Source organism: Leptinotarsa decemlineata, unplaced genomic scaffold, assembly GCF_025532065.1.
Source record: "Leptinotarsa decemlineata unplaced genomic scaffold, Ldec_3_MD MMD2_tig00005785, whole genome shotgun sequence".
Classification (NCBI taxonomy): domain Eukaryota; kingdom Metazoa; phylum Arthropoda; class Insecta; order Coleoptera; family Chrysomelidae; genus Leptinotarsa; species Leptinotarsa decemlineata.
This window is the reverse complement of record NW_027412643.1, coordinates 7249-79337: the sequence shown is the minus strand read 5'-3', so window position 1 is coordinate 79337 and position 72089 is coordinate 7249. Positions and strand designations below refer to the sequence as shown.

The window sequence follows — 72089 nt, the reverse complement described above, 5'->3', positions numbered from 1 at the left end:
AAAACATTATCACTTTCAAAATGGTTATCGATAAGTTTGGACGTAGCGACAGCAACAGAAAGCGAAAATTGCCAACGCCCTCTGGAGTATGTTTATTGCATTATACCTCAGATGGTGATATTCATTGTGGTGATGTGAAATTGTGTCATGTGAAGAGCCTCACCACTGATTACGATGTTGTTAATAAAAAGTATGTGGATGGAACCGATAAAGAACTTGCTTCATTTATATGTCAGCTAGCTAAGCAACACGAAAAAGAAATGACCCGGAATTATTCAAAATTATCAAAGTCAACATTACCAACCCCGCCACCTTTATGCTAGAAGATATACAGGGTGCACCTATTAGGGGTGCTTTCTATGGGAAAGAATTACAAAAAACTGCAAATCCTGATATATCTCGTGGAAAAAGTCTTGAGGAAGAAAGATAAGAAAATGTACGTAAAAAGTTGGATAACGAACACAACAGTTGGATCGAAAATGTCGATTTTGTATAGAATCTTATGGAAAACAAGCACACTGACAATGTATTGGGAGGGCCTTTTGTGAAGAAATATTTGTGTGTTTAATAAAAGCACAATATCTGAAATGGACTACGTGATCTGAAGCTATAAGAGCGCATGCAAACACAAATGGATATTCAGTTCGAAAATGTCTTTCGATAGTGGTTACGGTAGTGAAGTTGAAGAAATGTTCGACAGTGATGGTGAAGATTACAATGGAACTCTGAATGCAATGACAGAGCGTTGGAGTAATACGAAATGGGTTTGATGACATTGATGGCATTCCCCATGTCATCTTATGAAATTCGATGTGGCGTAAGTCCATGCAGAGACTTCAGCCATGTATAATTTTGAAGCAGCAGTTCTCCATTCGTTCCATAAATTCAACAAGTTATGAATGGGCGACCCTCATTGACATCCTGCAACAAATAAAGGAAAATTTCTTTGAATCACAAATCGATTGATATGTAGACGAATATGATTCAATTACAACACGTTGCGGAGATTACATTTATGTCACACAGTACATCGAAAGTAATACCAAACAAGTTTCCATTTCCAAGGACACCACGAATATGGAGCTGTTTCAACGACATGTAAACGAGATCCTGAATACTCACCTTGGTGTGCTCTCTGACCGTATCGCTATGCTGGATGCTTTGAACTTTTGTGATTATCATCGAGGTGTTTTCAATATAATACAGTCATGGTTACGTGAAAATAAAACTAATTTAACTTTGAAAGAAATCATAGAAGGTTTTTGTCAAGCCTCAGATTTAGATAGTATGTATGCAAATGCTTTACGTGAATATTGATTTCATTATAAACAAAAAATAGTCTATGATTTATGTAATTAATGAGGAAATGTAACATTTGTTTTATTCAATGTATAAGGTGAAAAAAAATCAGCTTCAAAAAGTTGTTTGATGTAATAAAATACCAAAATTTCAATATATATTTTATTCAATTGATATCAATGTGTGTGTATTATTACGTTTACCCGTAGGTTTATTAATTTCCAGATATAACATAGTTACTTTTTGTTTTGGTTTAAGTACGGTCGGTTTAGTTACCAACTCGAAACATTCAACAGGGCCGTGGGTCAAAGATGTTATTACCAATAAAATAAAAGATTTCTAATCAAAATGGGCGCCAAGTGATTTGGCCGGCTTTTATTACATAAATCACTAAACTATACAAGAGATAACTACAATATTCAATCCTAAACTAATACCCAGGGTGTGACCTAATATATATATGGATATATATATATATAATATATATATATATGGATATGATAAAATCACTTCAAGGTCACTGAGTCTTAATGTTCTACTCAACGATATAATGAGCCGACTCTTGCAAGAACTTCGGTGGGAAGAATTGAATGTGAACAGGCAACACATCAATCATTCAATTCTTCTTAACTATGAATACGGTTCCTAGTATAACATCAAATATAGGCATCGGTTTGTCCTTAATTAATTCACTTCACAAAAATATGATCTTTCAATTCTTATGTTTATTGCTTCCGTAACGATTTTTTTTAAAGAAAAAGAAAATCCTCTACGAGGTGCTTATCCTCGTCGATTCTATTATCCAAGTCCGTTGCATATAATCACCAGGTAAAAAGGTGTAGCAATACCAAACTTTAAGTAGTCGCAATACTTCGGGAAGTAAAACAGGCTAAAACTTCCTTCTGGATACACAACAAGTGTAGGAAACTCATAAATATGGAACGTGGTCCGTGAGAAATGAAACGTCTGAAATTATGAACAGTTCAAGGTATTTTCAAAGTTTATGTTTCTAAAAAAATGTCGAACACTTACCTCCTTGTGTCGAGATCCCTAGCACAACAGGAGACGTTTCGAAATCAATGTATTATCTTAATCCAAACTCGTTTGAAACAAGGGTTGAATTCACTTTCAAATAACCCAAAAATGAACCAAACATTCAACCCTTAACAGCCTTTGAAATGTATATCCGCACTTTTGCGAAAATCAATCAATGATAGTTAAAAACACATTTACTAGGCAGATATCTTCATGATTTTCTCCAGAAATCGCTATCTCATTTACGTCGTTTCCAATCAGTACCGAGCCCAAAAGTTTTTGTCGCATAGAAAAAAAAATTATGAAGAAGTGACTACTTTTATAGGGTGTTCGTGATATAGGAAATATATTCAATTGAAGTTGAATCGATGCAAGGAATTAATTAAACAGAAAATATCGTTAACAGTATAACAATAAATAAGTTAACAAAATATCAATATATTTCATTCAAATTATATCAACGTGTACCATGTACAATTAAAGTATACAAAAACGAAATACTCAACTATTTCTGTTTGCAGTTCATTCTTGCAAAAGTGGTGGATCCTACGCTGTTGAAAATTCCTCAGAAAGTATTACACATATTATATTCAAAACAAAAGGACAAAATTATCAATGAAACTCACATACTAGAAATAAAATCCAAATGATATCCTTAATTTCAAAGCTATAGTGCCCCCCGAGGTAAGTGTCAGGATGATTTGGGGATTAATTTTCGTTTATCGTCGTGTGGACTTAAGCCTATTTTCACCTGCTTGATACTGAAAACGTTGTGAGCGTATGATCGAATAAGTAAACTGCTCACATATTTTTGCTTTAAAATTTCTGAGACAATCGATATAATCTTTAAAATCTATTTTATTTTCGACTACATTATATCGAACTCTTTGATTTTTTGATTATAACTTTTCCACCCTGCACCTTGTTGGTGTACATTTTGGAATGTAACCCTGCAAAGTGCGTGATGATTTCACCATTTGCCTCATCTTCCATTAAACCAGGGATTTTTTATTCACAAGTGGAATTTGAAACTTATTATCAGGCGAATAATCGGAAGTATCAAATTTTGATAAGTTCTGAATAGAAATCTTCACACGTTATTTCGTAGATGAAGCTTCGGTATCTTTATACATTAACTTGTAATTTTCTATATAGAGTGGGTACCAACCATAAGTTGCCATGCTTTTTTGACGATAATTTTTAAAAACGTCTGCCAGTAATAAAATATCTGTTTTCAAATATAAGTCCACATACGATCCCAAATTTGTAATTTCGAATCATTCATCATTTAATTTATTATAGAATTCTTCTCGTGATGGTAACTCGGTGATGTTCAATTTTTCCATGCTATCTATATAATCATATGGAAATACCCCATTCCTGGTGAGAAGAGCGAATTTGTCATCATCTAAATGACTAATTTTTTTTTAATTTTCCAAATCATTTTGATATGTGGATACTAATTCATCCAACGATGTTCCCATGAATCGAAAAGAATCTATAAATCGAAATTTAATTTTAGTTTCAGCATCTTTCTGTGTGGAGGAAATGTATTTTTCTTTATTTGAGGAAAAGTATGCTCACCCAGCCTCTTTTTGCGATATCTCTGATAATGAAGTGACTGTCGTATCCTGAAAGATTATGAAAAGTAATGGGTACCACGAATAATGTTCAAAAGTTGACATTACAGGGGGCTTGGTGCGCAAATCCACGGAACGCCCCCGTATAGTGATCGTGATCGTACACAATAACATCTTGGGGGCGAACGGTTTTTCGCAAATATCGTTGCAGCACCGATATTATTTAAAAGCACTGCCTTCGGCTCAATATTCTTTATTTTTGATTCAACAAATTTTGCAATATCAGACAACTCATCGGCAAACCATTTCATACAATCTTCACCTCGATAGCTTTTGAAATGAGAAAGGCTGTTGTCATAGGAACACTTGAAGTAGTAGCCTGCACTGAAAGGTATATGTTTTTGGTATTTTGTTGTTTTGTTAGATATGTTTTCGTTACATTTCTCCAACAGTGACTCAGAATCAGAAAAAATTAAAAACATGCATTTTTGTTTATAAACATAATTTCGAAATTTCACATAATCATATGTAGGAAAGGAAATTTGACACTCATTTACTTTTTCGCACAAAACACTATGATCATTCAATTTTTGCTGACTTGAAAAATAATCAAGACATCTATCACAAAAGAATTTTTTTCCTTTTTTGTACAATTGACTATTTAATAATCGGGACATGTCTTTGATCCAACAATAATGGAATTTAATTTCAGTCTCGTCGTCATTATCAATAAGTGGCATATCAGGTACTACCTGGCAGGTACTACTACATAAAGTGATCTTTCTTTTACTTGATTCAATTCTAAAGTGTAAACATTTACAGAAATATCATTGAGTTTTTCAAACTTTCAAGGCGCTAATAATACTCCAAAAGAAGCACATTTCGTCATCGTTTCGCACAATAATGCATGCCTGCTTCCTTGCGATTTCTTGTGGCAATGGAATGAGAGAAGAACCGTTACCAATCACATATTCATTTATTGCTACTTCCAACAATAGAATTCTACTCATAGCCCACTCCGACAGTTGTTCTTCAAATTCGCCTAACTTATTCAATATAACATCCACAGCGTTTTCATTGTACCAAACAGCCAAGTCCGTACCTGAATCGATAACTTTATTTGGCGTACTGAAATATTTACGATCAACAATATTCCCATCATTCGAGTTTTTAATAAAATCCCTGAAAATGTAAAATTAACTTTGAGACACGACATTTATTTCAAAATTTGGGAAATCTCACGTTTGAATAATGAAAAAATCGCTTAGAAATTTTTCAGGATCTTTATGAGTAAAATTGATTATTACCGCCGTTGTTACTCTACGATTGGAAACATTGTTAAAAGTTTGCCACTTTACCCTGGAGCTTCGTCGCTTCAAATCCAAGCCTATATGCTTATTATTCATCATTTTGATAATCAACCCAAATCGTTTCAATTCCCTAATTTTTGTAATTATTTTCTTTTTTCCCCAACCGAAAATTTTATTTTTTTCATAGCTAAAATGCATTTCCTTATATATTTATTAATGAATTGTATAGACTGGGGGTAATGTCTTTCATGGAGTGATTGTGAAAAATGAGCGAGCTACAGTTATGATTGAAAAAATCAACTGTCGTTCAAAACACATATTCTGCAAGTACTGAACACATAAAAAGTATTGAAAACACTACTTTATGCATCATATCTATGAACGAAAAAATTTTTGAGTCGAACAAAAAATATTGTATGCAACCACAAACTCTATACATAAATTGAACAGAGAAAAAATGGGAAAGCAGTACTAACCTTAATTTCGTACAATTCCAATGAAACAACACGACAGCGTATTTTCCTGATGAAAAATTCTTCCAAATGGGGGGTGACACTCCTCCGTCACTCGGTGTGGTGAAAAATTGTTTGAAGGTGATTGAAAATGTTTCATGATGAATTTTAGTTGTTCGGACTTTTATTGTCTAATATATAAAAATGATTTTAAATCCCTGAAACAACTAAAAATGAAGAATTAAAAATGAATAGCTGAAAATATAACAAATATATCAAGCAAAAATAACCTGAAATGAAATAATAGTGAAATAAAATACAAGTTGAAATAAAACGATTGAACAAAAATTAAAAAAAAAAAAAATAAAAATGAAAATAAGAATAAAAAAGTTAAGAGATTCTTAGCCACGTTAGTTCACGACGTTTCGATTGTTAGTATCTACAGTCATCACCGAAGACGATTGTTACGACGATTTTTATATATTAGACAATGGAACTACTGAAAAAAAATTGATGTTGTTGTTAATTGGTTTTCTCTTCTCGACTGAACTTGAATTTTTGGAAATCCACCTGCAAGAAACCAAAAAATAAAAAAGGTAATTTTTCAAATTATACAAACACTCTCTCAACAAACGACAACATGAATAAAAGTTATTCGTATCTTACTATGGGTTTTATTCAACTAGAAAGCCGGTCACAAAATGAGCTTCTGTTTACAACATTATAAATGTGTATATAGAAAAGCTATGGCATTGTCAAAGGCAAATAGATAAAATACGATAGAAACTCTTATTCAACATGAATGATTCTCGAGTAAAATTCATTAATCTCATTTTACGGTTATGAGTCTACCATCTAATAAAACATCAAAACAAATCGTACGATACAATAATTACTGTAAGAGATAGTATTCGAGAAAAATGGATGTCAGCAATTACCGGTTCATATCTTTTATTCATCATTAAAGATTGAGAAATATCAGCAATTGTCATTTCTTATCTTCAGATGTATGTAGTATAAAAAAGTTGTCCAGGGTTGGCTTGAGGAATACGTAATTACCTCTAAACCGTTTTGTATTACAAAATAATTGAAAAAAACGATGTATTAAAGTATGTATAGAAAAACACTCAAGTAAATTAATTTGAGAAAAATTTTGGAAATTTAATTATAATTCAACAACAACTCCCACCACCTTTGAATTGAATTAAATTTAAATAAATTCATTTGGGAAAGAGTCAAAAACGTATAAAAAATTTTGCAATGAAAATTCATACAGTGAGCATGAAAAACACTTACTTTCAGATAAAATCGTTGCATTTGTCACTGATATCACCTTCAACTGATACAACTAACTCATCATTTCGCCTCGCATGAGGTATTTATAGGAAAATAAGTGATGACATATATCAAAACCAAACAAAGAGCCTTTGTTTCGTCGTATCAAGAACTGCATATCTCTAGATGCTGATTCAGTATTGACAGTGATCAATGTCACTTCGGGTAAGAATAGGAAAATAGGTGATGACATATTATGAAATCAAACAAAGAGACTCTGTTTCGTCGCTTTGAGAACTATCTCTGGATGCTGATTCAGCATTGACAGTTATCAATGTCACCTTGGGTGTGAATAGAAAAATAGGTGATGACATATTCTGAAACGAACAAAGAAAATCAAAGAGTCTTTGTTTAGTCGTTTTGAGGCGTATTGCCGGATGCCTATTCAACATTGATATTGATCCATGTCACCTTGGGTATGAATATAGAAGGTCTCAATGAATATGTGAACTGTTACTGTCTAGCTTACCTAAACTCAATACCAAAATGTTATGAAGCCATGTGTCTGGCTTTGTCGTGATATAATGATAGCGATAATTCTGCATACCTATAATATATATTTTTACCAACTTGAAATGAAACAGAAAATCTACTGTTTCTATCAAAATATCCATTTTTTTTTATAAAAATTTCATAATTGTTGTACAACTCTAATCAAATACATGCTGACATCGTAGATTCTATGATAACTTTATAAACGTCAAATTCTATTTGTGACTTTTTTTTCTTTAGCCTTGTTGTGTGTTCTGGAACAAATTCAACAGTTTTTTGTATCTAACTGAAGAAGATCTTGAAATATCAACTCCAATTCACATTTGAATGATGTATTCTTTGGGATTACGCCTGCACAAATACTGCTAACTGACCCTTATTGACTGATGTCGAACGAATCGATTTCCATTGTTAACGTCTATAATCACTAGCCTTCACGCATATTTCCTTGAAATTTCACGCACATTCTTACGTTCACATACAAAACATTATATATTATTGTAGTCGGAAGTACAAAATTTGTTTTTCAGCATCGGTGACGATATATTCTACACTCTGAGGCTGAATTCTTCTCATATGAGATAACTTTCGATTGAACACTTTGTATTGAAATGTCTAAATCATTCAACTGCTTCAGAACATTTTTCTTTAACTCATATAATTGAATATTTTTACTTAATTGTTGAACACGTCTCTCAAATTCCTCCATTTTACGTCTGTATTTTCTGAATGCCATTATATTGAATGTAGCTAACTAATTGTGTACAATTATTCAAATACGAAAACGGCTACGACAATGACGACGAAATGATAACGAATAAAGGCACGTAAAACGGTCGAAACTTATGCAGAACAACGTATTTTGAAATGTCATTGTCGAATACTTCGCTCCCTCATTGCCCCCATGTTGAGTCCACAACGCGTAAACCCTTGACACTTTTGGGTCTCCTCTTTCTCCTGATGATGCTAACTTGGTTAACAAAGATACGACTTGGTGTCCTTCTGACATGTTGGAACGCTAGACGTCTGTTGAACCGACATGTTTTTTTTAAATGGTGTATTTTGAGACTCCTTGTATACACATTGATATCATATTTTACACCTAAATGATATATTTTGACGTAACCTGTACACTTCGACGTCATGTTTGTTTTCAATGATGTATTTTGAGACACCTCGAAAACATTGAGGGATCGCACGTTGAAAACTTACAGCCTCGTGGAATTGTTATGTTTTTTTTCTCAAATCTTATTCATTATTAATAATATATCACTTTCGCGCTTCCAATTTTCATCGAGTCGTTCACGCTTAATTTTAAAACCGGCAACACTACATTTCCCAATAAACAACGATTTATTTTACAACCGGCAACACCTGCTGCGCTAGGAACGTAAAATACCATCTTCATCTCTCTTTGCCTCGATTACGTCACACGCGTCTCTCGCTCTTACACACACATACACATTTTTATATGAAATATTAATTATTTCCCAAATCTAAGTATATTTTCCTATCTTCAACATGATAATGACGATTACAACTTACCTAACATTCTACGGAAATCAAAAAAATGCGGTCAAGTATATAAAATGAGTCAATTTTGGTCCCGACAAAATTTACGCTGTAAATACCCAGCATTCGCAGTTACTTTCAATATCTTACGTTGGTGTAAAGGATACCGATAATGTCTACCATGCGGACGTCCTGGGTTGTATTCTCATAACAATTTTTTTTTTCAATCAGGATCACCTGACTGGAACGGTACAAGGGGGCCCGATGAGTGAGGCGGAGTACTAAGGGGGCCAATGGGTGAGGCGGAGTTCCAAGAGGGCCCACGCTCTTTGAATATCTCCGATATCTCTCTGAAATACTTTCCAACGACGCACGATCTTGAAGTGGGCTCGAACCAAGCTTATTCATCTACTAACTCGTGAAATTTTGCAGTTAGATAGTCATGTTTTTGATGTCCTCGCACATAAATGACACCTTGTAGATTTTCCATGAGGATGACATCCAATTCTTTACTTAAACAGGAAAATGGTGGGTTTGGCAGCAGTTACTACACTGAATTCCAATCGTTAATGGCTATTTCTTTAGAATGGAATTTTTGTTAGTCGCTGAAGCCTTGAATATCCACAACAGCTATTCTCATATTGACTCTTCGATTGATACTGAAGCAAAATCACATGTTCAGTTCCATTTTTCAATAATTTCGCTGAGTGGGAGGTATTCTATGATAGTGTCGTACACAATGATGCAATAGGCTCTAGTATTTTGAGGAAATCCTCGGATGCTTCGATTTCAAGTTTTACATCAACACTGGAACTTTTGATGCTCTCATCCCTTCTGGAACAATCGATGACAAAGAGAGATTCGTCCGTAAAGACGGTGGAACTGAGAAAAGGATTATGTTGATTAGTCATTTTGTAGCTGAGACCAAATCATGATGTGTTGAAATAAGCTTGCGAAAAATACCCGTTGCAAAATTCAAATGCATATTTTCTTTGGAGTAATTCTCATCGATTAGAGTGAGCGTTATATTGATGATATTCAAATGATTGAATAATGTCGGATCTTCAAAAAAATCTGTTTTTCCATTAATCAGCTGTCGCCCCCATACGAACGACAACTCTCAGAAGTTGAGAAACTTGTGCGAGCTAAGGACTAACGAGGTCTTACCTTTTAACGTGTGATTCCTAACAACATTTTTTTGGAAACATACAATCACATAGCGAGGGCTTTCGAGGAACGAGGAAGTCTTGACGGCCCATATTTCCTTTTGCACCTTGTGTGAGAGCAGGCAGCAAATGGAGTTCCCATTTTCTGAACGGTATGAGAATAGGAGTGTTAGCTTGGATAGCTTTCAAATGTTGCAATTCAATTTAATCATAAGGAAAGATTCGTTCAACTTTCAGTTCAATATTTTCAATTTCCAATTCAACTTACGTTTTCGGTGTTAGTGCAGCAGGAGTCTCTCCTATTTTGAAACAGTTGCTATCATCTCCAGCTGGTACTAATTGAATCGTATGTTTACCGTAGGAAATACACTGATAATCGTTGAAAGTATTCCAAAAATGCCTGATGGGTATTAACATGTTGAATTTTAGATGCGTTGTACTGATGACGCTTGTATTGTTGGGAAAAGTCCAACCGGAGGTCGCCAAGTGTTTGATATCTTCGTCGGTGTAGGTGAGAAAGCCTCTAGCAGTACTAACAATTCCAAGTGCACGAATTGCTTCCAATTCCTTATCACTCTGCTCATAACTAGCAGATTGGAACAAGAAAGCGCCAGCATTGTTTACGAATGACACCTTTCCGTCCCCTTTGGTCTTCTCAACTTTTCCGCTAATGAATATCAGACTATTGTACAAAGCATCGTAGGCATCAGATTGACTGACGTTGATTTCAATAACATCGTTGTTGCGAAAAAACTTGTAGGTACGACACTCTACCTTTTGTATGGACAACATGATAATCAAGAGATTCCAGAAACGATTTATTTTCCGTTGTCAATAGTTGTCGACTGGTAAAGGTCTTGGTGAAGACTGACTTGGGGTATGGAGGTGAATTCTTATTATGGATAGTCAGCACCATACTTTCGCTTCAATTTCAAACGAATTATTATTTCTGCGTTTCGGATATCAATGAGCCTGTAATGTTGGTCGAGGACTCGCAGCGTAATATTGTTCATTTCGTCTCTATGTGCAATAGGTAGGCAAATGGGATGATTAGGTGTTTCGTCTATTGCATTCCCCGGATCAACATCAACAGCAAATTCGTATATCGTATGAGTCGGTGTGTCGTTGTGAAAGGTTTCAAACGTAATGTTGCTATCTATTGTATGGTGCGTACTTTAATGATATCCACAGGTAGATCGGATTCGTAATGTACGTTTGGTTTGAGAAGAGTAGATGAAAACCCCAGTATGTGAGCCAAGCTATTTGCAGGTCCGAAATCAATCGAGTGTTTCAGACAGAATATTTCACTTTTCAGCATATTATTATTCGATTTTAGATAGAAAAAATCCTCAAGGTTTTCCTTGAACGTCGAAGAACCACTCGTTAGCGTTAATATCATAGGCATAACTGATATAATGTCGATATGACATCTCCTTTAATTATAATTAAAACAACAACATTTTGAATGGAAATCATTCATGTCTACAATAATAACATTCTATTTGTGAGCTCAGAAGACCATAATACATTGCTTATTGTAGCGATGACGCAGCTGATGTGGGTGGTGGCACCTCATGTCGATAATGCACATGATAAACGAATCTGCAAAGCGAATCGATGTTGATAATCATTTGGTAAACTATGCCAAAAATCAAATAATTCCCAAGGTTCAGCATTCTAGGACCACGAGTTGGCAATGTGTCACGCATAAAGACTCCATAAATATGTAGAATTCTCAGTTGACGGGCACATTTTTCAATTCCCGAATCATATAATGCTCTATGGGGTAGCTTCAGTAGATTTTTTTTGCTTTTTCAAGTAAAGACCTCGCCCTTTGCGTTGATGTTGTTTCTTTAGGAACATACCAAATCATCAAAGTGTTTTGCATAGGTACAAAGCGGAACCTGAATGTTCCATAGCTTTATTGTGACGTTGATCTTCAAGTTTCTTTTTGGCATTTTTAGCATCTATTACGGTTTTTACGATAGCGCCTGTTCCACCTGCCAACGAACCCAAAGCTAAAGGGGCAGTGAATATGAGTGCTAGGATTCCTCCAGATTTTGTTTCGAATGGAATATCCTAGGCATCCGTATGTTTTTACTTCCTCCAGTTCGACTCAATTCCATTTTAGCAGCTCGCAAAGCCGAAGCACCTAATTTCTTAATATTGGTAGGATGTGGCTTCCAATTTTCAGTAATTTTTCCAAGCATATCACGTTGAAAGGACAACCCTATGCTGTTGTTGTAGTTACGAGCCAAGCTATTGCTTTTTCACCAAATTTTGCGTCTTTCGATTCAACGCATTCCCTTACTAACACTTTATCTGCTTTATGACTGTCTTCTGAGGATTCGCTTTGAGAGTATGCGATATCATGATCTTAACAATATTCGTCCAAAGGGCGACACCAGTGACACCGCGTCCCAATCTCTTTTTCAATTTGGTGGTCCGCAAAACTTTTTACTAGGTAGATGTAATTCGGACGGGAACTTATCGATGAGCGAATTGACGACACCTGCACCGGAGTAAGTCAACATTGAGAATGATTAGGTGATTTTAATGTATACAAAAAGATTTTGGATTCATCGAGCGCTCACAAGAATTCCGCTGGGCATCTAAAAGGCACTCAGAGATACAAGTACACCAACTTGATCAAACCGTTTCCTGCTGTAGGAAACCGTCGTAAAACTGGTACACGGGTTTTTCCACCTGAAACACCTCTCACTACTACTACTGCGATGACATCATGTATACCCAAAACGTCACCTCTTGCAATGACATTCAATACGAAACCCATCAAATACATTTATTGGGAAGATCCCAACGAGCTATGCGAACGTCTCAAATTATTGCTAGCCTCTCGAGATGCAGGAAATACTTCACACAACAACGAAATCATTGCCAGATACATAACGTTCCCCGATAAATTATCATTTTCAAAACGGTTATCGATATGTTTGGACGAAGCAACAGCAACAGAAAGCGAAAATTGCCAACGCCCTCTGGAAGATGTTTGTTGCGATACACCTTAGATGGTAGTATTCATTGTGGTGATGTGAAATTGTGTCATGTGAAGAGCCCCACCACTGATTACGATGTTGCTGATAAAAATGTGGATGGAACCGATAAAGAACCTGCTTCATTTACATATCAGCTAGCTGAGCAACACGAAAAAGAAATAACCCAAATGAATGGAAAACTAACCAAATTTCAAGGTGACATCTTCAAAGGAATTATCGAAATAAATTCAGGAATAGCCAAGGTACAATGTACTATCAAGGAAATCAATAAGATACAAAATGTAGTTCAAACATTACCTCCATATACGAGCGGGTTCACATATCTTCACCATCAGTCGTCATGACTTCCAAAGACAAGATTCAACTTGTCAACGAACTACATAAACCAACTAGAAAAAATATCCTCGACGACGTACAGTTATCAAAGGAATTATGACTTATGGCAGATGGACTTGATTGAGATTAGATCGTTCGCTCACCAAAATCGAAATATCAAACTGCTTCTAGTCGTTATAGTTTGTTTTTAGAAATTTGTGTAGACTCGACCACTCAAATCGAAAACGGTAGAGGAAATTACCAAAACGTTTGCAGATGTCTTGACACATACGAAACGTTGTCCAAAAAATTTACAAACCGATCAAGGTAAAGAATTTTACAACAATAAGTTTAAAACTTTGATGAAAAACATGGAATAAATCACTACATACGTACAGCATCACTAAGGCTTCTATGGCTGAAAGTACTATTAGAACGTTGAAAGAAAAACTTTTCAAGTATTTCAGTCTGAATGGTTGAATGTTTTGCCTGAAATCACAAAATCCTACAATGATACGCGACACTCGAAAATAACCAAAACCAACGAAAAACCAATTCTCAAATCAACATACACCCATCTGAAAATAGCTGAACCGAGAAAATTCAAAATTGGTGATGTTGTACGAAACACGTTTTCGAAAAAGGATATACGCCCAATTGGACTACGGAATTATTCAAAATTATCAAAGTCAACATTACCAACCCCACCACCTTTATGCTAGAAGATATGCAGAGGTCACCTATTAGGGGTGCTTTCTATGGAGAATAATTACAAAAAACTGCAAATCCCCTAAAGTGTTGGGTAAGAAAGATGAAAAAATGTACGTTGAATGGTTGGGTCTGGATAACAAACACAACAGTTGGATCGAAAACGTCGATTTTGTGTAGAATCTTGTGGAAATCAAGCACAGTGACAATGCATCGGGAGGGCGTTTTTTGAAGAAATATTTGTGTGTTCAACAAACACACATTATCTAAAATGGACCACGTGATCTGAAGCTATAAGAACGCATGCAAATACAGATGGATATTCAGTTTGAAAACGAAAATGTCTCTCGATGGTGGTTAGTATGGCTACAACGCTCTGTCTATCGCATTTAGAGTTTCACTATAATCCTCACCATCACTGTCGAACATTACTTCAACGAAAATGTCTCTCGATGGTGGTTAGTATTGCTACAACGCTCTGTCTATTGCATTTAGAGTTTCACTGTAATCTTCACCATCACTGTCGAACATTACTTCAACTTCACTATCGTAGTGAAGTTGAAGTAATGTTCGACAGTGATGGTGAAGATTACAGTAAAACTCTAAATGTAATAGATAGAGCGTTGACAGAGCGTTGTAGCAATACTAAATGGCCGCTCGGAACTAATCCCAATTGATGTTGATGTCATTCCCCATGTCATCTTATGAAATTCGATGTGGCCTAAATTTATGCAGAGACTTCAGTCCATGCATAATTTTGAAGCAGCAGTTTTCCATTCGTTCCATCAGTTCAACAAGTTTTGAATGAATGACCCTCATTGACATCCTGTAACAAATAAAGGAAATTTTCTTTTAATCAAAATCGGGAATATGTTGACGAGTATGATCAAATTACAACACGTTACGGAGATTACATTTACGTGACACAGTACATCGAAAGTAATACCAAACAAGTTTCCGTTTTCAAGGATACCACGAACATGGAGCTGTTTCAACGAAATGTAAACGAGATCCTGATTACTTACCTTGGTGTGCTGTCTGACCGTATCGCTATGCTGGATGCATTGAACTTTTGTGATTATTATCGAGGTGTTTTCAATATAATACAATCATGGTTACGTGAAAATGAAACTAATGCAACTTTGGAAGAAATTATAGAAGGTTTTTGTCAAGCCTCAGCTTTATATAGTTTGTATGCTAATGCTTTACGTGAATATTTATTCAATTTCAAACAAAAATAGTGTATAATTCATGCAATGAATGAGAAAATGTAACATTTGTTTCATTTGATGTATGAGGTGAAAAAGAATTCAACTATAAAAAGTTGTATGATGTAATAAAATACCAAAATGTCAATATATATTTTATTCAAATCATATCAACGTGTGTACAACAATAAATAAGTATACAAAATTTCAAAATGTTTAATCCAAATTATATTTTATGTATACCTTGTATTAACTACAAATTTACATTTCAAAAATTTGACCAATCAGAATCGGTAAAATGATCATTTTTCCTTATTTGTTTTTTCAATATTTTGATACAATTTACATTGACCATTTCTGTTTTGACCGACGATTGTTTTATCATGAGTATGAATGCTCAATGCACACAAGAATGAATTACAATAACTCTTGTGAAAAGTTAGGATGAGAAAAATAACTGTTAAGATGTACTGTAGGCAAGACAAGATTTAATTCTTACTGTACTGTTACAAGTTTTGAAACGTAATGAAATGAATTTTACACAAATGCAATATTTCACATCGGTAGGTATTTTAGAGAAGGGGTTTCAATTGGTCTTTGGAGGAATAAACAAAGGTTTGGATTAACATAGGTAGGAGAGATCATAATAGCGGGTAATTCCCAAGACAAGGGATATAAGGAATAATTAAGGAATTAAAAATGTACGGGTTGCTCGAGAAAAGATATTTGGGAATATTGAATTTTATTAGCATAAGGGTATTAAAAAGACCCGTAAATTTGAGACCAACTGGAAACCCCGATTATGAATAATGAAAAATTAAATAATTTGAACAAGATTAGTTAACAATACATAAAATAAAAATAATGCCATAAAACAGTCTGTTTTGTTGTACAAATTTTAGAGCTGGCAACACTAGGCTAAATACTAAAAAATTAAGATTCACTTGAAAAACATAATGATTTCGATAGTGAGATTTTGAGACCGAACATGCCGCCACCCTTGAACTGTCCTAGTTCAATAAAATAAAATAGAGCAGTTAATTGAAGGGTAGAGGGCCAAGTATCTTTGTACAGCATTTGTACTCGCCACTTTTGGTTTTTAGAGTCACTACACGCGCAATACCGTCTTCTCCTGGATGGATTGCGGTGATTCTACCATGGCCAAACAAGTGAGGGTAGATTGTCTTTATGGATCAGAACTATATCTCCAACTTGAATCCTGCTAGTTGATTTAGAACGTTGATGCGAGCTAATAAGGTTATTTAGATATTCTTTATGCCAGCGATCCCAAAAGTGCTGCTTTAATTTCTGCGCATGTTGCCAGGCAGACAATCGGTTAGATGGAGTGTTAGTAAAGTCAACCTCTGAACAGCTTGTCAATGGAGCACCAGTGAGAAACTGGCAAAAGTCAAAGGCAAAAGGTCGTTTGGATCCTAGGATAAAGGGGATAAAAGACGAGAGTTCAATATCGCTTCTATCTCAATTATATATGTTTCTAATTGTTCATATGTAAGCAATGTATCTCCGACATTGCGGAGTAAATGTTTTTTAAATGATTTGGCTGCAGCTTCCCAAAGTCCTCCAAAATGAAGAGCTCGGGTGGTATGAAATGCCAAGTGATTCTTTCATTATCGAAATGTTGTTTTATAGCGGTTTGGTAATCAGCTATATTGTATAAGGCTTGCAGCTCACGATCAGCGAAGACAAAGTTAGTGCCGTTGTCAGAAAAGATTTCAAGAGACTTTTCTCTCCTAGCAAAAAACCGCTTAATACTAGCCAAAAAAGCTTCCGAAGTATGATAGGAAACAAGCTCTAAATGAATAGCTTTAGTGACTATTACGGAATTGCTTTTCTTTAATGTACAGTGGGCCGCAGTAGTCGACTCCCGTTTTCAAAATAGGTCGCGAAAGCACAACGCGGTATTCAGGTAGAGGACCTGACTCATTATCAGCTAGACAAGGTTTTGCGATCTGGGATAAGATGTTTCGTTTGGTGAGAGTTTTTGAAATAGTTGAATTAACCTCATAAAACAGTAAATCACTTTGAAAGTTCCAGTGTACACCGAGGGTTTTGACAGACGATTCAAGATCAAGGGACATATGAGTATTTTTTGGATGCTCAGAATAATTGGATACAAGTGACGGATGATTTGAAACCCACATAGAAATCTTTTTTTAAAGATACAGAAGCAAGTGGATAGTGATGACCTTCGTCCTCAACTAGCTGCTGTAAGGATCGAATAGCTAGATGAGAGGCAGAAGATGTGCCATATGTGACAGTTTCAAGAATATAAGTCTCAATCGGATCGTTAATACTTTCACGATAAAGAATCTTTTGAATTTAATGAAATACCGGTTGATGTTTTAGCCGAACCATCAAATACGACTCGAATTTTGGTAGTCAAACTGTCGTCTTTTCCTACCGCATGATGGAGAAGATAAAAACCCCTGGCAGTATCGCCTTGACCGGAAATACAAGACATATGATCCAGCTTTTGATATTCGCTTAAAAAGTCAGAGTATTGGCGTTGAAGATTTGGATCCTTTTGGAATCGCCTTTCTAAGGCGTAGAAACGCCGTAAAGCAGTTGAATAAGATTCTCCGAGATTTTGAATTTTTTCATTAAAAGGAAGCCTAACGACATATCGACCAGATTTATCTCGAGTAGTGTGAAGTGAATAATGTACTTCACATGCCTTTTCTTCTGGGGATGAAATTTTTGATGAGGGAATTTCTTCGATTTCCCAGAAGCGAGTAAGATCAGAATCAAATGGTTCTGCATGTAAGCCGAAGTGACAAGTTATGCGATCCAACCTACTTGAGTTTTTTGAATAACCGCATCTGGCTGGCTTCTTAATGAGATTTGGCCTATGCTGAGTAATTTGAAAAATAATTTTACCCCAATAAGAACATCAATTTCAGAAGGTTTGAAGAATTATGGATCAGCTAAGGGAATGTTTTTAGGAATGTCAAGTAGAGATTGATTGATTTTAATTGACGGCATGAAGGTGCTTATTTGAGACACAATGAAAAATTCGACATCCTTTGCAAATTTATTGTGACGAGATTTGATTGTTGCATAAGTAGATTGTTTTATATTTGTCAAGATATCATAAAGACCGGAAACTGCAATGTTTACTGTTTTACGATCGAGTTTTAAAAAACTTGCGACGCTCTCTGTAATGAAATAAGCTTGAGAACCTGCGGCCAAGAATACTCTACAAGTTTTAGATTTTCCGTACTTATTGACGATATCCACGATTGCAGTAGCTAGAACTGCTTCAGAAGAAACCTGCACGTGCATATTTACACTTGAAGATGAGGCGAGATTTGTGTTTGAACACTCAGGAGACTTAAACGTGCTTTCACGTTGATTTTGACGATGGGTTGAATTGGTCTGATTGTTATAATTGCTATTATTATTAGAGGTACCGTAGTTTTCGTTGCGATTTTTATGATTAAATTCATCAGATGTGTAACAGTTATTAGTCGCGTTATTATTGTGCCATAAAACAGTCTGTTTTGTTGTACAAATTTTAGAGCTGGCAACACTAGGCTAAATACTAAAAAATTTAGATTCACTTGAAAAACAATGATTTCGATAGTGAGATTTTGAGACCGAACAATTTCTATAAATTCTTTCGGTATGATGAAAGAACAAGTACTCGGCATATTTTACCTATAGCAAATTTCATCTCGATACAAAAAAAGATGGGGGAATCTTCCAAAGAAAGGAAGGAAGTAATCAATTTGAAAATAAGTAACTCTATACATGGATGTGTAGATCATACAAAGAAGTAACTTTCAGACACAAACTGAAAGAAGGTCCTCCTGAAACAGCTACTTTCATATAAATATTGAATTATACGAAAGAAAAAAATTATTTCGAAACAAATACTTCTATATGAACACTGAATTATACAGAAGATACTTTTCTTTGCTCAGTTTGTATTTCAAACATTCGTTGTGGAATAAAATCAGATATCATTCACATGAGTTCTACTTTTAATAAATGGTAACAAATTGCACTTACATGGAACACTGTCATCCTCACTGGTATACATCGATATTTCGCCGTAAGACACTTGCCCTAAGGCTCTTCAGTACCAAATCATTTTATTCAATTTGGTACTGAAGAGTAGCAGAAAGTCAAAAACTTTCTTTCCCAAAAATTAATCACTCCTAAAAATATAACCCCTTCAATTCACCAAATTACAATTTCTAGTTTTTCAGCAGCATGATATCTATAAATATCTCCAACAGTTCTACAAATTTTGTTTGCAGCCAATCCTTGCAAAGTTGGTGGACTTCTACCGCTGTTGGAAATTTTTAGAGTAACACATCTATCGACCATATTCAAACTAGAACAAAATTTTTCAATAAATCACATCAATAAAAAGAAAATCCAAAAGATAACCTCATTCCAAGCTATAGTGACCCCAAGGTAAAGTGTCGGATGATTTGGGGATTAATTTTCGTTTATCGTCGTGTGGAGTTAGCCTATTTTCACCTGCTTGATACTGAAAACATTGTGAGCGTATGATCGAATAGTAACTGTTCACAAATGTTTTCTTTAAAATTTCTGAGACAATCGTTATAATCTTTGAATTAATTTTATTTTTGTTACATTTTATCGAATTCTTTGATTTGATTTTTTGATAACTTTTCAATCCTGCACTTTGTAGGTGTACATTTTGGATCGTAACCCTGCAAAGTGCGTGATGATCTTTCATTAACCAAGGAATTTTTTTATTTACAAGTGGAATTTGAAACTTATTATCGGGCGAATAATCGGAAGTATCAAATTTTGATAGGTTCTTTTTAATGATTTTTCAGCAGACATTTTCACACGTTATTTCGTAGATGGAGCTATCTGTATCTGTATACATTAACTTGCAATTTTCTATACCTAGAGTGGGCACCATGAAATCGTAATGGAAATCAGACATGCATGTTTTTGAAATATCTAATATTGTCATTTCGATTTACAAAGGTTTATTGAAAACAAGTTTAGTCTTTTTGAATTCAATAGCCACCAAGTCTGTATCGAAAACGGTTCGACTCTGAAATCAGGGGCTCACAATTAAATTTTTGGCGTCATAACGACCGTTCCACGAATTCACAAGTTTGACCACCCTGTGTAACCGGATGTTTTCCATCGATTTTCCAAAAATAGCATTTGCCATTACTTTATATACATTTTTGCCAAAAGAACTGCTGACTACAACCCTTAGACGAGTATTCAACTCGATGTAGGGACGCAGCCATGCAGATTATTTGAATTTCACAACCCGATGAATTTTGGTTAGAATCAAACCGTCTGTCTGTCTGAAGTTGCGATGATACAAAATATATTTGTCCTTATTATACAGGGTACCCATTAATTTTTTTGTTTGGAATTTGGCGATGCTTGATGCTCTGGACAAAACGAAAAATCTTTATGTGGATCATGTAATCTCTCAAGGTATTCCAAATCAACTTTCAATATGTAGCCTTCTGAAGCATTGTCAGGAATTTCAATTACATCTTTGTCAAAATTTTCCACCCACTGAAAACCGTCGTAAGGTAAAAATTCTGACATTGTCCACCCATATAAATTATCAACGTCCAAATATAAAAGTTATTTTGAAATTTTCGGGATTGTATGCTTTCATATATTTATTAATTGCTTCAGAATATCTATTTGAACAAATCGACATTTCGACCCTCATTCCCTCTTCTACAAACATAATCATGTCAATATCTTTTAAAATTTATCATTTACATTTCGTATACTTCAACAAGGCATCCCACGTATACCCAGGCATAGTATAATACCACGCGGGATCTAACCCATAAGTTGCCATGCTTTTTTGACGAAAATGTTCAAAAACGTCTGCCAGTAATAAAATATCCGTTTTCATATATAGATTCGCATACGATCGCGAATTTGTAATTTCGAATGACTCCCAAACATTTTGTGCATGAGCATATTTCTCATTTGTTATGTATTCATCGTTTAATCTATTATAGAATTCTTCTCGTGTTGGTAACTCGGTGTCATTTAATTTTCCTATGCTATCTACATAATCATATGGAAATACCCCTTCCTGGTGAGAAGAGCCAATTTCTCGTCATCCAAATGAATAAATTCTTTTTTTTTAATTTCCAAATTATTTTGATCCAATGTGGATACTAATTCATCCAACGAAGTTTCGATAAATCGAAAATTTTCTTTATTTGAGGAAAGTATGCTCACACATCCTCTTTTTGCGATATCTCTTATAATGAAGTGACTGACGTGTTCTGAAAAATTATGGAAAGTAATGGGTACCACAAATAATTTTCGAAAATTGACATTATAGGGGGCTTGGAGTCACATCCGCGGAACGCCCCCGTATAATGATTATGATCGTACACGATAACATCTTTAGGGGCGAATGGTTTTTTACAAATATGACAAGTTGTTGCAGGTCCGATACTATTTAAAGGCACTGTCATCGACTCAATATTCTTTATTTTCGATTCAACAAATTTTGCAATATAAGGCAACTCATCGGCAAACCATTCCATACAGTATTCACCTCGATAGTTTCGAAATGAGAAAGACTGTCGTCACAGAAATACTTGAAGTAGTAGCCTGCATTGAAAGGTATATGTTTTTGGTATTTTGTAGTTTTGTTAGATATACTTTCGTTACATTTCTCAAAAGTGATTCGAAATCAGCAAATATTATAAACGGATATTTTTGTTTATAAACATAATTTTGAAATTCCACATAATCATATGTGGGAAATGAAATTTTACTCTCATCCACTTTTTCACACAAAACAGTATGATCATTCATACTGTTTTGATTCTATTCTAAAGTGTTAACATTTACAGAGATATTACTAAGGTTTACAAATTTGGAAATTTGATGTAAGTCCATTGGAGTATTTAGCCCTATAGTATTCAAAACTGTCGAATAGTGTTGATATTGACACTCTATTAGAATTTTTTGCTAATAATACTCCAAAAGAAGCACATTTCATCATCGTTTTGTACAATAATGCATGCCTGCTTCCTGGCAATTTCTTGCGGCAATGGAATGAAGGAAGAACCGTTACCAATTACATATTCATTTATTGTTACTTCCAACAAAAGAATTTCACTCAAAGCCCACCCCGACTATTGTTCTTCAAATTCGCCTAATTTATTCAATATAACGTCCACAGCGTTTTATTGTACCAAGCAGCCAAGTCCGTACCTGGATCGATAACTTTATTTGACGTACTGAAATATTTGCGATCAACAATATCCCCATCATTCGGGTTTTCAATAAAATCCCCTGAAAATGTGAAATTAACTTTAGGACATGATATTTGTTTCAAAATTTTGTAAGTCTCACGTTTGAATACTGATAAAGCATCGTCTAGAAACTTTTTAGGATCTTTATGAGTTAAATTGATGATTACTTCTGTTGTTACTCTACTATTGAAAACATTGTTAACAATTTGCCACTTTACCCTGGAGCTTCGTCGCTTCAAACCCGAGCCTATATGTTCATTATTCATCATTTCGATAATCACTTTAAAGCGTTTCGATTCCCCAATTTGTGTAATTATTTTCCAACCGAAAATTTAATTTTTTTCCATAGCTAAAACGCATTTCCTTATATGTTTATTAATACATTGTATAGCTTGTTTGGCAATATAATCCGAATAATTATCTTTAATGTGTAAAATGTATTCATCATTACCGACTTGGATTTTAGAAAATCAATCATTTGGATTTTATTTATTGACATGACTCACCGATGATGTTGCGGAGACGGTTTTGGCTGTAGTTGTTGAGATGCCTCTGAACTGATACTGCACACGTTAATGTAGTGTTCTGAAATAAATGCAATCTTCAATACACCAAAGAAAAATAAAATTCAAGAGTGGGGTAATGTCTTTCATGGAGTGATTGTGAAAAATGGGCGAGCTACAGTCATAATTAAAAAAATCCACTATCATTCAAAACAAGGAATTCAAAACACATTCTGCACATACTGAACAAAAAAAAGTGTTGTATGAAAATACTACTTTATGCGGATCATATCTATGAATGAAAAATTTCTTGAGTCGAACAAAAAGTATTATGTACAACCACAAACTCTATACATATATTGAATAGAGAAAAAATGTGAAAGCAGTACTAACCTTAATTTCGTTCAGTTTGAAATGAAACAACACGAAAGCGTATTTTCCAAATGGGAGTGATACTTCTCCATCACTCGGTGTGTTAAAAAATCACACTTTCTCGCCCAATTCCAAGAACACCACCTCACCAAATTTGCCTCTCACGATGTTAGCTGTCAATTTCCTCTACGGCGTCTCTACAGGTAAATCAGCAATTGTCATTATTTATCTTCTTATGTATGTAGGATAAAAAATTAGTCCAGGGTTCGCTCAAGGAATACGTAATTACCTCTAAACCGTTTTGTATCACTAATTAATTGAAAAAAATGTAAACCTCAAAAACTATGCGTAAAAACACTCAAGTAAATTAATCTGAGAAAAATTTTGGAAATTCAATGATAGTTCAACAACAACTCTCACCACTTTTGAAATAAATTTCATTTGAATAAATTCATCTGAGAAGAAGTCAAAAACGTATAAAAAATCTTGCAATGAAAACTCATAAAGTGAGCATGAAAAAATTAATGAAGACACTTCTATCTGTATCTGTAGAGTAAAGAGGGTAAGTGCAGACCCACAGCACTTAGGCCACATGTGACCTATTGTACATCCTTCCGAGGAGTTGTCCCCTATGTCATCTTCAATCCTATCCTTTCCAGGAATGTGGACAGATAACTAGGAGATATCTCATTTATATTGGCAGGTTTAGGCCAAGACTCGCCAAACACACACTCTCTTTGGCAACCTTGAGGTGTCTCACGGTGACCTCCGCAAAGGTTTTAGAAGGTGCAGCGACATTACTGTCGTTGCACGGCTTCTTCAACCTTCTTGGGGTTCCCTACGTAGAGGTGCACAAGTGCCCAAGGCAGAGGTCTTGGCGCTCGCCACAGAAAGTGCCCTTACTGTTGGAGGTAGAGTGGGGGAAGAGGAAGGTGCATATAGTTGCTGCCACTCCTGCCTCTTCCGCTCTCTTTCTTCTTTTGCCCTCGGCGCCGCAAATGCGCTTACGCCTTGGCCTTTGTATTATTTCAAGCGGTAGATTGGGGTGGACATTTCTGTTAATCTCCAGCCATCGCCTTAGATTGAGGTGAGCACTTCTGTCCAGCTTCGGGATTGGTTTTTGTTGTTTCTGTTTTTGTATTTATTTCATTCATGTGTGTTCCCACGAGTAGAAAGAGAAAAGTTGGTCACCTCTGGCAGAGCCCCGCATTACCAGAGGTAGGCTGATTATAATGAGGTTTCGCCCAGTTCCCCAAGGGGAACCCTGCTTTCACCCTGCGGCCATTCAGCTGTCGGCACGATTCCTTACACCTCAGCTTGGGTAGGCTGGTACACGGTGGCATGTTTTGCAAAGGCTTTTGGGGAGTATAAGTTCTCCTCACCCTACTTATTTCTGCCACCAACCAGGAGTCCGGCGACCCCGTCCGTAAGGCAACATTGGCTTCCCGGACAGGGCCTCCAGTCTCCTGGCCTTTCTCCTATTCGCCACCTGGGGACGCGCCGGGTAGCCCAACCCACACACGGGTAAAGTGTGTGGGTGCACTTGTCACTGGTATCACTTTCAAAATAAGTGTTGGCATATCAAAAAATCAAACAAAGAGCCTTTGTTTCGTGGTTTTGAGAACTGTATATCTCTGGATGCTGATTTAGCATTGAAAGTGATCAATGTCAACTTGGGTATGAATGGAGAAATAGGTGATGACATATTCTGAAACGAAACAAAGAAAATCAAATAGTCTTTGTTAAGTCGTTTTGAGGCGTTTTGAGGTCATCATTGACATTGATCCATGTCACTTTGGGTATGAATAGAGAAGGTCTTAACGAGTATGTGAACCTGCATATTTGCTGTCTAGAACTCAATACCAAATTGTTATAAAGCCACGTGTCTGGGTTTATCGATAAGTGATAGCGATAATTCTGTATGCCTATATTATATATTTACCAACTTGAAATAAAACAAATAATTTACTCAACCACGCAAGCTTTGTTGCGTGTTCTGTAACAAATTCAACAGTTTCTTCTCACTAGCCTTCACGGATATTTCCTTGGAATTTCACCCAAATCCGATACGTTTACATACGAAACAATATATATTATTGTAGTCGGGAGTACAAAATTTGTTCATCAGCATCGGCGACGACATATTCTTCACTCTGAGGCTGAATTCTTTTCATATGAAATAACTTTCGATTGAAAACTTTGTCTTGAATGTCTAAATTATTCAACTGCTTCAGAACATTTTGCTTTTCCTCATATAATTAAATATAAATTGATGGATGTAGCAGTTACTATGTGGTAGGAGATCATGATGAAAAGAGAAATGAGAAACATAGAAATTTTCATTTCTCTTTTCATAATTGAATATCTTTACTTAATTATTGGACACGTCTCTCAAATTCCTCTACTTTACGTCTGTATCCTCTGAATGCCATTATATTACTAATTTTTCTTTACCAATCTCATATTAAATGTAACTGACTAATGGTGTACAATTATTCAAACACGAAAACGGCTACGACAATAACAACGAAACGATAACGAATAAACGCACGCAAAACGGTCGAAACCTATGCAAAGCAACGTATTTTGAAATGTTATTGTTGAATACTTCGCTCTCCCATTGCCCCCACATTGAGTCCACAATGCGTAACCCCTCGACACTTTTGGGTGTCCTCTTTCTCCTGATGATGCTAACTTGGTTAACAAAGATACAACTTATAGTTGTATAGATGTTATTTCGAGCGGTCACTTCACAAGTTTAACAAAAGTTAAACTTTATACAGCAGGTCGCACAGATCTTAAATATGGGTGGGACATATATATATATATATATATATATATATATATATATATATATATATATATATAAAACTTGGGAATTTCTTTGGGTGAACAGCAGAACGGAAGTGTACTCTTATAACACAAGTTATTCCAATATTTCGATAAAATTTATTATCATCTTCAGGAAAAAGCTACAAATGTTTTATGGTGATAATACAGTATGAAAAAGTTTTTTTTTAATTTAATAATGATATAAAAAAAATTTTTTTAACAACTTACTGTTAGTGAGGTTGGCCGTGTCGAAAAGAATTTTATATCTAAACAATTGAAACATGTCAATACAATAAAATAGTCATCAAGTTAAAAGAGGTAGACACCTCACTGGATACAAAGAAGAATAATGAATTAAAACTTTTAATAAAAATCGTTATTTGTTTTAAAATTATGGGAATACCGGTAAACGCCATGTGCATTCAGAAACAAGAGAGAGAGGCACAAGACAGTTGACATTTTGACAATGACAGTTGTCATGTCATTATATTATAAAGGTGTGTTAGTTTGTAAATGATAACAATCTGGAACACAAAGGGAACTGATTATGGAACAAGTGTGATCAGAGACATCTGCTGTTCTGTAAGTAATAAATGAGAGAAAATCCACAAAATCAAATATATTAATTAATTAACAAAATCCTCAGTGGTCTTGAGGAATGGAATGAAGAAAATATTTAATCAAAATAAAACCCTGCCTTAGGGAGGTTGGAAGTTTTGTTGAAACAATATCAAATATTATGAATTTATATTGGAGAAGAGAACCCAGAATTATTGTTCATTTGGAAATTATGTAAATTTTTATCAATGTCTAATAAGAAGGCATAGATTCCACTGAGATGATCAATGTCAGACCTTTTATTAAGGCAGTTATCTGATTGTAATATGAAAGACATTTCCAAAAACAATCTTTTAGATGTATTTCTTTCAGTTGATAAAATTTTTGCTGAATTAAAGTTCATGTTATGACCTTCTTTGTAAACATGATTGCTGAGAGCACATCTCTCAGGATGTAATCTACTGTCACTCTTATGTGACGAGATTCTGTCTTTTAGTAATCTTGACGTTTGACCAATATATTCACTACTACAATTTAGACAAGGAATGGAATAAATTAGATTAGACTGAAGGTTGATAGGAGTTTTATCTTTAAGTTTAGAAAATAGTTTATTAATGGTGAAAATGGTTCTAAAGGCTATTTTTACATTAATATCTTTGAAAATTATGCATAGCTTTGGTGTCATATCGCTTATGTATGGTAAAGAGGAGAATAATATAGGAACTGGAGGTGGATCAGTCCCAATTGTGACATTGTCAGACACTAAAGGATTTTCATCCAACTGGTTATTATTATTGACTTGCACGTCCATGGTAGACGTGCTAAATAAGATCTTCTTAAGTAGAGGATCTGGGTAGGAATTGTTAATGAATAATTGGAAAAGTATATTTAAATTTTTTTTATGAAAAGAGGGATCGGAAATCTGCAGAATGCGATTTTTCATTTGTTTGACCAAATTAATTTTCGTTGACTGCTTGTGGTATGACCAATAGTTCAAGAACCTCCCAGAACTGATAGGTTTGCGATACCAATCTATATATATATATATATATATATATATATATATATATATATATATATATATATATATATATATATATATATAGTAGAATGAAATAACGGGGTCTTTCACTCAAAAAATCAAAAATCAAAAACTCTGCTTTGCCAAGCTTTCGCTTCTAGTGTGGAGCTTCTTCAGGGCAGTAAAAATGATTTGACAAATGTCATACCTTCACATGTGACAAAAAACTCCATTAATGTTTAACTTTTTTCGTCGATTTATATGTTCAATTAATTGTTTTTCACTCATTTTTACTGCCCTGAAGAAGCTTCACACTAGAAACGAAAGCTTGGCAAAGTGAAGCAGAGTTTTTGATTTTTGATTTTTAGACTGAGAGACCCCATTATTTCATTCTACTGTACATTTCTCCAGTCGCTAAGATTCTCAACTTATATATATATATATATATAGCTATATTGTGCGTTTACATTGATGCACAATATAAGAGGACACAACTTCGTTCAGTACATAAGGCATTAGACATTTCCCATGAGTATCAGTTATTTCAAATTACAAGTCTATTACTAAAAATTACATTTTTTTAAACTTACGAATCTCAACGTAGACCATCGAACTTTCGGAACACAGCAACTTTATACTTTCCACACTTTTCAGGAATCTCCAATTGAATCTCTATTCAATTGGTTCATCTTTTACTATTATAGCTACATGGCTATCTAACTGAATCTAGAATCTAATCTAGTTCTGACTTGAATTCTGTATTCTAATTCTCGACTGAATTCATGTTCAATTCGAGTGATGTTCTGATTTCTGACTCATCCTGATCTGAACGGTATTGGCATATTTATACATCTCTCCCTGCCATCAAAGTTGGCCTTATTATCCCTACTCATGTCTTGGTGTACGTGAGAAGGTCACTGGCTCACAATATCTAATTGTTAATTGATATTTTACAATGGGATGATACACAAACAAATTGTTGAGTAACCATCTGTATATTGGGCAATACCCATTCATTTTAACGAGTTTCTCGTGTCGTTTGTGGTCCAAAAATGGATACGCGTGTGACCTCTTTTACATGGCCTTCCACGTGTCGAACTATTGTAACATCAGATATGTTGAAATTTCCCTCTCTTCTGACTGAGTCACGTTTCAGTTTTCAAGATTTGATAATTTAATTTTCTTTCTTGCCGAGCTCCGTGGTTCGAATGTCTAGGGTTGGGTGAGTGCACTTTTGATTGAATATTAACTTTGATTTTGGAAACTCATATATTTATTCATTGATATACATCTTCATCGCGGTTGAATTCAAATATTATTATATCTTGGGCTCAAATAGTTCATGGATCATTTCAAAATTATTTATGGGGTTGCTACAATCGTCCCTCCTTTGAAAAGAATTGTGACTTCCGTTTAACAATCACAATTGAATAAAAATAAATCAATTTACTTCAAAAAGAATTTTGAAATATCCCTCCGTACTCAATTCTAGACATGTCATTCAACTGTTTCCAAAATTTAAGTTTCAACTCATACCACTTATCATTATACAAATTTCCTGGCCTAATTCTTACACATCTATTAAATAGTTATGAAGTATTGACGGAAATATTGGTGCAAAGTCGTCTTTTCATTTTAAAAGCCGAATTTTACTTTTGGTTTATTTACATACTTGAAGCACCACATAAGTTTTATTGCATTTGTCATCTGAGGGCTATATATTCTTTCTGAATTACATTCTTATTCCTCATTGAACTTCAAATGCATTAGTTTTTATAAAATAGTTTTCGCTTACGCACACAATTTTTCATTTATGCTATCCATAAAAGTTATAAGGTTTTGGAAAAATATCTTCTTCATACAGAGGGTATCTAGTAGAAATACCTTTTCTTTTCAGTTGAAAAAATAATGTTTTTTTTTAATTAATTTTTTTTTCTGGTTTCATGATACCCAATTTCTCTAACCAAGTCAAACCCTATACTCAATATGCTAACGATTATATACTAAATTGATATGGTAAAACTCAATATGAAAAGGTATAAAACTTAATTATGTCTTTGATATAAAACTATTTCACGTCCAATACCACAAAGTATATGGTCCATTGTTTCTTTGGGTTTTTTAACTATTCAGAATCACTTACGTTTATAACACGGTACCAATCTCTTCTTTTGGGGGCTAGATGTTCTGCTATGCTGGTTGATGGGGACATCCCGATCGTGGGTGAACGGGGCCACGGGTTAGCAGTTGCTGGGGGCGGTGAAGGTCTCAGCTCGGATGATCGTTGAGCGTCTAATGGGGAATATGGGCGCTCTTGCCAGTAATGGTTGACAATGCGTGGTCTCATTCCAACTACAGGAAAGACTGCCAAGTCTTCTAGGGGATGATGATCTCTTCTGGCTGGCTGGTTGGTCCTGCAGAAATTGCATAGGCAAACCCTGGTTGCCTGTTCTGGACTTTGGTTCGGGAGTGGTTCCTCCGTTGATTCGGAATGGGCTCTACTCTGGGGAGTGGTAGTTCCTCCATTCTTTGTCCGGGGTTGCATCCAAAACAATATCATTCGTGTATACCTAACCGCGTGGATAACCGGGCTAGTTCCGCATGGAACAACAGGCCATACAATAAATTGGATCCAATTAAATAGGGGTTCTCATTCGGCCTTTTGAGTAATACCGAACGTTCTTGACAAAGCTCGTTTGTGGTGAAAAGCAATAACCACCATTTGTTACTGGAGTCACTCATTAAACGAACGGTTTCTAATAAAATGTTCATCTTTAATTCGGTCACTTTTTTTTGAACTTGTCTTCGACACGTCTAAAACGGTTCTAAAACGTTTTTGGTTTCGCCTCGTTATATAAATACGCTTTTTTTCTCAGTGACTATTGTCTTTCTATTGAGCTGTTCATCACTGTTTATTTAGTCGCGGGACGCGTCCTGTTCATGATAAAACTGTATTCTTCTTACGTGGTCACTTTACATTTTAATACTTTTCTCTCATGAAATAACTGATTTTGCATTTCCCTATTATTCTGAACTCATATCAAATGCCTATAATAATTACTTTCTCATGTGTCCTCCATATCGATTTATTTAAACTCCACGTGCATCGATGTGGCTCAGTCACTACTTGTGATGATTCATTTTGTAATTCATAACGCTGTACTGCATTCTCCTGTGTAGGTAATTTATTCGGTTTATTTTGAAAATCTGCCGATAAATTCGGTCGAATGGTTATACTTTCTGCCATATATTTTTCTTCCTTATGGGAACTTTTCCATTGCCTCTAATTCATCAAAAACATCGTTACACTATCGCAACATGATGATAGCGTGTGCCAGGAAAATCCCTTTAGCCGATGTATCGCAATAGCATTCAGGGCAATTTCAATTACCACTTCAGTAGCCGGAAACAAAAGTATAGCCCTGATAATCCATTGGTAAAATTTCCCAAAAATAAAAACCAGTCATACAACTTTTGTATCGTGTTATCGGCCATCTTTTCCAATTCTTCAGGGTTAAATAAATTTATTGCCGAGTATTCTTGGTTATCAATATCCTTCCCAATAATTTTTCTTATAATTATATTCTGAATAGCTTTCCTTTCTGAACCAAATATTAGCGACTCTTGTGCCTTTGAAATCTTGGTATCTGAATAAATGCCTCCTGACCCAAATTTTTGAATATTTTTGAGTTTAAAAGACCCTTCCCAATCAGCTTCCAAAATAACGACGGAATCAATGAATTACAATCTGTTTCTTGGACATGTGTTTCTAATATTCTTGTGTTTGGCGCAATAAAGTATGATTTGTTATGGGCGACTACTTGCAGTTCCACGTAACATTCATTTGTTCTTCGGATTTCAACATTTTAGGGGGTTACAAGCCATAACGTACAGTACTTCTCCATTTATTTTTCCCACCAGGCCTAATTTTTGTTGAAAGAGTGTAACTACTGCGTTAGGGGAAAACTGAGCCATTGCTAAGCGATTTTTCAGTATTTCTGTTTTCAAAAGACATCGCCTGTATACTGTTTCAGAATATAATTCTTGTAGATTTCGTTTAAAAGATTGTTCCACATAAAGACATTCGTATTGACGTGTGTGGTTAAATCTGCATCACCTTGTGATTCCTGTTTTTTCCATCTCGGAATTCAAATTTCATGAATATTTTTCTGCGACAATTGTCGACAATTGTCATACACCAGTTGATGAAGTTGACATTTCTCCTGATTGATGGGTTCCCAAAAAGTTTCGCCTCTTATCGGATCTAGACAATATGTTTCTAAATAATTACATGAGACTCCATCCTGTAGAATAATCGCTTTAGCTTCTAAATGGGCCAAGGCTGAGTAATAACGTAATGTGATGTGTACACTGGCTATTACGGCCACATTATTCCATTCTTCTTCTCGAAAATTATAACCCCTTTGCAGCTTCCATCTTTATTCAATTCTCCTGCCAATGTGACGGAAACAGTATGCGTGCTGTTTTTTCTAATTTTATTATTTGATTGACGAATCCACGATATTCTACAAAATTGTGCATCTTTTTACATTCTTCTCTATCTATTTGATCTACATATTCCAACATCCCACCCCTTACGGGGCTACTATGAGACCATGCACCGCAATTATAAATTTGCCTGGTTATTTGTAAAAGACAATTTTTAACGTGAACTCTTTGTATTCTATATCTTTCTAAAACTTGTGTTTTTATATTTTGTGAAGTATAGCCGTATGATGGGTTAGGACATGCCGAAACGTCTCACAGAGATATTGCAATTATATTTGTCATAGAGTTTCGACAATCGTATGCTATAAAGGCTGTAATTCTTTCAAGTATAGCGAAGTAAATCCACATATTTACAACGGTTGGGTCTGCAACAAAAGTTTCTCCCAATATCTTGAGTATCTTTCTAGGTAAAATCAATCGATTCGTCAATTTTCATTAATGAACTCTGAACTGTCTCTCCGGGACCATCGGTTCTGAATTTGTGCTAAATGATATTCCTAATTATTTAAAAAACACGCGCTGTGATATTTGGAATGTTTGTTTGCATACTGGCATCGTCTGAGGGAATACATTGACCTATCTATTTAGTAATAGTGTGAAATATTACGTGGCGAAATCTGAACCTTTCTATTCTGTTTCATTCATTAATGGTTTTTTTCGATTTTCAGTAGCGTGCCTTGTGATGGTTTTAGTTTTAATATATTTAAATTTTGGTTATCATCGTTTCTGCTGAGTTCTTAAATTCAAAAATATTGAATTTTTCTATTTTCACTAGTTGAGCCAATTTCTTATCTCTTTCTCCTGTGTGATCGTGTAAATTCAACTGTTGCAATATAGTTTGTTCCTCGACCTTGCTCACGCTTCTTATTTTTTTCACTTTTTTGTTTGTTGTTGCTTGCTCTGTGTCCGCTTCATAGGCTCGTGCTATGACTGTTTTTCGTTGAACTTACAAGTCCGTTTCTAAAATATTCATGATTTGGATGGGGATCTCTCTTGCTACCTTACATACGTATCTGGCTACCATAAGTCCTTGTCTTACTTCTGCGCTTTTTATTACTATATCATCCGTTGACAGTGAGGTGATTTTCTTCAGTTTCGCCATACATATAGTCGTAGTTCTAGGTGATACTATTAGATCCTTGGATAAATAGAGTGCCACACCTGAAGTGAAAGTACTTTTGGTTCCACAAGTACTCCCTAGAGCTTGGTCTTTGTGCCCAAAATCACTACTGGTGGAACTCGCTACGTTGGTTCCAACTTTCTCTATCTCCTCCTGTTTTTCCACTACTTTCTCTTTTATTCTTGCTCCTTTTCTTCCAATCATACTTTTCTTATCCTTGCTTTTCGCAATACTCCTGTGACTTCCAGTACTCTCTGGACTTTCTCTATTCCTCCTATTGTCTCCATTACTTCCTTGAAACTTCAAATCTTTTTCCTTATCTTCTTCCTTTTCATCGTCCCCTGTGACGGATTTTCCAGTACAAAGTTCTACTGATGAACGGGAACTGATAAGATTCCTAGCCTGCATAGTTTGTGATTCATTCGAGCATTCTAAGATATTGTTGTTATTCGAGGGTCGTCAAACTCCCGAACAATGTGATCCTTGGCCATTGAGGGTGACCTAGGACTTGCTCGCTCTCAAATTGTCCATAAACTATACGCTGTATGTTCATCAGAACTTCTCTCATTTCTTTCAATTCCTCCATAATTTCTTCTTGTTTCTTCGGGACACTCTGTCTTTCTTCTTTCTCTGTTATCTGTGATCAATTCAATTTTCTCCTCCAACAAATACATGTAGCTGTTTCCCCAATCGATCTTTGGTCCAAATTTCTTCACAAAATCCAATCCCAATAGAATATCAGCATCAAAGTTACCAGCTTCTATCACGACGAACTCATGATCAATTATTTTTCCTGGCTTGAAGTAATCGGTAATCTAACTTCTCCCAAATCGGGTATTCTTTGTCCTTGTGTCAAAATATTTCTCTCTATTAATCGTAAACCCCTCGACGATGACTGGCTTTGTTAAGGATACGTGTGCCCCAGAGTCAATAAAAGCTGTGACTAAGCTTCCTTGAATCATCAACTGTGCAAAATTTCGGGGTCTATCATCTATCTGGGTGCAGTTGAGTATCCTTGCCATTCTTAAGTCTAAGCGTCGTTCCGAGTTGTAGCAGCTACATTGCGGGGTTGAAACGCAGCCGCTTCGCTGTTTAAATCTCGTCGAGTGGGAGTGTCGAGTCGAGTGAACAACGTCTGTGTGAACCGCTCTCGAAAATACTGAATTCTACTGTTGTTTGTGAATCCAAAATCTTGGGATTTTCATCAATCTGTACCTGGAAATTAGTGCATCCTGCCTTATCGGGGTGAGCAACTTTCTTATCTAGACGCTGAATAAGTGCTAATATAACGATTACTTCCTATATTGAAATCTCACACCAATCTTCAACAAAAAAATAAAAAAACTTTTTGCAAGAAACGGCAAATAAACGATCACTTCTGATAAGCTAAGGCTTGTATTAGCACTGGAGCTAGAACAAAAACTGGTGTAAACAATGACCAATACTTCTGAACTTTCCTTGACTGCTATTTACAATCTATTGAAGAATCTAGACGAGAGATTTGATAAATCACAAATTACGCTTGCCGAGATCAAATCCGAATTACTAGGTGTCAACGATAAAATATTACTACTCGAAGAAGAAAATGATACTTTGAAGAAAGTCGTACAGTCGCAGGATCGCAAACTTCGGCGGAATAACTTGTTGGTTTTTGGTATCGAAAAAGAAGACAATGGTGAAGCCCTTTCTCTCCTAAGTCATATTCTTGAAGTACCTATCGAATTTGCTGATGTTAATAATATATACTCATTCGAGAATAAGAACAAAAAGCGGACACTTAAAATCGAAATGTCTCTTATTTAAAAAAATTGGAAATCACAAAAAACTTGCACAAACTAAAAAATAAGAGCATCTTTGTGGTCAACGATTTATGTCCAGCCGACCAGAGTATTCATAAATCCCTAAAGACTTACCTCAATACTGCTAAACTTAACGGAGTCAAAGCAACTATCAAGAATAACCACCTGATTATCAACGACACCTTCCACACTCTGGCTGATATCCAGTCTAATCCGGAACTCTTGCAAGTGACTCACAACAGAAGCGAGGTTGCGCCCTCTTCTACAAGAACTGCTGATAAAAGGACCCGAAAAACTCGTACAACCTCTGACCGGAACTACAAATAACACAGTTACTCTAATTTTTACTATATTTGTTTACATTGAATTTGAATTCATTTATAATTTATTTAAATACTAAGTCAATATATTCATTTCCGCTTTGACGACTACCACCCTTACTAATTCACCTTTCAGAATTGTTTGTTTTGTATATGCTTCAGTCGGGAAAATATCCTTAAATGTCCGAAACTTTAAAATTTGTACATTTAAATGTAAGATCATTATTCACAGGGTTTGATTTGCTATCGGAATATATTTCGAATGAAAATATTGATATATTTGGTGTCACTGAAACTTGGCTCTCTCCAATAATTGACTCTGATACCATTGGAATTAACAATTATCTTTTGGTTCGCGCCGACAGAATTGGCAGAGGGGGTGGCGTTGCCTTCTACATAAATAACTCTATTAAATTCAAAACACTAGTTAGTCATATAAGTTCTCATCTTGAACAGTTGTGGATCTCAACAACCCACAGATGTAAAACTCACGTTTTTGGAGTATTATACCGGCCCCCTTCAGCTGATTTGATCCAATGTTTAAACTAACTCACGACCGGCGTTCTCAACTCCTAACAGATTTCATAAATTCGTTCGATCTTTATCAGGTTATAGAGAAGCCTACCCGAATAACTGCTCACTCTCAATCCCTTATTGACATCGTCCTAGTCTCTGATAAGGAAAGAATATTAGATGTGGATGTATATGATATTCAGGGAATTTCAGACCATATGTCAGTGATGTGCAAAATTAATGCTTCTGTTTCTTCTAGAAGAGTTAAAATGGTTTCTTTTCGCGATTATCGTAACTTCGACTTCGATCTATTCCGTTTAGACGTCCTGAATATTCAGTGGGATCTCATCTATCAATTCGATAACGTGGATTGTATGGTCTCCTTCCTGAACGACAACATTCTTAATCTTTTCGAAAAACACGCCCCTTCTCAAACGAAGAGAGTAACTAAACCCCCAGCACCTTGGTTAACTTACAATATAAAAATGATGATTGCACTCAAAAACCGAGCTCTGAGTAAATACAAGAAATATTTCTCTATCGCCGATTGGAATAGCTATAAGGACCTCAGAAATTACACATGTAGTGCGATACGACGCGAGAAAAAAGCATATCTGGACTTTGTTTTAAGAAATAAAAATTCCAAAGCAACTTGGAATACCTTAAAAACGCTTGATATCCTGAGGAACAACAAAAAATCAGATATCCCTGATGAATTAAAAGACGTCAATCTCATTAACCAGCACTTCAATTCCATACCTCAACCTATCAGATCTGCTCGCCAATTGTCCTTATTAGATCGATATGTTAATTCGGAAGAAACTGAAAACTCCTTTCACTTCACCTCAGTCACCTGTGAGATTGTGCGAAGTTCCCTGAGACGCATCAAGAGCAACGTTTTGGTTTCTGACGGGATATCCCTCAAAATGATCAATCTCATTGACTCTTTTTTGATAAATCACTTCACCTTTCTCATAAACTTCATCATTACCATTTGCCAATTTCCAAAATGTTGGAAGGATGGATTGGTTATCCCTCTGGCTAAGTGTAACTCACCTACTGTCCTTTCTGACCTAAGACCAATTACAATTCTACCGTAAAGTAGTGGAATCGATTCTGAAAAATCAGATTAATGAGTACGTCAATGAAAATCATATTATACATCTGTACAATCAGGATTCAGACCTCAGCATAGTACCACCACGGCTCTTCTGTCAATTACTGACGATATTTTTCAAGCTGCAGATGAACAAAATTTGACCTGTTTAATACTCCTAGATTACAGCAAGGCATTTGACACTCTAGATCATGTGATATTATGTGACAAACTTGTCTACTTCGGTTTTTCTCAAAAAGCAGTGTCTCTCTTAGAAAACTATCTGAAGAATCGTACTCAAAGAGTTGTTGTGGATGAAGTTATTTCAGATGCTCTGCCGGTATTGAAGGGAGTGCCACAAGGATCTATCCTTGGGCCCTTGCTTTTTAGCTTGTATATTTGTGATTTTAATCTGTCCGTGAAAAAATGCAATATACATCACTATGCAGACAATACGCAGTTATATTTCTCTTTTTCGCCAGGCGAGTCTACATCTGCTCTGTCGCATATTAATAACGATCTCCAAGCCATCTTTGACATTTCTACTGCCCATAAGCTCAAGCTCAATTCAGACAAATCCGCAATAATGATGTTCGGAGCTAAGAAGAACAGAGAGCTTACCAACTCTACCTTTCAAGTTCGCATCGAAAACGATATACTTCCCTCCGTGGACGAGATAAAAAACTTAGGATTGTGGTTTGATCTGGATCTCCGCTTTACTAAACATGTCAGCTATCTGAACCAATCTTCTTATAACGTTCTCAGACAGCTTTTTCCTAATCGTGATTTGCTCAACACAAACTTAAAACTCAGACTATGCGAGTATCTGATAATGTCAAAAATTTCCTATTGCGATAGTATTTATGGACCTGCTTTGAAAAAAATCGGATACTCTCCGACTACAGCGTATTCAGAATAGCTGTCTACGTTTCTCGTTTGGTATTCGGAAATATGACCATATATCCCCAGCAATGCAAGAATCAGGATGGTTAAATGTTGGGAAACTTAGAACTCTACACCTTCTTACCAACACACATAAAGTTTTGATAACTCGACAACCTGATTACTTACTGAAGAAGCTTAAAACATTCTCTACGATTAACAGCTTTACTACAAGGAACAGTTCAGTTCTAGTCATCCCCAAACACAAATCTTCCATCTTCACCCGCTGCTTCTCGTATAATGCACCCCAATATAACAATCAACTACCCTGCGAATTTCGACTGAAGACTTATTTATCTCATTAGCCTCTTGCCCGTTCCCGACCTTGGCATTTCTAAAATGAATTTTCTAAAGTAAAGCAATAACTAAAATTTTTTGATATTGTTAACTCGACTTGTGTTCATATTATTTATCTATAGTTTTTCCCGGGTTGAGTTGAAAAACAGCCTTGGCTGATACTCCGCCTATTCACCATATACTGGAAGTTTTTTTTTTGTTTTTGTTATTGTTCCTGTATTCTGTTCTATTTTATTTTTGTCTATTCCATTTGTATTTTTATGGTGAATAAAGACGTATTATTATTATTATTATTATTATTATTATTATTATTATTATTATTATTTTTTTTTTTTTTTTCACCGTAGTGTGCGCTGGTCAGGCCCTATCCCCCGAAGCCCCGATACATTCGGGAGGGCGCGCCAGCATAATCAACCAATGACCACTCCCCACACCGTGGGGTAAGTGATCATTGGGTCCGAGAATCATGTGCCCTGAGCAAACGCAGTGAGCCAAGAATGACAGCCTTCTGCATCTGTGCGGCTAAGATTTCTGCCTTAATGCGGCAAGCCGGTATGATTTTGAGATTCGAGAGTAGAGAAGACATCATTCCACCAAGGACTCCAACAATCAGAACGACCATCTTGACAGAGTGATCTGGATAGAGTCTGCGGAGTTCGAAGAGAAAATCTCGATATTTTATCCGTTTTTCCTCCTCTTTTCTGACGATATTCGTCTCGCCAGGAGCTGAAAACTCCACGACAAATATCGTCTTGATCTGGTGGTCGAGAAGAACTACATCAGGCTTATTAGCTTGTATGAGCCTGAGGGTGGGGAACGAATAGTTCCAATAAATTCGGCACTTCTCGTTCCCCACAACGGATTCAATATCCCCCGGAGCGTAGGGCAACACCGGTGTCTCGTCAATACCGTAGGAGTGCCGTAGATGATAATATAGCACCCTTAGGGCCGCGTTATGTCTATGGATATAGGCCGAGACCGCATATGCTGGACATGCTGATAGCAAGTGCATTAGGGTCTCGGGCGCCTCGCGGCAGGCCCTGCACCTTGTGTCAGGAACCTCTATACCCATCACGCGACTGCGGTAGACTAAGGTGTTAAAGACACCATCCTGGCAAGCCATGATGAACCCCTCAGTTTCCGACTTCAGCCCACTCGACCTGAGAAAAGCGAACGTCAGGCGCTTTGATAAGCCAAGGTCTTCAATATTATTGAAGAAGACCCCATGCATTGGCTTATCCCTGTGTCTCCGCAGAAGTAAGGTGATCTCTGCGGCTTTTATCTGAGCTTTTTGCTGAACGGGTTCCAACTCGGTGACAGAGTTGTAGTCACCTCGTTCAGAGTCGAAAACTATACCGAGTTCATCAGCTGCTCGAGCAGCTGCCCTAAAGAGAAATGCTCCAATTCCTGCTCTCTCATGGTCACGGACCATGCAGAGAAGGGGATCCGAACTCCTGACGACTTTACAGGCTGTATCCAGTACCATTCTGTCATGTAGACACTCCAAACTCAAAAGTCCACGACCTCCCTGTTGTCGGGGGAAGTACAACCGTGGAACGGACGATTTGGGATGCAAACTCCTATAGAGATGCATCATTTTTCGGGTCCTTACGTCGAGTTGATACAGCTCCTCCCGAGTCCACTTCACTACTCCAAACGAGTAGAGTAAGATTGGAACGGCAAGCATATTTGTTGCAGCAACTTTGTTCTCCCCGACAGCTCCGATGACCAGATCTGTCGAAGTTTGTGCTGATACTTGCCGCGGAGAGAGTTTTTTCACTGCGGTTACCTCTTGTGAGTGGCGTTGTTCCACCCCGAGGTAAGTATACGTCTCTCCGGCATCCAGATGGTGTAGGATGCTTCCATCTACGAGCTGCACATCCTCTCCGTAGTCCCCGCATCGTCCTCTTTTGAGATGAACCATTGCACATTTGTCTATCCCGAATTTCATTATTATTATTATTATTATTATTATTATTATTATTATTATTATTATTATTATTATTATCTCCTGGTCTATTATTTTCCACTTGATGGTTTCGTGAAGGATTATAAATATTTCTTGGATGGCGATTATTTCCTGAGTGCTATTGTACTGAACGCCGTTCCATTGGTTTATACGTTCTCCGTTCTCCTGCCTTCTTTTGCCTGCAGTTTTGTGATCTATGTCTTGGTTTATGACAACCATAACACAAATATCTATTTTGATAATATGCTTTTGAGGGCACTCCTTACGAAATGGCCTCGTTCTCCGCAATGAAAACAAATATCTGTTGAGAATGTAACGCGTCTACATTCTCTACCGGGTTGTCTGGTCATCATTTCTATTATTTCTTCTTTATCCGCAACTTCAATCGCTTCTTGCACGGTTCCTGGCTGAGCTGACAACACTAGTCGCTTTATCGGATTTAACAAACCCATAACAAATTGAGTTGTTGAACTTTGAATGAATTTGCCTCTCAAAACGGTAAGCGTTCGAAGAGCGATTGCTTTCAATCGCAATTGCTGTCTACAGGTTCCTCCTTGACGTTGACGGCACTTTAAAAATTGTCTTACAGACTGACCTGGAAATTGAGGAATTCCAAATTATTCTTTGAGTTGTGTTTTCAACTCTGCCCATGCTGTGGTTGTTTTCAGACTTGGTTCGGATTCTAAGAACTCTTTAGCTAGTCCTCGTAATTTCAATCGAACTATGACAACTTTCTGCTTCTCCGTCCAATTCGCTAAGTTGGCGGTTTCCTCTATCGTTTGCAGAAACTCGTTAATATTAGATTTGCCATCGTAATCTGCTATCGTGTCCAAATCAAACGTTATAGGGAATATTAGTTCCTTGTGATCGCTTAGGGTCGTTGGAGTCATTAATTCGCTGTCCATGATTTTTTTGTCAATTTTTTTCTTTCCCTAAGTATCTAGGGGTAGCTTGATATCACCAAAGAGAACAAAACAACCCCATACCTCACACCATTGTGACGATCCCGCTGTATATATGGTTGGATAGATGTTATTTCGAGCGGTCACTTCATAAGTTTAACAAAAGTTAAGTTTTATACAGTAGGTCGCACAGATCTTAAATATGGGTGGGACGTGTCTCTTGGTTAGGAATAGAAACAATTTTTTTTGTAGTTTAATATACAGTGTGTCTCACTTCTCATGGAAACACCCCCGTATCTTCCGTAATATTCGAGATAGAACGATGAAACTCTCAGGACTGATGGAAATGCTCAAAATGCACCTACCACCTGAATGGGGTTGGCCAAAGTGATATACACTGTCCGCCACTCGCGATGGAACACCCCATTTTTACGGTAAAACATATGAGGGGGCAAAATAGGCTCAAAATTACTTCAGATTCGTGATTGGGACTACCAACTCACTACGAATACACTTTTTCCTGAAAAAATTTCAGTACTGAAAAATCCGAATTTGTCTCACTTCTTATGGAAACACCCCCGTATCTTCCGTAATATTCGAGGTGGAACGATGAAACTCTCAGGACTGATGGAAATGCTCAAAATGCACCTACCACCTGAATGGGGTTGGCCAAAGTGATATACACTGTCCGCCACTCGCGATGGAACACCCCATTTTTAGGTAAAACATATTACGGCGCAAAATAGTTCGCTTCTAATACCTGAACCCCTTCATTCTATCTGGGAGTACTCTCAGGTATGAAAAATACAGATGCTGTGAGATGCTATCATCCATTTTGAGCCTATCTGAGGAATATGTCACAGCACCACATTCTCAGATTATCGAGATAATGTGAAGCAGTTTATGAAAAATCATCGATGGCGGCATCTATTATAACTGAAGAAGATCATTCGTAAAACTAATTCTGGTTGCTGAACATCCAAATTCTATCCCAACCAGAAGAAAGAGCTCTCGATTGATGAGCAAAAACTGCAAAAAATCAAAAAAATCTATATTCAAAGGTTCACATCTCTAAATCTGTACAATTCTGAGCTTTGGCTGTGGACACTTTCAATCAGCACATCAAGAACTACAACATATCAAAATTTCGGCAAAATTCAAGGCAAGCCATTTCTCATAAGAAATGCGCGGGGTCCTTTATCAAAAGATTGAGGAAACATTTTACCATCCGAAACAAAATTATTCTTCATACTCATTGCAACACCGAAAAAACTGTTAATTTTCAAAGAAAAATTTGCATTCGGTGAACAGGTAGAATTTAGATTATTTTAACTATTTGCTGAATTGTAGTCTGATATCATTTGAAGGGATTGAATTACATCAATTTCATTGAATCATGCGATGCCCTGAAATCACCATGGAAAACAGTTGCTCATTGATATTTACTGTCAACCTGACAATATTGTTGAAAGATCTTGTTGTATTAATCCACAGACCAATTTTCATTGCATTTGTTGTTTCTAGTATTGTTGTTCTTTGAATCACCGTTGTTCCTGTTGTTTCTGACGTATTTTTGTTCCCATTGTGTTTATTGTTCCTGTGTTCCAGTTGTTTTCTGTTCGTGAGTTCCTGTTCATATTTTAATATTTCTGAAGTTCCCATTTCAACTGATATCAGCTCATTTTGATAGACAAAGTTCAACATGGCACGTCTATCACTTCAAGCAAAAATTGAAATTGTTTCAATTGTTGGATGTGTGACACAGCATAATTTTTCAGTTAAATGGTTCACCAGTTCACAATAGTGGCATAACAAGGGTTTGGTTGAATAGGAATCTACCCATGAAACGGATAGGACCCAATAGCCCTCTCGTAGTATGCCCACCACGATCCCCAGATTTAACTCCACTGAATTTTTATTTATGGGGAAACTTGAAAAATAAAGTTTATAAGGATAGGCCAACAAATAAGAAAGATCTCCGTGCAAGAATTATACAAGCGTGTAGAGAAATCACACCTAGAGAACTGAGAAGAGTTAGAGGAAATGATAGAAGGCGCATAGATAAATGTGTTCGATTGGAGGGAAATTTCATAGAAGGTACGAAAATATAAAATTGTCAATTGTTAAATCATTGTTAAATCATTTGAAATTGATTGTTTTGTTTTTTAATTGAAAATGTGAATTTGAAAGTAGTACTTCGAAAGAATTTTGAACTACATAACATAACACTAGCTAAATTATTAGTTTTGAAAGTTACTTTAGTTTTGAATTTTTTAATACTATTTTTAAGACGATTTTTCTTTTCTATAGATAAAACCATTGCCGAATTCCGGAGGCTATCGACTATAAACCCAAGATATTCAATTCGTTTTGTAGGTTGAAGTACACTTTTTTCCTTATTGATCAATAAACATAGATTTTGTGATATATCTGTTATATTAGAAAAATCAATGCACCCTTTGTCCAAGGATTGCACCATAATAAACAAACATTGCATCAGCCACTACGCAGTTACCCAGGAAATGACTCAGCATATTCAGCACATTTCCAAGGTTTTTCTAGAACGTTCGAAGAAACGCATATCTACATCAGCAGTTCCTGATCCTATAAATATGGGAAAACAAAGAGGACGCCTCATTCTTGAATCACTTCGCGACTATCCAAGTTCGTCGATTTCTTGAATCATTTTTGTAATATTTAATACTTTATTGTAAATAATTATATTCAATAAAGTTTGCTTTTAAAAATATAAATTCAGTGTGAACCACATAACAAATCGGCGCAGTCGGTAGGATCTTGAGAAACGCTGATATCCAAACAGCGGTAGTCTCCAGACTTTCGACAAGAAGAAGAACAAGCACCAACCCCAGTGGACAGGACGGTCTCTTCAGCAACAAGAAACCCGCATAAGTCGTCGCCGTTGCCCATCCGTTGTGAAGAAATCACTCCAGGAAATACGCGTAAGTCGTCGAACGCTGCTCATCTTGCTGTAGCCAGAGCTCATGAAGTAGGATTTCATCCCGCCACACCAAACAACCAGAAGCCACAACGAAAAAGAAAAACAAAAAAGAATAGAATAAGAAACTAGGATAAGGAAAAGCGTGAGTACACTTTGAATTATCATCACAATTGAGTTGAAATTTTGATTAACCCTTGTTCAAATTTTGAATAATAATTTAAAAATGGCATAAAATAATGATCCAATTGAACCCTACAAACTTTCTGAAATATTTTCAATTGTTCCTGAATACGATGGTGATTCAATTTCGCTAGGAAATTTCATAAATGCTTGCGATCATGCCGAACGCATGGCCGTAGATCAACAAAAAACTTTACTCACAATACATATTAGAAATAAATTAAGAGGAAAAGCTGCTCAATTGATAAATTCCAGAAACCCAGGAACTTATCAAGAGATCAGAGGTTTATTAAATTCTCACTTTGGTGATACGTGAGATCTAACGTCACTAATTCAAGATCTACAGAGAATAAAACAAGGAAATGGAGAAAATGCACTGACATTTTTCTCAAGACTACAAAGTCACAATGCAAAAATGTTATCTTGCATTCAAGCCTCAAACTTGACTCACGAACAGAAAATTGCACAATCAGTATTAATCGAGTCAATGATATTAAATACTTTATTGACAGGATTAGAACCCAAACTAGGTCACATAATACGAGCAAGTAACCCAACAACGATGTTAGAAGCATCAATCAGAATAAAACGTGAGGTACAGCTCTCATACTTTGAAAATCAAAGATTAAATACACGTTTACCCCCAAATCAAAGTCAGAACAAGCCAAGACAAATGGCAAACACCCAAAATAATTTCCAAAGAAATTATATGCAAAGCCAAAATCCAATAAGATCCATTAGAAATCAAAATCAAAGTCAAAGCTTTCAACAAGGTTTTCAAAGACCTCAAAACTACCAACAATCATATATTCCAAGACCAAACTTCCAAGTACCACAACGTACACAACCGAATCAAACGAAACAATTCAGACAACAGAATTACGGTCAATCACAAAATAGGCCTACAGTAATTCAGAAAAATCCCCAAAATCCAACAAATAATAACATGAGAACCCATTATCTTGATTACAATGATTATAATTATGATAATGAGTATGATCAAAATGAATACTTTTATAATGACAACCAATATCATTACGAATACAGTTCGGAAAATAATTCATTTTATGATGAAAACAATTATTTTCAAAATCAATGTGAAGAAGAACAATTCTATGAGGATTTTCACAATACCCTGTCTTTAGACAACCCTCCTATAGACAACCCTCATATAAAGAACCCATGTATACGAACTACCAACAGTCATTCAGAAAATATCAATCCCCAATTACGACAAACCGTATACAGACAAGCTATTAATAGACCCATCATGCGTAGCACAGCCGATAACCGAGAAATTTGCGGCAGTCATCAAAACGAGTATCAGTCCCGTTCGAACAATGAACAAAGAACAATTATTCGTATAAGTCCGATCCTAAGCAATCTTTATTACATAAACAGTCTAAGCAACTTTAAAATAATAATTGATACCGGAGCAGGAATATCAATTTTCAAAAAGAAAACTGTAGAAAATTATTCAAAACGATTTGAAGAAAATATTCAAATAACAGGAGTAACTGAAAGAAAAGTAACAATTAATGAATCCGTATTATAACCATTTGGAAAAAATAGAGTTGAACACAAAGTTTATTTTCACGATTTAGATATCGATTTTGACGGAATTTTAGGATGTGATTTTTTGGAACATTTCGAAGGAGTTGTAGATATAAAAGATCAACAATTAAAATTGAATTATGGCACAATCCCGCTAATAAAAGCAACAGAAATGATTGATGACCAAAAATCTGAAGAGAAACAAGATGACCAAAAATCTAAAGAGAAACAAAATCAAAATAAAGTCACTCTTAACCCTGAAACATTAATGGCTGAAATGAATGATATTTTTAAGTATGACCCTGATAATTATTTTTTCGAAAGTAAATACGATTATTACAAATACTTAGAAGATGAAATTCCCATCAATAACATAAAAATCGAACCAAGAGTAGAAAAAGTTTTCAAATTAAAATCAAAACTTAGAAATACAGAAGCCATACTGTTAGCTGCTGAAAAAGAAAAAGTAAGACTTCCAAATGCTCTTGTAAAAATAAATGAAAAAGGAGAATTTTTAGTAACAGTTGTAAATGGAAACGCAATTGAAAAATCCATTGATTTCCCAGACTTACAATTTGAAAAATTTAACGAAAATGAAAACCAAAATGAAAATGAAGAAATTTCAGATACTGAAACTGAAATAGGTCAAGAAACAATTTTAGAAGAATTGAAAAACTTCACAAAATCACTAATTGACTATTCTAAATTCATTTTTACCAATGACCAATTTTTAGACAAAAAACATAAAGACATAATTGTTTTTCTGCAAAGAAACAAACTTACAGAAATCCATGACAAAATACTCGAAGACATTTTTGAAGAATATCCCGATTTCTTCTATAACAAAATCAATGTTGTATCTAGCAAAACGGTGAAAGATCGAAAATATTACTTGATCCCATTACCTTTTGATCATGACGGAGCAATAGAATACTTGTTTAGCTCTCTATACATAGACCAAAATTTATTTGTACCAAACAAAGTATACCAACTCGAAACAAATGTAGGATTCCCAATACAAGAAATGTTATCCTATATTTTAGCTGACAAAGATGACATAAAATTCCAAATATGTCAAAACATTGTAACGACCCCTGACAAAGACCAGATTCCAATTATATTAGACCAGTTTCATAACGGTAAAAACAATTTACACCGTGGAATAAATGAAACTTTACGAAAAATAAAACAAAAATACAACTGGAACGGTATAACAAAAGATGTTGAAAATTTTATTAAAGCCTGTGAGGTATGTCAAAAAACAAAAATTTGCAGGAAAAACTTAGAAAATCCGTTAGTAATCACGGAAACCCCCAAAACAGCTTTTGAAAGAATAAATATAGATATTTTAGAAATTCCAACAAAGAATTATCTCCTTACAATTCGAGATGAACTTACAAAATTCACTCAAGCATACCCTATATCTGATAAAACAGCGAAATCAGTCGTAAACACATTATTGCTATATTTCCAACATTATGGAACACCACTAAGAATCCATGCCGATTCAGGAAAAGAATTTAACAATTACCTACTGAAAGACATATGTTTACTCTATAATATTAAATTAACATTTTCCAGTGTTGACCATCCACAATAAAATGGCTCACTTGAAAGATTCCATGCCACCCTAATGGAAATGATAAGAGTAAATCTAGCAGAAAACCCCAAAGACCACCCATTTTCTATTATACCCTATGTTATATATAACAACAGTTTAAACAAAACCCACGGATTTAGTCTTTACGAATTAATATTCGGACACACATCCGGTAGACCCCCAGAAACTTTATATAATCAAAAAGACCTTATGACGAAGTATGTCAGAGATCTTAATAACCGTATGGAATATTATTATAAAGTAGCACGCACAAACACTGAACGAAAGAAAGAAAAAGCTGAAGTAAGATTTGACAGTAACTTACATCATGAACCAAAAACTTATAATATAGGTGACAAAGTATATGTAAAAGAGTCCCAAATCAAAAACAAGTTAGAAAATAAATTCAATGGACCTTTTGAAGTAATAGAAATTTTCAAAAACTCAGCATTACTGAGAAATCCTGAAACTAACCAAACAACAAAAGTCAATTTCGATAGACTGAAACCAAGTTTTGTTTCAGATCAAGAATGAGTCTTCTACTGGCACTAACGATTAAAATAATCAACGCCCAGTATATGCTAGTACCTGTGAACAACACTATAGGTATTTATTACCATGAAACGGGAAGCATAAAAATATCAAATGAAAAATGGACTTTATTAGTTGTAAAAGACATGGCACCTGTAAAACAAGCCATTGCCCATAATCGAAACATTCTAAGTAATCTCATTCACCTACTTGAAACAAACAATTTAGGAATGAAAACTTTCAGTTCAGAGATAAGCACACATATTAGCCTTTTAAATAAAGTAGCTGATTCAGTAGAATTAAAATATGAAGAGACGCAAATAGACGCGAATGATTACAATAAGAATAATAAGCGATACAAACGAGGACTTTTAAATGGAATAGGTTCCGTATGGAAAGCAATAACCGGCAACCTTGATGCCAGTGACGGCGAATATTTTAATGAATGTATTAACAAGATTTATAAAGACGAACACCAAATTGAAAATTTATTAAAAAACCAAATTTCAGTCACAACCTCTGTAATTAAAGAATTTAATACTACAATACGACAATTACAGGTTGATGAACAAGCATTTAATGAAGATATAATTCAAATTGAAGCATGGATATATACGTTATCCGACAAAATATATTTAATAAACGCAAGGTTGAAAGCCATCCAAATTTGCGAACAACTTTTAGAAAGTTATGTATTTCTAGAAGATTATTTAAATGATATGCTAAACGCAATTACTTTTGCCAGACTTCATATCATTCACACATCAATTATAAAGCCAAACGATTTAGTTTCGTCCCTTCAGGAAATTGCTCAAACAATACAAAGAAACAATTTGCCTTTACCAACAAGACTTTCTTCAATATCAAAATATCTTGACATAATTGAATTACAAGCTTTTCAAGCAGATTCAAGACTTGTCTTTATTTTAAAAATACCACTAGTAGAACCTGAATTATATACTGTTTATAGATTATACCCCATTTCAATTTTGGATAATCGAACAGGGTTACATCACATTTTACCCACAAACAAGAAATTTATAGCAAAAGATGATGATTCAATGCTGTATGCTGCATTTGAAAATCTAAATTCATGTAAAAACTTAAACTATAATATTGATATATGTCAAAATGTAATTTCGTACCCAATTGATAGTAACGCAATGTGCGAAGCTCAAATTTTGAGACCACTTTCAGAACTCCCTAGAATGTGTTCAATTTCACTTTAATTTGCAAAAGATTACAATGTCTATGAAATACAAAGTAATACTTGGCTAATTGCATTATCAGACCCGTTAGCTGTAACAATAAATTGCCAAAAACGTGAGGTTGAAACACGAATTATAAAAACTAATTCAATCTTGAAACTCCAAGATAATTGTAATGCTTTCATTGGAAACACAAGAGTGTATTCAAAAATACTTGCAAATGAACAAAATGTAACTTATAAAAGTCATCCAATTTTGATACCATATCAATGTTGCAAAGATGTACCAGAAAAAGAAAGTTTACCACATTTAAAACCTTTGAAATTGAGTAAATTGAATGTAGACAATCTCAATATTGCTCAACATAAATTAGATCAATATTCAGATCAGTTGGACCAAATTATAAATGAACCATTCGTAAACCGACATGTTTCATGGTTTACTATTTTCACAATTGTAATAATTGTAATAATAATAGTACTTTACATATTTTGTAAATGTAGAAAAAGACGTTCTATGCAAATTGGTATAATGACATCAAGCAATGATGATCAACCACCTGGACCCAGAAGAACTTTCGCTTCATTACGAAGATTACTCCCAGCCCCAGGAAGAAGACCCAGTATCCACCTAGAGAAACCCATTGAGGAAGAAATTGAGTTAAGCCCAAATGAAACATCTGCTTGACTGAAAGTTGCAGCACCGCATCAACTTTCTTTTCAAGGGGGAAGTTGTTATATTAGAAAAATCAATGCACCCTTTGTTCAAGGATTGCACCATAATAAACAAACATTGCATCAGCCACTACGCAGTTACCCAGGAAATGACTCAGCATATTCAGCACATTTCCAAGGTTTTTCTAGAACGTTCGAAGAAACGCATATCTACATCAGCAGTTCCTGATCCTATAAAATATGGGAAAACAAAGAGGACGCCTCATTCTTGAACCACTTCGCGACTATCCAAGTTCGTCGATTTCTTGAATCATTTTTGTAATATTTAATACTTTATTGTGAATAATTATATTCAATAAAGTTTGTTTTTAAAAATATAAATTCAGTGTGAACCACATAACATATCTATTGTCTAAAAATAAAGGGATATAACTTCACGAGAGATTAATTTTTAAAAAAGAAAGGTTTTGGTTTTTTACCTCTCCACTCCAGCATGAACTGTGAATGGGTTTATTCGAGAATAATAAAATGATTTCGTTTTAGGTTCTTTTCCCTCTTCTATAAAGGCTGTACTTGCGGAACGAATAAGACCGATTACATGTAACCAGTGAATTTTTATCAGTCTTCTATACTAAATTGACTTTTTGCATGTATATTTCGACTACGTGAGTAGAGGGATAAGAGACTTTTGGGGCGTATTCTCCAGGGGACGTAATTACGGTAGTGAGTGGGAAAGAGAGGTGTGCGACGTGATCGACGCATAAAAGGATGGAATGAGCATCGAGTAGATTCATTTAATAGATAAGGGCGCGATGGAATTATAAAAATAACGATATAACAATAATAATGAACGAAAAATCGGATTAAAGGAAAAAACATGGCCACGGACGTTAAAGAAAAATACATGTCTGCCAACGTAATAGAAAAAAACATGGCTGTCATACATTATGTCTCATCGTTTAGGAAAAAACATGTACGGGGTGTCTCAAATACGTCAGCGTGGAAAATAATGATATAATAATAATAATGAACGAAAAATCGGGATTAAAGAAAAAACATGGCCACGGGCATTAAAGAAAAAAACATGTCTGCCAACGTAATAGAAAAAAACATCGCTGCCATACAGGGCGTCTCATCGTTTAAGAAAAAAATTTACGGTCAAATATGTCAGCGTGGAAAATAATAGTATAATAATAATAATGAATATAAAATCGTTTTAAAGAAAAAAACATGGCCACGGGCGTTGAAGAAAACAACATGGTTGTCAACATAATAGAGAGTGTCTCATCGTTTAGGAAAAAACATGTGTACGTACATGTGTACGTCGACGTGAAAAATAATGGTATAATAATGATAATGAATGAAAAATCGGATTTAAGAAAAAAATATTACGTCAATGTGTACAGGGTGTCTCAAAATACGTCATTTAAAAAAATTACAGTTTAACGAGGCTCTATGGTTTTGGCGTGTGATTTTTCAATGTATAGAGGGTGTCTCATTTAGGAAAAAAACATGCCAGGTGGGGGTCTAACGGTTTGTCGTGCGATCCCAATGGGGCAATGGGGTTTTCAGCAATGACATTTCAAAATACGTCAGATGCGTTTTTTCGTGTTAATTAGGAAATGGGGGGGAATGGGGGGCAATGAACAAACGGGGCATTGGGGGTTTGGAGAGATTTCAAAACGTTGTCACCATCATCATCAGGTGTTGAGGTTAGGTAGAAAAAATAAATAAAACATTTCAATTAGATATTTATTATACATTTTCATTCTGGTAACATATCACAAAGCCATTTGTATAGAATATCTACGTTTCGAAGACTGCAATTATATTTGATTTGGTTGTGAATGTGATGCATACAAGGTGAGACACCTTCGTTGTTGTTATTGTCGAATGTGGGAACTATCCATGTCGTATTGTCATACTCCTCCAAATTCACGACGCGTGTAGGTATATCCAACAAGGTGAAATTTCGCTGCAAGATAGTCACGTGCGTAGTTGAAATATGCTTGCAAAAAATTCATTTTCCCAAAATTCACATGCATATTCTCTTTGGGGCAATTTTCACCGTTCAGAGTCAACGTTATATTGGTGATATTTATATGGTTGAATTGCGTTGGATCATCGTTGACTTTGGTGTAATCACGATCTTTTTGGAAACATACAATCACATAGCGAGGGCTTTCGAGAAACGAATAAGTCTTGACGGCCCATATTTCATTTTTTGCACCTTATGTGAAAGCAGGCAGCATATGGAGTTTCCATTTTCTGAACGGTATGAGAATAGGAGTGTCGGCTTGAATAGCTTTCAAAAGTTGCAATTTGATTTGATCATGAGGGAAGATTCGTTTGACTTTCAATTCGATATTTTCAATATTCAGCCTAACTTCCGTCTTCGATGCTACTGTACCAGCAGTCTCATCTATTTTGAAACAGTTGCTATCATCTCCAGCTCGTACTAATCGGATGGTGTGTTTACCATAGGAAATACATTGATAATCATTGAAAATATTCAAGAAATGTTTGATAGATAAAAGTATGTTGAACGTTAAAGATGTAGTTTGAATGATGCCGAAGCTGTTGGGGTATGTCCATCCTGAGATAGCCAAGTGCTTGATATCTTCATCGATGTATGTGAGATAACCTCTGACAGTACTAACAATTCCAACTTCACGAACTGCTTCCAATTCTTTACCATTTTGCTCATGGGTAGCAGATTGAAACATGAAACCACGAGCATTGTTCACGAAGGTTACCCGAACATCTCCTTTAATTCTCTCAACTTTTCCGGTGATGAATAGCAGGCTATCGTACAAAGCATCATATGCATCGGATTGGTTAATGTTGATTTCAATAACATCATTGTTGCGAAAAGATTGACATACGGGTAGTAGGTCCGCCATTCTACCTTTTGTATGGATTCATCGTTTTGTGGTTTTCGGAAAATGTTGAACACTTGATTGGACAACATGATAGCCAAGAGATTCCAAAAATAATTTATTCACCATTGACAGTTGTTGACGCTGTTTTAAAGTCTTGGTGAAGACTGACGTGGGACTGGGTGATGAGTTATTCTTATAGATAGTTAACACCATATTTTTGCTTCAATTCCAAACGAACTATTTTTTCTTCGTTTCTGAAATCAACGAGCCTAGAATTTTGGTAGAGAACTCGCAATTTAATGTTGTGTATTTCGTTTGTATGAGAAATGGGTAGATAAATCAGATGATTGGGTGTTTCGTCAATTGCGTAACCAGGATCAACATCGACGGCAAATTCGTATATCGTATGAGATGGTGTGTCGTTGTAGAAGGCTCCAAACGTAATCTTGCTATCTATGTGTATGGTGCGTACTTTGATGATATCCACAGGTAGATCGGATGCGTAATGCAAGTTGGGTTTGATAAGAGTAGATGAAAAGCCCAGTATGTGAGCCAAGCTATTTGCAGGTCGGAAATCAATCGAGTGTTTCAAACAAAATATTTCGGTTTTCAGCGTATTATTGTTCGGTTTAAGATAGAAAAATTCCTGGGGATTTTCCTTGTACGTTTTAGGCGCAATATATTTGCTTATTAAAGCTTCAATGTCACCAATTTCGTAAGATCCAGAAGTGATATCGATACTTTTTTGTTTAGTTTTGTCATCGTAATGATAGAATTTCGTGCATTCTTCAATGTTCGGTTTACTCTTGTACGAATGGAAACTTAGCAAAGCCAAACTGTATTCTGAATCGGAATCCAATCGAATGGGTGGATTGAAATCGATGGAAAGTATCAAAGAACGACTCGTTAGAGTTAATATCATAGACATGACTGATACATTTCCCACATGTACACACCTTAAATAATGAAATGAAAACAGCAACACCAATATTTTGAATCATTTATTCCTACAATAATAACATTCTCTTTGTGAGCTAACAGGACCATAATGAATTGCATTTTGTAGCGATGACGCAGTGGACACCACCTCATGTCGATAATGGATGAAACATGGTAAACGAATCTGCAAAGCGAATCGATGTTGGTAGTCCTTTGGTAATCTATGCCAAATATCCAATAATTCCTATTCAGCATTCTCAATCAAATAGTCAATCGATAGAGTTTTCAATTCAGCATCGGTTAAATCCCGTATTCTTCTAACCATTTTCGCAGACATTATGAAGTAGAAAGTGAAGGCACAGATGTCCGCAATAACTTTGGTCAAAATTTTGATACCGATCATTGTTATATGTAATCGTTATACCCCTTCCAAAATATCGCACCAATTCCATCGGAGGTTTGAGATTACCGAAACTATCAAAATATTGTACAGCATTACCGTTTTTAATGTAAGCTACCCAATGAGTACCTTTATTCAATCGATAATCCAAGTTCAATACAGCACATTCTCGCGGCCAAGGACCACAAGTTGGCAACGCATCACGCATAAAGACTCCACGAAAATGTGGTATTTTTAATTGATGGGCACACTTTTGAATTTTCGAATCATATAATGCTCTATGGGGTAGCTTTAGTAGGAGTTTTTTGTTGCTTTTCCAAGTAAAGGCCTCGTTGTTTGCGTTGATGTTGTTTTTTTAGAAACAGACCAAATCCCCGAGGTGTTTTGCGCAAGTACAAACCGGAACCCAAATGTTCCAATGTTTTTGCGATGGCGCTCGCTCCGCCTACCAACGAACCGAAAGCTGAAAGGCCTGCAAATATGAAATATGGGTATTAGTGGTAGGATCCCTCCAGATTTTGCTTCGAATGGAATAACTCGCGGTATATGTATCTTCTTACGTCCTCCAGCTTTATGGACGGCCATTTTTGCCGCCTTCAGAGCCGATGCCGCAGATTTCTTCACATCATTCGTCGTAAGCTTCCAGTTTTTGATTATATTTTGTAAAATGCTGGGTCGAAATGATTTCACACCCATTCCTAATTTCCGTTTGGACTTCATTACTCCGGTGACGAATAGAGCGCTCGCCTTCTCGCGAAGTGTAGCGTCTTCAGATTTCACTCGTTGCCACGCCTTTTCTTCGAGAGCTTCATCAGCTCGATGTCTAGCTTCAAGAGACGTATCTTGCGAATATGCCAAGTCATGTTGTTTACAAGCCGAGTCTAGTGGATTAATACCAGGATCGCCTCGTGCAAGACGTTCTTGTAGTTTCGTACCAGGACCGCAATACTGATAGCCAGATAAGTGTAATTCAAATGGTAGCTTATTGATTAGCGTATTGATGATAAGTCAACATTTGGAATGATGGATGACGTCAATGTGCACGCTACATATTGAAGTGAATCTACCGATCATCGATCAGAACATGGAAGTCGTTCCGCAAGACAATACATTACCCATAGACAACTTGGACTATTTGGAAGACGGCGTCAAGTATCGAAATAAACATGGCCAGTTGTTGCCAAATTCGTTTCGCGCCATCATATGTAGTCCGTCAGGGTGTGGAAAAACCAACACAGCATTATCGATATTATTTCCTCCGAATGGAGCCAAATTTGAAAATGTCTACGTGTACTCAAAGTCATTGTATCAACCCAAGTATCAGTTGCTTCGAGAGATATTGGAAAAAACCAAAGGAGTCGGTGATTTACCATTTCGAGACAACGAAGAAATTCTCAGTCCAGAGGCGGCTAAACGAAATTCCATATTCATATTCGATGATGTAGCCTGCGATGGTCAGCAGAAAATTCGCGAATATTATTCCATGTGCCGACATAAGGACATTGATGACATCTATTTGTGTCAGACGTATTTCAAGGTACCCAAACGATTGATACGCGACAATTGCAACATGCTTGTATTGTTTAAGCAAGACGAAATCAATTTGAAACATGTATTCGAAGAACACGAATCTCCAGACATGTCTTTCGATGAATTTGTCACCTCACAAACCACAAGAGGAGACTAAATCATCTGTCGGTAACAAATAAGACAGATGGGTATCCGCGGCTAAGCTAAACAGTGGAGACGGGAGTGGGTTAAACAACTTAGCAAATTTCAAAGAGATCTTAATGTGCGCCAGGTAAATTTAATCCTCCAGATACCCTAAGTAACTCACAATATCAATAACTTACCAATTAATATTGGAAATAAAAGATAAAGATCCCCAATATGATTTATTCAGTAAACCTAACTTACATGGATTAACCGACAACAATGCAATATTCACACTACTACGCGATGTTCAAATGTCAATACAAGAGCGCGGTGTATATAACCACGAATTCAATCAGCCATGAATTACGGTAGTAACGACGCTCAAAAGAAACTACAATACGTCAAGTAAAACTACTACGAAAATTGAGTAGGTGAAATCGTAAATACTGGTATCGGTGGGTAAGACAATCTCGTTTGCGTCGCGAGAGCTCAGGCGTAGGTGCATCGGTGTCAACAAGCAATCTTGAAAGGAAGAAAATACCTCAATTTCCATTTCACAAATGCATCACTATATCAATCAGGTATAAATAAAAAAACACTATATCAAACAGGTATCAATAAACAGAAGAGCAAACAATTATTTAAATAACTCAGTATATCACCAATATTCAAATAAACCAATTATAACTTGCGTGCTCCTTTTGGGCCACCCGGTATATGGTGTTAGGCTACCCCGTGGTCCGACGGAAGTGGATCACCCTGTAGTACGGCGGAGATAGATCACCCTGTAGCACCACCAAGATAGATCACCCTGTAGGGCACAACAAGCTGGACCAGTAATGGATCACCAAATAAGACCCAGATAGATAAATAAATAAAAAAAGAAACCCTACGGAAGAAAATTCTCAATCAGAATCAGATAAAACCAAAGTGAGATTCAACACATTCAATAGGGACTAGTTGACTAATCGACACCCCTGGTATATTGGGTGCCCTGTATAACCATATAACCCGTGAAAAAATCAAGCAAATTGAATGAGGATTTGAAACCTCTTTTCAAAACTAATATTCAGTTGAGTTATAACGATCCAAAGTCCTTCTCAAAGCAATGCAACCCTAAAACAACCCTTGACAATTTGAGTAACCGATCAATCTCTCACCCGTGAACAACTGTAGAACTAGTTCGGTTTAGGTCGTCGGAACGACACTACGAAAGTTCGGCAGATGTCAACCAACCTTGTTATTGTTATTGAATGTTTACAAAAATATTGACTCCAACCTATTTTCAACTATTTACCGATCCTTATTCATGCCATGAAATAGAAACATATAAGGTGAGTCGCCACATCTTTCCCATTCAGTACGAATATTTGAACATTCATATTATGCAGAATATTTACCGAAAATATCAAACAGTATTCAGAAACCCAGAGCTAACTAATATTGTTTCTCAGGCGATATGGCTCTAATATGTAGTAATCCTTCTGGAAGTGATGAATAACAATCTATGCAAGAAATATTCTTGGAAAGGTATAGAGAATAAGACAGACAACGGCTGAAAAATGATAGGTGAAGTAAACTAAGAAACATACAAAAACAACTATTTCAACCTAGCGAGGAATTTTGGATCTCCAACGTCGATTGGCAATAGGAGAATGCGTAAGTACTGGTCAAAGCAGTTAGTCAGGGAGCATACATATATTCTTGTACATTTCAGGTATGATTTTCTATGGAACGGAAGATTCTCATTATTATGATGTTAAATGAATAAAATCAACTTGTAACTGAATTACATTGTTAATATCCTCTGAATAAAGATCTTAAAAGGTAAGGTAGTGTTTTGAAAGGTCACATAGGAGCAGTTTTGATCTAGTGCTAAATTGAAACGTAACAAATTCAAGAGAATGTGTGCCGAATGTTGGCGCGACAAGTATGGAACTTTTATCATTGTCAAGGAATGTGATTTGAATAAGGGGCGATATCGAAAAGGCTTCGACAAATACATAAGTGTATGTGAAAAGAGATGGAAACGTTATTTGTCAATATGAAACCGCTCAGTAAAGAAGTCGATGTTGTGCGCAAGAACAAAATTAACGAAATTTCAAAAAGTATAAGAAAGAAGTATCTAGCTCTGAAATTGGAAAAGTCTGCAGAGGATGAGTCGTTGCAAAATTTTTTTCAACTTATATCGAAACCACTGAAAGATATAGCTGAAATCTCAAAAAAATCGGTAGTAAACCATTTGAGACAACGTAGTGGTGTCAGTAAGAAGGAAGAGAAAGAGGAAATGAAGAAGGAGCCGTTCGATCAATCTCGAGCATTTGAAGAAACACAATTCTTACCACTTGAAGATGTTGCTGAAACGGGAAAGGATTATGATGAGGTTTTCCACGAGTCGCCTTCACCACCACCATCAATGGAAAATATTTCAGAGGAGACTATGATGGAGTACCTGGAGCAATATCCGCCCATATCGCACAAATATGTTATGCAACATTGGGCTAAAGACGATTCGATTGATAAAATATATGAGCCAGTTTATGACGAGTCCTCTTCAAAATGGATCCTCGGTTGACTTTGATAAACGTGGAAATATCACAACTGAAAGACTCTCTTTCGAAAGAACTCCAGAACTATATAATTTAATTTTCCTCGATGAACCTGAAGACTATAATAAAGAGGATGGAGCCTCTTATAAACGTCTTTTAGAGATAACGCAAGCCCACCTGAATGCCAGAGGATCCATGAAGGAAACTCAAAAATGGAAATGGTCCGATGTAATCAGACCCATGTTTCGTACTCAAACACTTGGTAAGGGTTACGATAATCTAGCGAGCAATGAAGAAGTTGGTTCGAATATTGCACTCGACACGCATCGTTGGATATATAATGAGAAGCCCTTCGAGTATGTGTATTGGGATGATCCGAACGAGTTATGCGATAGATTGAAGCTGCTTATAGCTTCGAAAGAAGCTGGAAATTCTTCTTCTCACTACAACAAAATTACAGGTATATTCAATGAACTCAGAGAAGCCAACATTATTCAATAATAAACAATTCAATATGTTATTGAAAATATAATGCGATAAAACATTCATTTTTGTCTCGAAAAACGCATTGAATATTTTGCAAAATTTCGATGCGTTAAAATAGACAGTTTTGTCATTTGAATCGCATCGAAAAAAAAAGCATTTTTTAAAGTCTCATTTCTTCTAAAAATCCATATGATTTGCATTGTAATGCGTCATGGAAAATGATGTAGAAATGACATGAGAATCGCTTCGAAAAAATGTCAAAAATTTAGCGCGATAAAACGTACATTTATGCTGCGATTATCGCATGAAATATTTCGCAAAATTTCAATGTGGTCATTTGAGTTGCGAAAACCACATTATAAAGCACATATTATTACAGTCATATCTGTGTGTGTCGCATTTTCATTATGACTATCGACAAGTTTGGGCGTAGCTCGAATAGAAAACGAAAGCATCCTACAACACCAACAGTAGTCAGTGGCTTGCTACATACACCTGACGGTGACATTGATTTCGATAATTTGAAATTGTGTAATGTGGAAAGACCTACGAACGCATCAGATGCAGTCAACAAAGAGTACGTGGATGAAGTTGAAAAAAACCTCACTACTTCCATAAAAAGAAATATGACCAACTGTGATTGGAAAATGATTGAGCTCACGAAAATAATGCGCAGTGATATGCAACATTTTAAAAATGACATCAACACACTCAACAAGAATGAAGTTAATAAATCGAATATTGAATTCGATAAAAAAATTCAAGCAGTTAACGCCGACATTTTACAAACGACTCAACATGCTACGGAACAATTCCAAAAGTTGCATGAAAAATTCAATCGTCAATATGAAATCGATATCGAACGTATCGCCAATGATTTATCAAAGGGATTGAAAGAACTCACCAGTTTGGTTCACGAAAATAATGCCAAAGTTTTGCAATATATGCAGCAAACTGACATTTTGACCGAGAAAATGGATAGAGAATTGAAAGAATTTGGATCAAACGTCGAATTGCAATTATCTACATTAGGTCTGATTGTTAAAACTTTGGAGCTGGCCATCAACAAAAAGAAAGAAAGAAAGAAAAAATCAACGAAACCAAACTCCAATGTAATGAATTGAATTGTTTCCCAACATTATGCACAGTTATGGCCTCCAAAGACAAGATTCACCTTGTCCGTGAACTGCATAAACCAATTAGAAAAAATTTTCCTCGACGCCGTACCATTAACAAGGGACTGGATGATTTATGGCAGATGGACTTGGCTGAGATGAGATCGTTCGCTCACCAAAATCGAAATTTCAAACTCATTCTAGTCGTCATCGATTGTTTTTCGAAATTCGTGTGGACTCGACCGCTGAAATCCAAAACGGGCGAAGAAATTACCAAAACTTTTTCGGATATTTTGGAACATACGAAACGTTGTCCAAAAATCTACAAACCGATCAAGGGACAGAATTTTACAATAATAAGTTTCAAATTCTGATGAAAAAACACGGAATAAATCACTACAATACATACAGCATCACTAACGTACTATTAGGACGTTGAAAGAAAGACTTTTCGAATATTTCAGTTTGAATGGCACCTACAAGTGGTTGAATGTCTTGCCTGAAATCACAAAATCCCACAATGATACGCGACACTCGACAACCCTCGAAAATCAACGAAACCAACGAAAAACAAATTCTCAAATCGAAAAACACCCATTTGAAAATAGCTGGACCGAGAAAATTCAGAGTCAGCGATGTTGTGCGAATCAGTAAGGAAAACACGTTTCAGACAAGGGTTACACACCCAATTGGACTACGGAATTATTCAAAATTATCAAAGTCAATATTACAAATCCCGCCACCTTTATGCTAGAAGATATGCAGGGTGCACCTATTAGGGGTGCTTTCTATGGGGAAGAATTACGAAAAACTGCAAATCCTGATATATATCTCGTGGAAAAAGTTCTGAAGAGGAAAGGTAAAAAACTTTACGTCAAATGGTTGGGCTTGGATAACAAACATAACAGTTGGATCGAAAACGTTGATTTTGTATAGAATCTTATGGAAAACAAGCACACTCACATTGTATTGGAAGGGGGGCCTTTTGTGAAGAAATATTTGAGTGTTCAACGCAAACACAAAATATTTGAAATTGATCATCTGATCTGAAGCTATAAGAGTGCATGCAAAAACCGATGGATATTCAGTTTGAACAAAATGTCTTTCGACAGTGGTTATGGTAGTGAAGTTGAAGTAATGTGTGACAGTGATTGTGAAGATTACAATGAAACTCTAAGTGAAATCGATAGAGCGTTGGGACACTACGAAATAGCTGCTCGAAACGAACACCAATTGCTATTGATGACATTCCCCATGTCATCTTATGAAATTCGATGCGGTCTAAGTCCATCCAGAGACTTTAGTCTATGCATCATATTGAAGCAACAATTTTCCGTTCGTTCCATCAATTTAACAACTTATGAATGGGCGACCCTAATTAATATCCTGCAACAAGTGAATGAAAATTTCTTTGATTCACAAATCGATGCCTACGTAGAGGAGTTTGATCCAATCACAACACGTTGCGGGGATTACATTTACGTCACACAGTACATCCAAAGTAATACCAAACAAGTTTCCATTTCCAAGGATACCACGAACATGGAGCTATTTCAACAAGATATAAACGATATCCTAAACATCCATATGGGGGTGCTGTCTAATCGTATCGCTATGCTGGATGCCATAAACTTTTGTGACTATTATCGAGGTGTTTTCAAAATCATTCAATCATGGTTACGTGAAAATAAAACCAATTTGACTTTGGAAGAAATCATCGAAGATTTTTGTCAAGCCTCATCTTTAGATAGTATGTTGGCTAATGCTTTACGTGAATATTCATTTTATTATGATCAAAAACTAGTGTATGATTTATGTAATAAATGAAAATGATATTTACCTTATTTTCGCTCAACAAACCTACCCTGGTGGTTCACCTCAATTGTAAACATAATCACATTTTCCAAAAAAAAAACTTTATATTGTACGAAAATATTTTAATAAAACACAAAAAATGATTTTGTTTTTTTTTCTTTTTTCAAAATACCCTCCTCAAAATACGACATTAAATAACTATACATATTTGAATTATGAAAATGATACAATAAAAAACTACATATATTTGAATTATAAAAATGATGCAATAAAAAACTACATATAATGGATTGTTGAAATACAGTAAAAAATGGTGTTTTCTGGTTGTAGATTATCGCATATTGATAAAGCTTGAGAAATTTCCTCCTAATATTTGACATAATTTTGAATGACTTTTTTCTGTCAATTGTAGAGGTAATGGTGAAAATGCAAAGTTGTGCGTGTACAATAATAAATATTATGCAAAAACTGAAATACTCAAAAAAAAATATGTGTACCTTGTATTAGCTACAAATTTACATTTCAAAAAATTTGACCAATTCAAATGATAACCTTATTTCAAACTATAATGCCCCCAAGGTAATGTATCGAATGATTTGGGGATAAGATGACGTTTGTCGTCATACGGACTAAGGGCTATTTCTGTCTGCTCTATACTGAAAACGTTATGAGCAAATGATCTTATTGTGCATTATGTGTTATTCTTCTGCTTGAAATTCTTCAAGCAATCTACATAATCTTCAAAGCTCAATTTATTTTTAACGTCGCCATATTTCACTCCATTTGCCTTTTTAACAACTTTACCATCCTGCACTTTGTAGGTGTACATTTTTGAACGCAGTCCTGCGAAATGCGTGATGATTTTGCCGTTTGCTTCATCTTTCATGAGTCCGGGTACTTTTTTATTTGCAAGGGGAATGTTGTACTCGTTATCTCTCGAATAATCAGAAGTGTCAAATTTTGAAATGTGTTTTTTGATAATATCTTTATACCCATCGTCACACGATAGCTCATAAATGAAACTGTCTGTATCTGTATACAGTAACTTGCATTTTTCAATGCTCATGGTAGGTAACATGAATTCGTAATGAATTCGAAACATACATGTTTTTGACAAATCCAAAATTGCCATGCCCACATACATCGGTTTATTAAATATAAGTTCGGCCTTTTTCAATTCGATAGCCATCAAGTTTGAAACGAAAATTGTACGATTATGAAATCGAGGGCTGGAAATGAGATTTTTGGCGCCAAATCTGCTCTCGTAAGAGGACACTAATTTCACTATTCGGTGCAACCGGATGTTTTCCATGGTTTTCCCAAACATCGCGTTGTTGGCTAATTTGAATTGATTTTTTTCGAAAGACGTATTGGCTTCAGTCCTCAATCGAGTATTCAACTCAATATAGGGACGTAGCCATGCAGATTGTTTGAATTTCAAAACTTTATGAATTTTAGTTAATTTCAATCCATGCTCGAGGTCCTGTTTCAAATTCCTATAGTGTAACGTATACTCTGTTTTATTATAAAGGGTTGGCATCAATTTTGTTAATTTGGAATTTGGTGGAGCGCGGTGCTTGGGGCAAAATGGAAAATCTTTGTGTAAATCGTGAAGTCCCTCAGGTTACTCCAAATTAACTTGTAAAATATATCCTTCTGGATTGTCATCGGGAATTTGAGATACATCAATATTCGTATCGACCCATTCGAAGCCTCCATATGGCAAAAATTGTGACATTGCCCACCCATACAAGTTATTTACATCGAAAAACATTATGTATTTGGATGGTTTCGTTTGATCATATGTTGGCATATACTTGTTATTGGCTTCCGAATATCTATTACAACAAACCTTATACCCTTTTCTACAAACATAACCATATCGACGTCTTTTAAAATTTGCAGTTTGCAACCTGTATATTTCAACATACAATCCCACGTGTATAATACGCATAGTATAATACCATGCAGGGTCCAGCTCATATGTTTTCAAGTCAATTTCGCGAAAGTTTTCAAAAACGTCTGCCAACAGCAATATATCAGTTCGCATGTATAAATCGCCGTATTCCCCCAAAGTTTTGATATCGAAAAGATGCCAAACGCGTTGAGCATGAGCATACTTTGCATCATCAATGTCACAATCGTTTAATTTATTATAAAAATGTTTTTTGGATGGTAACTCAGTGTCAAGAAGTTTTTCCACACCGTCCACATAATCGTATGGGAATACGCCTTTCTTAGTGAGAAGCTCAAACTTCTCATCGTCCAATCCTGCACATTCCTTTTTCAATATTTTCAAATTCTTAACATCCAGTGTGAAAACTAATTCATCGAGACTGGCTCCCATAAAACGATAAGAATCTATAAATCTGAATTCGACAATAGTTTCATTATCGTATTGGGTGAAAGAAATATATTTTTCTTTGTTGATGGGAAGTATGCTCACACGTCCTTTCTTTGCTACATCTCTTATAATGAAATGACTATCATATCCACTCAAATTGTGGAATGTAATGGGTACGATAAAGAGCTTCTTGAATGATAAATTGCAAGCTTCATGACTCCATCCCCTAAACAACCCTGAAAAGTGACAATGATCTCTGACGATGATGTCTTTTTCGGCAAAAGGTTTCTCACATATATGACATACCTTGGCAGTGACAATATTAGGAGGGCATATCATGGGTTCGATATTCCAAATTTTTGACTCAACGAATTTTTCAATGCTAGCCATTTCATCGGTAAACCATTGTATGCAATCGTCACCTCGATGGCTATTAAATTTGGACATAAGAACATTTCAAGTAGTAGCCTATACTGAACGCTTTATGTTTTTGAAATTTTCTACATTTGTCCGAAATCTTTTCCTCGCAATTCTCGAGGACTGATTCAAAATCAGCGTATAAAACGAATGGACATTTTTGTTTATATACATAATTTCGAAATTCAACATGATCAAATTTTGGAAATGGAATTTTACACTCGTTTACATTCTCACACAAAACGATATGTTCATCCGATTTCTGCTGATTCGAAAAATAATTGATACATCGATCACAGAAAAACTTTTATCCTCTATGATTATTCATTTGTTTTGAAAATAATCTACACATATTTTTAATATAGCAATAGTGGTATTTGATTTCACAGTCATCTGTATCTTGACGTAAAGCGTCATACTCATTTAATTTAGAAAAATATATATTTTGAATCAATAGTAAATTCACATGTTTATTCAATTTATTTTTCGTTAATCATGCAGATACTACTTCATAAAATGTCTTTTCTTTGACAACATTCATTTCTAAGCTATATACATTCACAGAAATATCGTTTTGTTTTTCAAATTTTGTGATGCAGTGAATTGACAAGGAATTTTCAAACCCTTTATATTCAAAACCGTATCATAATTTGGATATGAAGGTGAAATCTTTCCTTTGGGAGGGTACAAACCACTTACGATTGCTCTGAAGAAACACGCATCATCTTGATTATCAAGATTCACACATGCATGCTTGTTTGCAATTTCTTTGGGCAATCGTATGAATGATGCACTGTTGCCTATTTCATATCTATTGATTATGAAGTCAATCGGAGCCTGCCAACAACCGATAAGTTTCCTTTTATCATCTTAACTTACAAGAAATAGTGCTCAAGCCCATTGTTTAATTCCCCAATATTCGGAAACTCCTAGTGTAAATAATAACCTCATCAAAACCTTGCTGAGTGGCTATAAGCCTAATGTAGAAATTATATATACTGATGGCTTCAAGACTGAGCTAGGTACTGGATGTGCTTTTACGTTTCATCCACCAAAATGGCTCACAAAGTCCGAATATCTAATGATGCATCTATTTATACAGCTGAGATTTACGCGATAGAGAGGGCATTACTATGATAACGAGCAACAGGTGAGCGAATCAATTATCTTGTCAGATTCCAAATCGCACTAGATTCTATCAGTCATCCAATCATGAAAAAATATGACAATGTATTGCTTTGCAACATCAGAAGACACATACATACTATCATTCTTCTTCAGGTAGAGTTAGATTCGTTTGGGTGAAAGGTCATGCGGGAATACTGGGCAATGAGTTGGTCGATCGCGCAGCTAAAGAAGCTACCCAATTAAGTGAAAAAGAAAATATATATACTTCTCTAGACCTAATAGCTAAGTTAAAAAAAATTCATAAGGACAAATGCGAGATAATTGGCATAACTATACTATCAAATCTAATAATCCTTATACTCTGATTCATCCCATTCTTCCCATGTCAATTCCACATATTGAATTATATACAGTACCAAGGTTTTATGCCGTCACAATAACACGGCTCAAACTCAATCACGGAAGTTTTCCAGCACATTTATTTAGAATAGGCGCACACAACACTAGGTTATGTACATGTGATGATAACTCTGTAGCGGATTTGAACCATTTATTTTTTGCATGTAAAAACCATGTTCAAGAAACACAAAACCTACTGTCCACACTTACATCCCTCAATATCCAACTCCCGTAAACATTACAAGCCTTCTAGCAAGGGAAAACAAGTTGATCTGTGATGTCATTGATTAGGTTTGTGGTAAAAAGTAAATTAATTATATGACTGACTACATATATCCAACACTCTGTGGCAAAAGGATAATTCCAATGCCAATTCTCCCATACACACACACACACACATATCTATTGATTGCTATCTCAAACAAAAGAATTTTACTCAATGCATAACCAGAGTCTCTTTCCTGAAATTCGTTCGATTTTATTCAAAATAACATCCACAACATGTTCGTTATACCAAGCAGACAAATCTGTCCCAAATCAATGATTTCATTACGAGTATTGAAATATTTTCTATCGATAATTTCCCCGTCATTCGCCAATAATGTCATGTTCACTTTGAGGCATTGCATCTCCTTCAAAATTTTGGAAATTCTAGATTTGAAAAGAGAATATGCATCACTCAAAAATTTTCGCACTTCTTTGTGCGCTAAATTTATAATTACACTTGTCCTCACTGGAAATTTGCATTTACATTTTCCCATTCAACTCTACTGCTTCGTTTCAAACCTGATCCAATATATTTCACTAGTTCGGACTTCCATTGTCTACTATATAAAATGATTTGAAATCCCTGAAACAAGTAAAAAAGAATAATTAAAAAAGAATAGTTGAAAATAACAATTATATTAAGCAACAATAAACCTGAAATGAAATGAAGTGAAATAACCTACAAGTAAAAATATAATAATTGAATGAATAAAAAATTAAAGGAATGAAAAAAGAAAATAATAAAAAAATAAAAAAGTGTAGAGATTCCAAGTCACGTTAGTTCACGACGTTTCGATTGTTGGTATCTACAATCGTCTTCGGGTGATGACTGGACTGATTCCTCCGAGAGATGACTATTTTATAGGTCGTTGAAATACTTTCACTTTCTCTACTTTCTATTTTCCCGCTTCACTGATTCCGTGAGAGATGACCGTTTGGCGGGAGTTGGTCATTTTTCGTTTGATGATGGTTTTCCATATGTTTCGTATATCTACGCTGGCTGGCTGAATACGTTGTTGGACAACATGTATGCGGCTTCCTTAAATTTTCTCCTGAACCAATGTTCCTCTCTGTGCAAGATCTCAGCTTGGGACCACTCGATGTTGTGTGATGGGTCCAAACATGGTCTGCTATTCCTGATTTGCTGGTTTCTCCTCGCTGTGTGTGCTTCTTGTGCTCGGCAATGCGAACATTCAATGGCCTCTTAGTTTCACCAATATAGATTTTCCCGCACTCACAGGGTATCCGGTAAATGCAATTCTTGGAATCGCAGTCCGCTTTGGGGGCCTGGTTTTCGTGAGGCTGCTACGGATAGTGTTACCGGATCTGAAACAGGTTCTAATGTTTGTACTTGGAACCAATTCTTCTTATCCTCTCCGATAATCCTCTGATGTAGGAAGTGCAAGCACTGGTTGTGACGGCTTCTCTTCCTTGCGAGGCTCCTGCTGTCTTTAGCCAAAGTCTTTTCCACCATCGCTTTGGAGTATCCATTCCGCTGAAGATCATTTTTGATGATGTCTAGTTCCTTCTCGAGACCTTCCTTTGTATTACAGAGCCCAAAAGCACGGTCTAATAGAGTCTTGATGATTCCTCTTTTTGTCGATTGATGGTGGTTGGATTCGTGGTTCAGATACTGTCCCGTATGAGTGGGTTTTCGGTATACAGATGTTTCCCACTTAATGTCGGTAGGCAACAGTGCATCATTCATACGATTGCCCAAAGAAATTGCAAACAAGCATGCATGTGTGAATCTTGATAATCAAGATGATGCGTGTTTCTTCAGAGCAATCGTAAGTGGTTTGTACCCTCCCAAAGGAAAGATTTCACCTTCATATCCAAATTATGATACGGTTTTGAATATAAAGGGTTTGAAAATTCCTTGTCAATTCACTGCATCACAAAATTTGAAAAACAAAACGATATTTCTGTGAATGTATATAGCTTAGAAATGAATGTTGTCAAAGAAAAGACATTTTATGAAGTAGTATCTGCATGATTAACGAAAAATAAATTGAATAAACATGTGAATTTACTATTGATTCAAAATATATATTTTTCTAAATTAAATGAGTATGACGCTTTACGTCAAGATACAGATGACTGTGAAATCAAATACCACTATTGCTATATTAAAAATATGTGTAGATTATTTTCAAAACAAATGAATAATCATAGAGGATAAAAGTTTTTCTGTGATCGATGTATCAATTATTTTTCGAATCAGCAGAAATCGGATGAACATATCGTTTTGTGTGAGAATGTAAACGAGTGTAAAATTCCATTTCCAAAATTTGATGGAATCGCCACTTTCACCAGTCATAGCCAGCATATATATGGAGTGGTTTGAAACTCTGGCCATTGAAGAAGCCCACAAGAAACCTCGAGTCTGGTTGAGATATGTTGACGACACCTTCATAATATGGAACCATGGGAATACTGAACTAGACGCCTTTCTGAAACACATCAACAGCGTGAGACCTTCCATCACTTTCACAATGGAGAAGGAAATCCACAAGGAATTGCCATTCTTAGACGTTTTGGTGAAGAGGACCGACACTAAGTGGGAAACATCTGTATACCGAAAACCCACTCATACGGGACAGTATCTGAACCACGAATCCAACCACCATCAATCGACAAAAAGAGGAATCATCAAGACTCTATTAGACCGTGCTTTTGGGCTCTGTAATACAAAGGAAGGTCTCGAGAAGGAACTAGACATCATCAAAAATGATCTTCAGCGGAATGGATACTCCAAAGCGATGGTGGAAAAGACTTTGGCTAAAAGACAGCAGGAGCCTCGCAAGGAAGAGAAGCCGTCACAACCAGTGCTTGCACTTCCCTACATCAGAGGATTATCGGAGAGGATAAGAAGAATTGGTTCCAAGTACAACATTAGAACCTGTTTCAGATCCGGTAACACTATCCGTAGCAGCCTCACGAAAACCAGGCCCCCAAACGCGGACTGCGATTCCAAGAATTGCATTTACCGGATACCCTGTGAGTGCGGAAAATCCTATATTGGTGAAACTAAGAGGCCATTGAATGTTCGCATTGCCGAGCACAAGAAGCACACACAGCGAGAAGAAACCAGCAAATCAGGAATAGCAGACCATGTTTGGACCCATCAACACAACATCGAGTGGTCCCAAGCTGAGATCTTGCACAGAGAGGAACATTGGTTCAGGAGAAAATTTAAGGAAGCCGCATACATGTTGTCCAACAACGTATTCAGCCAGGCCAGCGTAGATATACGAAACATATGGAAACCCATCATCAAACGAAAAATGACCAACTCCCGCCAAAACGGTCATCTCTCACGGAATCAGTGAAGCGGAAAATAGAAAGTAGAGAAAGTGAAAGTATTTCAACGACCTATAAAATAGTCATCTCTCGGAGGAATCAGTCCAGTCATCACCCGAAGACGATTGTAGATACCAACAATCGAAACGTCGTGAACTAACGTGACTTGGAATCTCTACACTTTTTTATTTTTTTATTATTTTCTTTTTTCATTCCTTTAATTTTTTATTCATTCAATTATTATATTTTTACTTGTAGGTTATTTCACTATCATTTCATTTCAGGTTTATTGTTGCCTAATATAATTGTTATTTTCAACTATTCTTTTTTAATTATTCTTTTTTACTTGTTTCAGGGATTTCAAATCATTTTATATAGTAGACAATGGAAGTCCGAACTAGTGAAATTCATCACGAAACATTGTCAATCACCTTCAAACAAACTGATCCAATATACTTATCGTTTTTCATAACATTTAAAATACATCTAAGGCGTTCCAATTCCCCAATTTTACTAATAATTTTTTCCCCCACTGAAAATTTAATTTTTTTCATTGCCAACTCACATTTTCTAATATGCCTACCAATCAAATTCAACGACGTTCGTGCAAGGGAACTTGAATAATTTTGTTTAATTACTTCAAGCAATTTATCAATTTGTGATAAAGTTTTTGAAAACACCATTTTCAACTTACAAAAATAAAATTTTTTCCTGCGACGAATACACAAATGAATGCTTGCTGAACGCCGCAGAAGGAAGCTTGAAGTACTACTCTGTAGAAGGACTGTAGGAAACTCGAACCTTGGTCAAATGTGGTGAAGTGATGAACGGAGATGATTCTCAAAGGAAAGCTTGACGAAAAATGTTTCTGTTGTACTGAGGGGCGGAGGGTATATAACTATCTGGGAAACGAAGAAGAAAAATTTATTTCAAATTACACATCTTACCACTTTCAAAGAAAAACAAATGAAAAACAACAATACTAACCTCAATTTTCTACAATTTCGAAAGATGTTGCAGGATTGGCTTTCCCCGTATTGATTAGCCCTCTGAACACGATGGCGTACCTCTCTTTTTCAAAATGATTTATGAATCCCTCGTACACACACACACACCCCACGCACACGCGCACGCGCACGCACGCACCAAAATTTTGAAAGCTTTTCACGGAAAACGAGATATTTCGTATTTCGAATTGAAAGAAAAGGTTATTTTGTATTTCAAATTTCAAAACACATTTTGAAACAAAAATTTTGAATACTTTTTGAAATAATCACAAGTAAGTACAAACACCTTGGAAAACGAAATCTTTCCGTTTTTTAATGAAAAATGAAATTTTTTGATTACACCGACACTATAGTACACAATTTTGAACAAAAATTTTGAAGACATTTTACGGAAAATGGAATATTTTGGTTTTGCAATGAAAAATGGAATTTTTTTTTAATACACACACAATTTTGAGCAAAAATTTTCAAAACATTTTACGGAAAACAAGATATTTCGAATTGAGAAAATATGAAATTTTTCGTTTACAAAAACACACGCAATTTTAACCAAAAGTTTTGAAGACTTTCTGAAATAATTATAAGTACGTACAAATAGCTTGGAAAACGAAATCTTTCGGTTTTGAAATGAAAAGTGAAATTTTTTGATTACGCACACGCAATTTTGACCAAAAGTTTTGAAGGCTCTTCAATTAAAATAATTTCACTGAGTTTCGCAAATAGAATACATGATTATACATTGTTTTCAAGACAAATTGTGTACTTACATCTGTTTATTGAAGATAATGCACGCACGCACGCACGCACACACACACACACACACACACACACACACACACACACACACACACACACACACACAGTTACAACTGATGAAGCAACCGTTTTCAAGCAGATGGCCCACTAACCGTAGCAAACATTCGCCTCATACTCCCACATATTATATTTTATCCTTGACTCGAAATGTGAAATAAAACGAATATTTGTAAATATTCAATACATTCATTCAGTTTCATAATTATTTCTTGAAAGATCTAATCAAAATACATGCTAATATCGTAGATACTATAATGAGAATTCTGTAAAGGTCAAATTCCATTTGTGACTTCTTTTTTGCTAGCCTTGCGTGTTCTGGAATAAATTCGACAGTTTTTGTATCATTTCTCGAAGTTCGTGGAATATCAGCCTCAGTTTACATTTGAAGGAGGTATTTTTCGGGACTTTAC

At 35.7% G+C, this 72089-nt stretch overlaps 2 protein-coding genes and 1 long non-coding RNA gene across 4 annotated transcripts; all 3 read right to left on the bottom strand.

Moving 5' to 3' along the window:
* Window positions 1–15727: 15727 nt before the first annotated feature.
* LOC141484481 (uncharacterized) lies at window positions 15728–28865 on the bottom strand. 2 transcript variants are annotated; one of them, XR_012466652.1, is made up of 5 exons: window positions 28574–28865; window positions 23594–23769; window positions 23204–23282; window positions 19462–19789; window positions 15728–16862 (listed from the first exon to the last, which is right to left on the bottom strand). It is a non-coding gene; the product is annotated as an uncharacterized lncRNA (long non-coding RNA). The 2 variants fall into 2 exon arrangements; XR_012466651.1 differs by lacking the exon at window positions 15728–16862 and having other exon boundaries at window positions 19148–19789; window positions 28574–28863.
* Window positions 28866–35410: 6545 nt separating this feature from the next.
* On the bottom strand, window positions 35411–40267 carry LOC141484480 (uncharacterized). Its single transcript, XM_074179481.1, has 2 exons — window positions 37089–40267; window positions 35411–36670 (listed from the first exon to the last, which is right to left on the bottom strand). Exon 1 carries the CDS (start codon window positions 40264–40266, stop codon window positions 39028–39030), a length of 1239 nt encoding a protein of 412 aa, XP_074035582.1. The 5' UTR covers window position 40267; the 3' UTR covers window positions 35411–36670; window positions 37089–39027.
* A 12120-nt stretch (window positions 40268–52387) lies between these two features.
* LOC141484482 (uncharacterized) lies at window positions 52388–53059 on the bottom strand. Its single transcript, XM_074179483.1, has one exon. It carries the CDS (start codon window positions 53057–53059, stop codon window positions 52388–52390), a length of 672 nt encoding a protein of 223 aa, XP_074035584.1.
* Between the last annotated feature and the right edge of the window lie 19030 nt (window positions 53060–72089).

What these genes read in the sequence shown, in the direction of transcription:
- LOC141484480 (XM_074179481.1), bottom strand. Translation starts at nt 40,266, where the DNA reads ATGCTTGCCGTTCCAATCTTACTCTACTCGTTTGGAGTAGTGAAGTGG.
- LOC141484482 (XM_074179483.1), bottom strand. Translation starts at nt 53,059, where the DNA reads ATGGCGGACCTACTACCCGTATGTCAATCTTTTCGCAACAATGATGTT.